This window comes from Oryx dammah, unplaced genomic scaffold (genome assembly GCF_014754425.2).
Source record: "Oryx dammah isolate SB20612 unplaced genomic scaffold, SCBI_Odam_1.1 HiC_scaffold_19, whole genome shotgun sequence".
Classification (NCBI taxonomy): domain Eukaryota; kingdom Metazoa; phylum Chordata; class Mammalia; order Artiodactyla; family Bovidae; genus Oryx; species Oryx dammah.
In genome coordinates, this window is record NW_024070203.1 from 73809826 (window position 1) to 73881914 (window position 72089).

Sequence of the window (72089 nt, forward strand, 5' to 3'; positions counted from 1 at the left end):
GCATTAGATTTATCATCTGAAATTACAGGATGTGTATTAAGGATCAGCTGCTCCGCATAATCACTTTTTAATAATTAGTGCTGGTTCCTGCAAAAAATTTAGAACTTAAAGCTATTATACTCCTGGCTTTAAATTTAAAAAAATATATATACTTTTCATACTTAGAAAATTAAATGTATTATCAGAGCCAAAGACTTATTAAAATTTTACCTCTTTAGATCAGTTATATTAGTGGGAGATTATTCTATATCAGTGTATCATGTATCTTCAAATTAGATAAAATTTTATCATAGATTTCAACTTAACAAATTCATTTAAGATGTTTCTTTCATAATTCATTTTCATATGATTACTCTCTTAGGTCAATTGGCACGATTTTGCTTTTTTTGACCCTGTGATGTACGAGAGTTTGCGGCAACTTATTCTTGCTTCTCAGAGTTCAGATGCTGATGCTGTTTTCTCAGCAATGGATTTGGCATTTGCAATTGACCTGTGTAAAGAAGAAGGTGGAGGACAGGTAAAACAAATGAATTTGGTTAATCTATTGTGCTTGGTACATAGAAAATCAATTTAGATAGATAGGGACCAAGAGAGAGCAAGAGAGACACACACACATACACACAAAGATGCAGTAGGAGATGGAGAAAAAGATATGAATGGATGGAGAGTTAGTGAGACAGATTGAGAGGTTGAAGAGTTTATAGTTACTTAGGCCTAGAATGTCTACATTTCTTAGTTGTCAAATACAGAATTGTCTTTAGATTTTAAAATTTTAGGAAATTGTTTTATGAACTTAACTTATTCCTGCTTTGTCAAAATTGGTTTTAAATGGCACTGCTAAATTTTCCACAGGTTGAACTTATTCCTAATGGTGTAAATATACCAGTCACTCCTCAGAATGTTTATGAGTATGTGCGGAAATATGCTGAACATAGAATGTTGGTAGTTGCAGAACAGCCATTACATGTAAGTTTTTTCCAAAAACTGTTACTTGATCTGATGAGGCTATTTGTATCTTCTGTGTTTTAAACTAGCTTACAATGTATTCAGCTTGCTTATGAAGGGTCAAAATTTTTAAAACCAAAATGAGTTTATGTACAGTATAAATTGTACCTGAGTCCAGACCAACTCCTTTCTTTTGGGTAAAACTACTTGGAAAAACCATGTAATCATCAGAAAGTAGATCTGGTGAGTAAAAATTTGGAAAGGATTCTTTATGGGACTCATCGTTCTAGAGTCCTGCAACCATCCATGCCTCTGGTGACGCACTAGGTGGACTCTTTAGACTCAGAGGCAGTTAGTGGTATGGTTTATAGCAAAAGGACTCTCACAAGGGGAGATTTACATCAGACAGAGTCTGGAGGAATCCAGGTACAAGCTTCAAAGTTCTCTTTCTGGGGGTATGAGTTGTCACCAAAAGAACAGTATGTTCTTCCTCCAGTAGTGAATTACAGCAATGCGTATGCAGTGTTTGTGTTTAGGGCCTACTTAAGAGTCGGGGCCCAGCTTTTTTATTGGAGACCAGTCCTACTAGCAGAGGAAATATCAGAGTCCTGACAGACTCCCAGAGGAAAAACACATGTTCATCATAAATCACCTTTGCACAGATAGTCTAGGCAAGCTGTTACAGCAGAGCTTATTGCCACATCAGTTAGGAATAATGTAGGGAACATTCCAAAAGCCGAGTTTCCAGATGCCTGTCAAGGACCATCTCCCATCAGACTCTTCTAAAGAACAACATCAGGCCCACTATGTTAACTGTTTCTCCTCCTGGTGAAAAATGTTTATGAAGTGGTTTTGATCCCTGTGCTGGGAATAATTGTGTGGGCTCTGGAATTAATACTGTCAGGGTTCAAATCATGACTGCAGCCTCTTCTAGCTGTATGACATTAGCAAACAACTCAAGTACTTTGTGCCTTTGTTCCCTCCTCTGCAAAATGAGGATGAGGTTAACGTTAATTAATTAACATATGTAAGGTGCTTAGAACAGTTCTTGGCATTTCTCAGTAAGTTTGTGTCAGGGATATTGGTTTTTGTCATCGCCATACTTTTCCTAGGATATTGACAGGAAAACGTGATTAACAGATTCTTTCTTAATGACCAGCCTGTTTGTTACTAACATAATTTTAAATACTAATTAACTCCTGAGATAAAATAATACTCCTTTACTGTTGAACCTGTAGCCCTTTTTCCCTTCTGCCTGTCTTTTGAATTTAATAAACTCAAAATACAGAACTTCACTTTTTAGTATTAGTATTCTTAGGCTGTTAAAATTAGACATTGGGCTTTAATGATAATAACTGCTATGTAGAAAATAAAGTACTGATAGTAATAAATAGGTAATTTTTGAAATCCTCTAGGCAATGAGGAAAGGTCTGCTGGATGTGCTTCCAAAAAATTCATTAGAAGATTTAACAGCAGAAGACTTTAGGCTTTTGGTAAATGGCTGTGGTGAGGTTAACGTGCAAATGCTGATCAGTTTCACCTCTTTTAATGATGAATCAGGTATGAAATTTATTAAATGTTTACATAAGAAATAAACTATACAAATAATTTGGTCAGTCAGTTTTCTGGGTTTCTAATTCTTAACCTATTTATAGGGACTTAGAAATGCTGTTTATTACTCAGGTTTTTATATATTTTAAGATATAAAATACCTTAAAATATTTAGTTTGAACTATGATAGCTTATTATTAGGTTATTCTTAATTTTTTATTGCTTTATTTTTCTATATTTTAAAGAATGGTTTAGTATGAAATAGTAAAAATTCTTTGTGGTGAACAACTGTGTTGAAAGGGTTTTTATTTATTTAGAAAAAAATAATCCATATGACAATTCTATTGGCCTTTCCCAATTCATGTTTCTTCAGCCCTCTAAAGAATTTGATTGCATGATGTAGCCTTTTTCCCCTTCTGCCTCTCTTTTGAATTTGTTAATAAGAAACTCAAAAATACAGAACTTCACTTCTTAGAACTTCAGAACTGAACTCAGAGCACACTTAGATATATAACACACAACCACATGAAAAATCTAGAAAGAGTAACAAGAGGTAGTGATAATCCTAGAATAACATTTGTCTTCAGTGCTTGATTTGTTGCAACTTTTTCTTTTCAAAGTACCATATTCTAGGAGTAGACTTTTTAGCTGTGACTATACAATAAAATGGGCTTCCCTAGTGGCTCAGATGGTAATGAATTCACCTGCAGTGCAGGAAACCAGGGTTTGATTTCTGGGTTGGGAAGATCCCTTGGAGAAGGGAATGGCAACCCTCTCCATTATTCTTGCCTGGAAAATTCCATGGACAGAGGCACCTGGTGGGCTACAGTCTCTGGGGTCACAAAGAGTCAGACAAGACTGAGTGACTAACACATACAATAAAATACTGGAACTTCCAAGAAATTCATGAGAAGACTATACCTCTAGTCCAAGATTAATTCCATACATGAGGGTACCAGTTTTTTTCCCTTTTATTCTTCATATTTTGCAAACAGCTTCAGCCAAATTATAGTAAGTTAAATTTGGGTAAATTTTCTTGTTTTTCCTTCATGCAGATCACTGCATAATAGTTTTTGTGCTAAATAATAAAATAGTTTTCAATATTCGTGACATAATTTGGTTTATTTATTGATATAAACCACAAACCTAGAAGGGGAAAAAATATCTAAAGACACTCCAAGTATGATCCTCAAATCAACAATATCAGCATCATCTGGAAGCTTTTTAGAAATGCAGAATCTTTGGTTTCTTTCTGCTTTCTTCCCCATACCTAATGAATGAGAATCTGCATTTTAAAAAGATCTCCCAAGTGACTTGTAAACTTATTAAACTTTGAGAAGTACTGGCTTAACATCATGAGAAGAATCATGACTTAGTGATGGAATTAAAGTCATGTGATTTTTGAGGCTAGTGGTTTGTTTTCTTGTATTGGTCATTGGGATAGGCTAATGAACTATAGAAGTTTCACATTGTACAAATGGTCTTAATTTCCTTTATTAGGATTAGACTCCCCCATTCACATTTTAATTTTATAAGTAGTATTCTAAAAATACAACTGATGCAGAATATTTATTGAATTTATGTTTATTTGTAGGAGAAAATGCTGAGAAGCTCTTGCAGTTCAAGCGGTGGTTCTGGTCAATTGTAGAGAAGATGAGCATGACAGAACGACAAGATCTTGTAAGTGTTTTCATAAAATTTGTAGAAAAAACTAAAAACCTTGAATACTGTATGAAAGACAGCCTTTTGTTTTAAATTGGTAATGATTTTAATTTTGGCTAAGGAAATAAAAGGCAATTTTGTTTCTCTATAATAGGACATCTGAAGTATGAGTAAAACTATAAACAGAGTGAAATACATCTTAGCTATTAAAATGCTATCCTTAGTCCTGAAGATACAATACCAGCTTACTGTTGAGACCTGTTTTTCCCCCTGTAGTGAGTGCTAATGTATGTTAGGGGCCTCTTTCATCTATCCTTAATCTTTTTGACTAGTTACAAGGGTTTGCAAAATTTTTTAATAGAACGATAATTGCTCTGTATACTATGAATAGAGTAACTTAATTACGGATACTAGGTCTATGATTTTAAAGTATTAGGACTTCCCTGGTCACTCAGATGGTAAAGAATCTGCCTGCAATGCCAGAGACCCAAGTTCAATCCCTGGGTTGGGAAGATCCCCTGGAGAAGGGAATGGTCTATGATTTTAATCTTATTACTTATTAACTTAAAGTTAATAAATTAAAGCATAAATTAGTAAATCACAAATTAAGACAGTATAAACTTGGATCGTATTGAAGTCTGTGGAGTTTATGTCCAACTGTGAGTATATCCAAATCAGTCTGTCCAGTAGCCTTAAAAGGTAGTCTCCTCTAGACTTTCTTGTAGAAATTTGAGGGACATTCCTTATCCAGAAAATCTCTATTCATATTTCTCATAGTTCCCTGTGACATTTCCCCTGCTGAACCAGCCTTAGTTCCCAGTATTCTAAACCTAACCTCTATGGAATGTATAAAAAATGATACAATTTCTAGATATATCCCCCAATTTTATTTGAGAGGGGGAAATAGTTGGGCAGGAAAGCACAAAGCTTGCAGTTTCTGATTTACCTTTAAAGGTAGTTCGTAACTTGTTTTTTGTGGGGAGGGGGCCACGCATTTAGCATTCCTTCATCTTCACGTGGCCCCGGGTGCCTCCCAGTGTCTCCCTACTGTAGCAAGACGGGTTGTCCAGCAGTCCTAGCTGTCAGGTGGTGTTTGTTCTTGACGTAGCCATTTGGTAGTTTCCTAGGCTGATCCCTAGGTTCATTCCTTATAATTCCATGTATTTTAACTTTCACAAACTTGTAGACCAGTCCTGAAGTCCCTACCAATGCAGATACTGTATCTGCACCTGTTGGTTTTAGGAGTACCTGAGTTGCTTATTAGGGTTCCTGTAGTCAGTCTGGATTCAGAGCAAAACCAGTGTGTCCTGTCTAGTCAGTCAAGTTAAAATCTCACTGCATTTCTGCCATCTCCTAGAAGAGAAATTTGCTAACTATTCAGTCTTTTACAAAAGAGAGAGAGGGAAACTACCTCCCTCTGTGGGGGCTTCAAAATGTCCAGCAGCAGCTTTAATCGTGAGCTTCACTCTTTAAACTCCTGTATTCTTTGGGCTTAGCAGTATATCGGAGAAGGCCATGGCACCCCACTCCGGCATTCTTGCCTGGAAAAATCCCATGGATGGAGGAGCCTGGTGGGCTGCAGTCCATGGGGTCACGAACAGTCGGACATGAATAAGCGACTTCACTTTCACTTCTCACTTTCATGCAGTGGAGAAGGAAATGGCAACCCACTCCAGTGTTCTTGCCTGGAGAGTCCCAGGGACCCGGGAGCCTGGTGGGCTGCCGTCTATGGGGTCGCCCAGAGTTGGACACAACTGAAGCAACTTAGCAGCTTAGCAGCAGTTTATCACGGTGTCTTCCACCTCCTTCCTCTTTTGGGAGGTTATCCTTCATATACTTTTAGGCTTTTCCATATGTGTCTCAGGGACATAAGAATATAAGAGGGTTTTGCTAAAGTCTTCTCCCTTGAATTATTAGTCCTAGGTAGCCATAAAACTACGTACATAGTATATTTCCCTCTTGGAAAGTCATAGTCCACTAGTAAAAGTTTTGAGAAGTCCTCTGTTACGTATTTATCTTTTTCCAACTTCTTGAAGGTCCCGCCGTGTAGTAATCTGGCTCTGGGTAACCACATTTATCCTTGGAGAAACACTTTACATTGTTTTCTACCTGTAAAATGAGTAGGTTGGGCCAGGTTTATGTCTATAGTACCTTCCAGCCCTTTTATAAATTCTTTGAAGATTTTGAAGACCCTGACATTTGCAAGGTTTTGTTTTTCCCTGCCTCCTCCTATCGAATTCTAGATGAGATTTCTCACATAACTATGCTTCAGTCACTAGTTTAGGGTTCCTAGTCACTCTGAGATAATGAATATATTTGTCTGTTTGTATGTGTTCAGTCACTTCAGTCGTGTCTGACTCTTTGTGACACTATGGACTGCAGCCTGCCAGGTTCCTCTGTACGTGGGATTGTCCAGGCAAGAATACTGAAGTAGGTTTCCGTGTCCTCCTCCGGGGGATCTTCCCAACCTAGCGATTGAACCCACAACTCTGACCTCTCCTGCGTTGGCAGGCCGGTTCTTTACCACTAGCGCCACCTGGGAAGCCCTTTTATTTGTCTGTTTAGTTGTGTACTATAAATGCAAGATTTTAAAAGCTTTACCTTAAGAGATAGTCACTGTCTAGTATCAATGAGGAAAGGTATGTATTAATAAAAATATTTCAGGAAAGTATATCTTTGGTTATATTTACAGAAAAAGTAATTTGCACTATATTACATGAATTAGATGTGTTTTAAAACTCAGTGTTAGCATGGCTTATTGCATGGATTTTGATGTACAGCAGATGCTGTCTGACATTTAATTACTGTTAAAAAATTATTGTGTATCACAGTGCACCACTGAAAAGTATTGGGTGGTTTTGCTAGTAGATAAAATGCAAAATAACTTTTTGATAGCCTCTGTGAATTTTGAACCTTTTTCAGAGACCTTGTACCTTATTCCCACTAAGAGATGCCCTGCGAAATTTAGCAACAGGAAGGGCCCTTAGACAGCATTTGATCAAGTAGCCTCATGTTGCAAATGAGAAGCTCAGGCATGGAAACAGTCACTTTTCTACATACCTGACACTTTTTTCTTTTCCAACCCTGAAACTTTCATTTTCAATATAAGAAAATTAAAAGACACTTATAAATAATACCCCTTCGTAGGTTTTAACACAAGAATGGGGCTGTATGTATAATTGCCAGAATTAAGGGTTGAATGTTAATCTCTTAAAAGCCAAACTTGTATTATACTCCTGTTTAGGTTTACTTTTGGACATCAAGCCCTTCATTACCAGCCAGTGAAGAAGGATTTCAGCCTATGCCCTCCATCACAATAAGACCACCAGATGACCAACACCTTCCTACTGCAAATACTTGCATTTCTCGACTTTACGTCCCACTCTATTCCTCTAAACAGATTCTCAAACAGAAATTGCTACTCGCCATTAAGACCAAGAATTTTGGTTTTGTGTAGAGTATAAAAACGTGTGTATTGCTGTGTAATATTACTCGCTAATTTTGTAGATTTTTCCCATTTGTCTATAAGAGTTTATGGAAGTTGATGCTGTCGCATACCCTGTGGTACCTTTACCTTAAAGAGATGAATGCAAACATTCCTTGCTGAGTTTGTAGCTTAAAGGCCTGAGGAGCACTAGCAACATTTGACTATAATGGTTTGCTAGTCAACAACTTCTGGGTCTAACCCCAGCCAAAGATGACAGCAGAACAACATAATTTACACTGTGATTTACCTTTTTGCTGAGGGGAAAAATGTAAAACGTTCTGAAAACTCACTGCTGCCTTTGTGGAAAGTGTTTCAGCAAAGGTTCTTGTATAGAGGGAATAGGGAATTTCAAAAATAAAAAATTAAGTATGTTCTGTGTTTCATTTTAACTTTTTTATGGTGTTTAATTTGTGGTTGGCTGCGGTTGTGTATCGTATATGGAACTTGTAAAAAAGTTCTGAACATTCAGATCTTAAGAAATGAAATCACTTTTACCTATAAAAACCACTTTTGTTGCGGTTTGACTGCATTGAGCTCTAGGATACTAAATGATATCACTAATATTTTGCATGTAATTTGTTCATTTGAGGGCACTTTTTTGTACATATGATGGGGGCCAATGCACAGTACTTTATCACAGTCAACTTTTTTCTTTGTATCCCTATTTCAGTGAGCAGTCAGTCAGGTATACTGCACTTCAGTTCTAACTAGACATTTGTACTAAGGCATTTCAGTTATGTAAACTCAGCCTGGGCACTTTCTGATAACTGTAAAATGTTTTATAAGATCATGATTATTGAAGATACATTTTGGAAAATTTTAAATGTTCGTGAGCAGCTTAACTACTTTTGTATCTAGCCTTTTTTAAGTATCTTGTTACATTTACTTTTTTAAATAAATTACAGAAGAAATGTCAAGTAATACTGAAGAAACAATAGTTTTTATTTATGTAGTTGTACATTTTTTAAACTAAGGGCAATACAGTATCCGACACGGTTATGTGCATAAAAATTTTGTTTTAAAAAACTGAATGTACACACGGACTGTAAGAAACAGAAGGAAATTGGTCCACATTTTACAGTTAGCAGAGAATCCTGAATGGCACTGGCCAGGCCACGTTTTCTTTTATACAAATGGGGGAAGTAAAATGAGCCTTACTTGGCATCAGAAGTCAATCCAGTTATATTTAATAACTGAGAAGTTCTTTTTTGATGATCCATTAACTATGTAGCTTAGGATCATTATCTCTAAATTCTTGTGGTTTTAGTAGCTTTATTCAGTGGCATAATAAGGAACACTTTTCTTCACCATGTCTTCAATAAAGTGACTTAAACTAGTCACTTTACATATTGAAAATGAGGAGAGAGTCTGGAGTCTTTCCTTCTTTGTCGTTCCTTTGTAGGACTCTTGGCCTTTGGGATGTTTTTCACATTCAAAGGCACTGTGCTTTATTATACATGTGTGTATATATATATATGTGTGTGTATATATATATATATATATATATAAACAAACTTCCTTCAGAAGACTGAACCACATTATTTTCAGCCCTGCTGACACAATAAATATTAAAAACTAAAGCAACAGTGGTGAAACTCATTGTACTACTTAAAACTTAATATGATGTATTAGATGTGTAAATTAACCAAAAGTTATTTTACAAAATGAGACATTGGTTTTTATGTCTAAATGCTATTTCTGAATAAGTGAAATAGTAATTAGATTAAGAACTGATTTTCATCAGTGTGTCTGAAAAACAACTGTATGCACATGATGGAATTGATAAAATATTAAATGAGAACAAACTAGATATGATTAGGACATTGAAAACCTAATTGTGAACTTATTTTTAATAGTTATTGGAAGAATGAAAGTATTTAACATAATGCACAATGTCTTAAGTCTTCCTAAATCAAGATTTTGGTTAAAATGCTTTTAGGAATATTAAAAGCAGAGTGAGGTTTTTTTTTTTTTTTTTTTTTTTAAAGTAAAGCATAAAATGGTTCTAAATGTAAAATAAAGTCATATAAAAATAAAGTTCTCTTTTGGTCTTGTTTAGTGTTTAAATCTAATGGACTTGAAAACAAATTTAGGAAGCGAAGACCAAGAATGAACTTTACTGAAGGTTTTCAAAATTTTGCTACTTCCCGCACCCCCCCCCCCCCCCCCCCCCCCCCCCCCCCCAAATTATCTGAGTATCAGGACTGTTCCCTATAAATGGCTTCCTGGGGAATACTTGAGAGGCTTTTTAAATAGTGCAATTTCACTATTTAGTACTTGTCCCTAAAGATAAATTTATCTCTTAAAGATAATATTTTTGTCTATTTAGAGGTAATCAACCAATGTTTAGGTCTAAAACTGAGATCTTCCCTTGAGGCAGTAGTTCTTACACTTCTGAAGGTGTGATTGTCCCTTGTTAATGCAAATTCCTAAGCTTTGCTTATCCTCTCAATCACATTTCAGCTTAAGAAATTGTTATTCTTAACAGCATCCCAGATGACTCTGAAACGCTGTCCAGAGCACTCCTTCTGTTCGTCAATATAAAGCCCCCTGTTGGTAAATTCCCCAGAGCCAAACTTTTCCTTCTTATTCCTTCTTATGGAAAAGTACTTTTAAATCTACTCTTGGATTAGGTTCTTCCTCTTGTGCCTGGGTAAAAAGATTTACACTATTTACATTAACCTAAAGATAGGCATGAACATAGAAATTAATTCTTCCCCTAAACATCATTTGATTAATACAGAAATGACTGGATTGTTTGCAAACATGGAAGCTCTCTTTTATTGAGTATTTACCGTGTGCTAGGCAGCTTATCAAATGTGTTCTTTTATATCATTTTATTCTATGGCACTATTATCATCCTCACAGAGAGGAAATTTGGCACAGATTAAAATAATTTGCTCAAGGTTACAGAACTGGCTAAGTGCTGAAGTCGGATGTCTCCAGCCCTTCTGGAGACTGCATTCCCAAACATCAGGTACACTAGTTTTTGGAATGTATGATTATAATTAAGTGAGTTGGTCATGGTCATTAAAGGTCCTGAGCACCCAGTTCCAATATGTAGGTGTGTATATATGGAGAGGGGTTCCCTCAAACTACCAAGCAATGTGCTGACACCATGTGAAAGTGAAAGTTGCTCAGGCATGTCCGACTCTGCGACCCCATGGACTGACCATAGTCTGTGGAATTCTCCAGGTCAGAATTCTGGAGTGGGTAGCCTTTCCCTTCTCCAGGGTATCCTATAATTCAACTCAATTCTGACACTGTCTACCTAGAGATAGCATCACATTTCAAGGCAAAAACCCAGCCTCCACTGCAGAAACCAGTTGCAAGCCAGAGTTGTTACCTGTACTTCTGAACAGCTATAAATCAGGGGTTCCTATGACCACCTCCTTGGGTTTGATGAATCTGTTGAAGTGACTCACAGAACTCAAAAAACATTGTACTTACTAGATAACATGAAAGGATATAACTCAGGAACAGCTGGGTGGAAGATAAACACTGGGCAAAGCCTGAGAAAGGGTGTGGAGCTTCCATGCCCTGTCTCTGCAACTTTGTGTGTTCACCAACCCTGAAGCTGTCTGAATCCAGTCTTCACGGGTTTTTATGGAGGCCTCGTTACACAGGGATAATTGATTAAGTCACTGACCACGGGTGATTTATTCAACCTCTAGCCCATAGGGCCTTCCTTATAGCTCAGTCAGTAAAGAATCTGCCTGCAATGCAGGAGACCCGGGTTTGATTTCTGGATTGGGAAGATTTCCTGGAGGGAGGAGGAAATGGCAGTCCACTCCAGTATTCTTGCCTGGAGAATTCCATGGACAGAGGAGTCTGGTGGGCTACAATCCATGGGGTTTGCAAGAGCTGGACATGACTTAGCGACTAAACCAACAGCCAACAGCCAATCCACAGGGAGTTAAGGGAAAGTTGCTCGGTGCCCCTGGCAACCAGAACCTATCCTAACGATTGGTCCAAAAAGTCACCATTTTATTATTATTTAGGAATTTCTGAGGATTTGGGGAGCTCCGTGCCAGAAATGGATAAAAGACCAAATATATATTGCTTATTATAAATCACAATGCCATAGTCATAGAATAATGAAATAGTCTATACCTTGTCTTATGTTTGTATATCATTTTATTATAGACATCATAATATATACTAAATTTTAAAAGAATTTAAGACATCATTCAAGTTGGAGAAATGAGGGTCTATGCGTCTTACTGGTACACTGTAAGCCAATAGTAGTATGAAATTACACACTTTCTGTACCAGAGGCTAAGCTGCCTTCAGTCATACCACACAAATCTCTCTAAGTAGAATGGAGGCTATTCCAATTACTATGTTTGCACAACTAATTATCTTCAAGGTTAGTGGTATAAAACAATCATTCATTATGCTCATGGACTCTGTATTAGGAATCGTGCAGGACAGAATCGTGATGGCTTCTCTCTGATGTCCAGGGTTTCAAGTGGAAGGAAGACTTGATGGCTGCTAGCTGGAGTCCTCTAATGGTTTGTTCATTCACACATCAAGAAGTTGATAGTACCTATTGATTGGGTGCCTCAGTTCCTTCCTATGGCTTCTCTATGTCATCTTTCTTTGTAGGCTAGTTTTTGGATTCCTGTAGAATGGTACCTAAGTTCTAAGGCAAACTTTCCAAAAGGTAGAAAAAAACAGGCAAAAGCTGTTCATATTGTTCTTTATGTACTAGACTTAAAAACCATGTATTTTCTTTGTTAAAAGTCAGTCATTCCAATGGAACATAATTAAAACTCCAGAAATAAACCCATGCATATACAGTCAACTAATATCTGACAAGGGTGGAAAGAATACTGAAGGGAGAAAAAGTCTCTTCAATAAATGGTGCTGGGAAAATTGGATATTCACATGTAAAAGAATGAAACTAGAATATTACACCACTCACAAAAATTAACTCAAAATGGGTTAAATACTTAAATGTGAGATCTGAAACCATCAAACTCCTAGAATAAATCATAGGAAAAAAGCTCCTTGATATGGATCTTGGCAATGATTTTTCAGATATGACACCTAAAGCACAAGCAAAAAAAAAAAAAGTGGGACTACATCAAACTAAAAAGTTTCTGCATAGCCAAAGAAGTGATCAACAAAATGAAAAGATAACCCATAGAATGTGAAAATATCTGCAAGCCATATATCTAATAAGGGGTTATTACCCAAAGTAAGTAAACTCAAATAGCAAAAAAGCCAACAGACCAATTTTTAGTTGGGCAAAGGACCTGAATAGACAATTTTCCAAAGAAGATATAGAAGTGGCCAAAGGTACATGAAAATGCTCAACATCACTAATCCTTAGGGAAATGCAAGGCAAAGCCACAGGGATATCAACTCACACCTGTTAAAATAGCATCAAAAAGCTCAGTCATGTTCAAATATTTGCAACTCCATGTACTGTAACCTGTGAGGCTCCTCTGTCCATGGGATTCTCCAGGCAAGAATACTGGTGTGGGTAGCCATTCCCTTCTCCAGGGGATCTTTCCAACCCAGGGACCAAACCTGGGTCTCCTGAATTGCAAGCAGCTTCTTTACTGTCTGAGCCACCAGGGAAGCCCACCAAAAAGACAGGAGATAACAAATGTTGGCAAGGATGTGGAGAAAAGAGAACCTTTGTTTGCTGTTGGTGAGACTGTAAATTGATACAACTACTACAGAAAACAGTATGGAGATTCCTCAAAAACTTAAAAACAGATCTACCATATGATCCAGCAATTCTTCTGAAACCAAGCAGGACCCTGCAGGGCCTTCTAAAGGACAGAACTGTGCCTTGACTCTTTAGTCTCCTAGGCCTTCCCTGCGTTTCAAAGAGCAGCTTTAATAAGAGAAGCAAGAAAATGCAGAAACAAAGGAAAGCAGGCAAATAATAATAATTTGGCTATTAAAGTTGAGGACCTTTAATTGTTCTCAAGGGCTGTAGTTAATATCCTGAGCCATGTGTTAAGTTGCTTCATTAGTGTCTGACTCTTTGCGACCCCATGGACTGTAACCTGCCAGGCTGCTTTTTCCATGAGATCCTCCAGGTAAGGGTGGGTTGCCATGCCCTGCTCCAGGGGATCTTCCTTAACCCAGGGATCGAAACCATGTCTCTTATTTCTTCTGCACTGGCAGGTAGGCTCTTTACCGCTAGTGCACCTGGGAAGCCCCAAACCATGTAGTTATTCTGCAGACATTAAAATATCAACCAGGTGGAGGAAGTTAACCACATGCTGATCAACAGCACTAGACCCCAGGCTGGCTGGATCCAGAAAACTTGACAACTGAAAATACCACCAGGCCTACTAGCTTCTGCATCCCTCCAAAAGAGCAAGGGTATGTTGGCTCTACTGTGGAGACCCCCATGCCCATCCTCAACTCTGGCCTTTGTAATTATTCCACCAGCTGGGAAGGCTGATGCAACAAAGACAAGATAAATGAGTATGAATGATTAACTTGAATGATCCTTCCACTTCCTTCCCTTTCTGAATCCCATCTTACATAGGTTAGCCACTCCATCTCTTTCCCCTTAATGTGTGTTTTCAATTAATTTAACAAACCATGTGATTCAAGCAACTCAGTTGAGCCTTTCTGTTCTATGACCTCTAGGATAGTCTGATGAGTAGTGTACTTGAAAGCTACCATTGTAATTTTCTGCCCCAGTAGGTTCTTTACATGTAATATATTAGTAAATCCATGCAACAGTCTTATGCGGAAGGAACTGAGGATACTGAGTCTCAGAGAGGCTAAGTAACTTGTCCAAGGCAGCACAGCTAATAAATGGGCTCCAGAATCCACATTCTTTTTCACTAGACTCATTCACTTCTGCATGTTCAATACACATAAAATACTTGATAAACAGGAGACATACCGTCTGATGACTTAAATGGTAGAACCTTTGCTCTTAGTTTATTTTCTACATGCCTGTGATAAAATTTCTAGCTTCTTTAAGACTAAGTTTCCTCACAGAACTTATTTAACTATTATTTAAAGTTAACCCGTGGGAATTTTTTTACTCAGCATGTGGCCCCTAGTAGTTGTCTAAGTAAGAATGGATATTGCTCATCCCCCACTCTAGGGCAGGACTGAGAATAAACCTTCATCATTTTCAAAGCTCAGTTATCTACCCTGTCTGAACCACATTTCCCTCAGCTAATCACGAAGCAGGTACCTGTTGTCAAGGCCTGACAAGGGTTACCTCAACATTTCAGCTTCAAACGACTTAAGCAAGTCTCTTTTGCCTCAGTTCTGGTTTTTGGACCCCACTATTTTTTCTTTCTGTGGGCAGTTACCTGTAGACAGTTCCCCTGAGAAACAGGCCCATGGGCACCCCAGCATCTGTCCCTCTGTCCGCTCCTCGACTCTGCGCCTGGAAAAGAGCGTTTTGCGGGGAGCCCGGGCGCCTTCTACTTCGGGCTGGGTAACCTCAGTCGTTCACCCAAAGCCCGAGCTCCTGGTGGGCCGGCCGAGGGAGGGGGCGTCGCTGTGCAGGGCGCAGCGGCGTCCCGGGACCCTGCGGCCCGGCTCACAGCGCGCGCGGCGCCTGGCAAGTGTCAGTACAGGCTTAGTTTGGTGATCCAGGTCCACCAGGGCCTTCAGACGCCCTCCTCCGTTCTCTCCCTCCTCCGCACGCCCCCCGCCTCGTCCCGCACTCTTTCCCCCGACCTCTGCTCCTCGGGAGCTTCAGAGAAAACCTGGGCAGCCTTCTCTCCTCTCTCGCGGTGTCACGGGGACGTCCCCTTTTCCCACCCAGAGCGTGGCTTCCCTCTGCCACCGCTCCACACTCGAAGAGCTCTCTCTCTCCTCTTTAGCTTCTACAGTGTGTGGTCCGACCGCCATCCCGCAGCCTCTCAGGACGGGCCGAGTTCAGCTCAGTTCAGTTTAGTCGCTCAGTCGTGTCCGACTCTTTGCGACCCCATAGACTGCAGCACGCCAGGCTTCCCTGTCCTTCACCAACTCCTGGAGCTTGCTCAATCTCATGTCCATCGAGTCGGTGATGCCATCCAACCCTCTCATCCTCTGTGGTCCCCATCTTCTCCTGCCTTCAATCTTTCCCAGCATCAGGGTCTTTTCCAGTGAGTCAGTTCTTCACATCAGGTGGGGAAAGTATTGGAGTTTCAGCATCAGCATAAGTCCTTTCAATGAATATTCAGGACTGATTTCCTTTAGGATGAACTGGTTTGATCTCCTTGCAGTCCAAGGAACTCTCGAGTCTCCTCCAACACCACAGTTCAAAAGCATCAATTCTTCAGCTCTCAGCTTTCTTGATAGTCCAACTCTCACAGCCATATGTGACTACTGGAAAAACCATAGCTTTGACTAGACGGGCAGAGTAATGTCTCTGCTTTTTAATATGCTGTCTAGGTTGGTCATAATTTTTCTTCCAAGGAGCAAGCGTCTTTTAATTTAGGCCGAGTTGGCTCGACATATACCGTGTTCCTGATGCACTGCGAGGACTAGCTGGACAGTTTCGATCGTAAGAGGTCCGGGGACCTCCCGCACTGAGAGGCTTGAAGACGGCGACGCGAGAGGGGCCAAAGGCAGAGGGCCGGGAGGGGAGGCGGGGCCGGCTGGAGAGGCGGGACCTAGTGGAGGAGGCGGGGCTCGAGGTGCAGTGGGCGGGGTTTGGCAGGCTCAAGGAGAGACCTTCACTGAGAAGGTGGAAGGCGGTGCCCGCGCAGTGGCGCTGGGCGAAGTTTGCCCAGACTCGGTTACTCCGGCAGCGGCGGGAGGTGGGGCCGGCGCAGAGGAGTGGGGCGGGGCAGTCGGAGTGGGCGCGTCCCAGTGTGAGTGGGGAGGCGGGGCCAGGCCCGAGTCGGGCTTGGTCCTCAATGGGCAGGCGAGAAAGCGGCGATCGGCGTGGGCCGAGGAGCGGGGCGGGACCCGCCGGAGTAGGAGCGGTCCCTGCGCCAGGGGGCGGGGCCTACTCAGAGCACCCGCCGGCCACCTGGTTCTGTCCCAGTTGGAGTGGCCCGAGGCGCTCGGTTCCCTCTGCTCCGGTAGCTCTGGCGGAGTCTGCGCGATGGGAGACCCGGAAAGGCCGGAAGCGGCCAGGCCCCAGCCAGAGGAGGTAAACAGCGCTGTCGCTTCCTCTCCCGCCCCGCAGTCACGCCGGGCCTCTGGTTGCGGGCTGCGGCGGGGACCTGCAAGGTGCAGGATCTCTGTAGTAGATTTTACTCGTTGCCTCCTGAGACCCGGGGTAGGCCTGGCCTCGAGCGCTCGCTGCAGCCTGGTTTCGTCTTTTCGAGCGCTCTGAAGGCCATCCCCTCGGAGGGGTGAGGAGGGAGCCGGGTTTCTGCTCCACTGCTCTGTTCCGGGGCGACCCGAGGGCAGTGCTCTGAGACTTCACATCCGGGCAAGGCGCGCCCTCTTCCATCCTTCCCTGTTCTGGACCCCTGGCAGGGGAGGTTGAGGCTAGGGCCGAGGACTAGTGGCTGTACTGGAGAAATGCATTCCATCTCTGGGATGGTTAATAGGACTTGGAAGGAAGCGTGTAGAAACTAACACAAGTGGATGGGGTTAGCTGATCAGTAGAAAGGCTTCGGGAAATCCTAACAATGGCAACGATCAGGTTAGGAGACCAGTTTCACTCAGACCCCGCTAAACGAGCTGTGAATCTTTGGGGTTACCACTTTCTTCATTTCTACAGTGGAAATGATACTTCCTTCACAAAGAATTAAGTGCTTTATGCAAAGTGCCACGGAAGTTGTGGGTGCTTAATAAAACCTACCTTAACCGTGTTAATCTTCTTGGCTTCTATATTAGTGAGAGTGTTAGTCGCTCAGTCGTGTCTGCCTCTTTGCGACCCTATGGACTGTCTGTAGCCCACCAGGCTCCTCTGTCCGTGGGATTCTCCAGACAAGAACACTGGAGTGGGTAGCCATTCCCTTCTCCAAGGGATCTTCCTGACCCAGGGATGGAACCTGGGTCTCCTACATTGTGGGCAGATTCTTTACCGTCAGAGCCTCTAGGGAAGCCCTTCTATATTAGTAGAGGTACATAACAACAGTCAACACACTGGGATTCATTAGTCTATAGAGCTGTAGGGTAGTTAAAATTGTTGTGCTATAATTTTCTTAGCCTGTTATTTTGTAAATACTTCTAAACCTATTGCTGTGTGTGGTATCTTTGATTATTTTTAATAGTTTCAGCTCACAGAGATTCAGCTCTCAGATTCACAGAGATTCTTACATTTCTTCAGAAAGTTGTAGATTCCAGATGTGGGATTTTACTTTATTTTGACTCTGTAAACATTTAGTAACTAACAAATTGTAAATAGCCCTCAAACTTTCTCTTCCTCTTTTGAAACAAACATTGTCCTGCTCTAATGGGACAATTCAGATATTTTTGTTTGTGGTGGTAGCTCCAACAGTTCAGACTTAAGACCTGGAAGTTAATTTTTATTTGTTACCCCTATCTTGGTACAGACCCACAAAGACAGAGGCAGAACTTTAGATCTAGAATGGAGTTCAGTGAGCACCTGTTTCACAGTTTTTAACTTGAGATGCAAGGATGCCTTAAGTACTTTATTTCTACAGATATATTGGTGCAGCTTGGGCCACCTGCATCAGAATCATCTGGAAAATGTTGTGAGAAATGTAAATATCTGGGTCTACGCCCCAGATATAGTGAATCAAAGTCTCTTGGGGTGGGTTTGGGACTGCATTTTTAACAAGCACTTCAGATGATCCTGGTACACAGTTTTGTTTTGGGTATGTCAAGCAGCGTGTGAAACTACTCCTACCAGGGGTCAAACGTGTGTCCCCTGCAGTGGAAGCACAGTCTTAACCACTGGGTCATGGGACACATATGTTAAGAACACCGTCTTGAAGAGTTTATAGATGAGCTTGAAGGGGGTTTATGAATCTCCTGAAGTTTGTAGGTTTTATATGTGCAGCTGTGAATTTCTAGAGAAAGGGGGTCCAAACTTTTGATAGTTTCCCCAAATTAACTATCATTAATCTAACTGATAGTCCCTGTTTTCAAAATGATACGCCCAGGACCATACAACTCAAGTTCTCACTCCTGGACCAGCAGTACACCTGTTTTGTCAGATTTGGTGGGAACAGGAAAATGAAAATGAAAACACCTACGAATGGTGTATAACTCTGACAGCATCCAAACATTCTACTTCACCTGAGGAGAAGGGGAGAGGTAAAGGCCAGCAAATGAAAGTAGTGTAATTGGAGGTGGATGGGAGGAAGGGGCTGTGTAGAATGCCAGTCTAGATCAGTGCAGGGTGAATGCTAGCTGGGAAGTCTTAACGCAGATGGCTGCCCTCGCATGTCCTGGCACTTCTTGGGACCAGGTGTCCAGAATCAGGAAGCACCATTCTGAAAAAGACAGTGGAAAGTTACCAAGGAATGCTTATGAGAAACTGTTTCACGTTTTCCTCACTTGAGCATTTGCAAACAGCAGTTACAACAAATTAGTTGTCTACTTTCAGTCTTACCAGCTGTCCATTCCTGTTTTCCACTGCCAAATTAATCCATCAATAAACCTATGCCTCCATGCCACTTCCCTCAAATAAATACTCCCCAAAGGGTCTTAATTCCTGCACCAAACTGCCCAGCTCTTTGGACTGGGCAGCTTTTTCATGTTAACCACTACATCTTAATTCAGGCTGTCATTTCCACCTCTGAAATGGACACTGTCCTTGCTACCAAAACCTAGGATTTTCTCTTTTCTAATTCAGCCTACACATGGATATTCAATTTCTCTTTCTCATGGTACCCTTGTTCATATTAATTCCTACTCAGAAACTTTCCATGACTCTCCATAGGAATGATTTTAAACTGTGCTCCAGAATGAATGTCAGCACCTGGGGCTAGGGGCAAGTGGGAAGAGTTGAAGTCTGAGCCTCCTAGCTCCCCCAGATGTTTGAAAATCTTTGACCCAGAAAATTCCTAATGCCTTAGTCCCATTGATACCCACAAAGTGGATACTTTAGGGAATTCCTCTTCATCTCATCTTGATCCTTTGCTTTAGCAGAGTCAGGTCGCCTCTGCCTTTGCTTTATGGCCGTTTCTGTCGCTTTTAATCCCAGCTGCCTCTTCCTCCACCTGCTCCGTCTCTGTCAGGAGAAATACCTGCATTCCCTGGTCTGTGCTCTCAGCTGTGCTGCTGCTTTGTATCTTCTCCCTGAATAATCACATCCATCCTCTTCGCAACTACTAATAGGATCTTCACTCCCTGAGAGAGGAGTGGAGAGTGTGCTCTACCTACCATAGTGTTATATTTTCAGCTTCCTTCTTGATGTCTTGAAACTGAACTCCTTATCTTCTTTATTGATCAAATTGATTTTTAAAAGCTTTTGTGTTTGTTAACTTCTTACTGTTGTTAATGACTTGGGTTGGTGGGGTGTTTATTCAGATGAAATTTTGTTAAACATGTAATGTGAGAAGCAAGAGTTTTTGTCTGATTTATTCCGTTATTCTCCAGGTGCTGAGCACTTTCTGACATTAGAGAGACCACACGGTTCTTCAGAGCACACTTGGAAAAATTGTGAAGTGTTTTCTGCCTTCTGGTTTTATTTTCTTCCATTGTCACCCACATTTAGAAAGTTTTCCAGTTCTTAAAAATGGCCCATGCCATCATGACTTTTCTCATATTGTTCTTTACTTCTAAAATATGTGTTCTTAGCCCACATCCACAGAGAATGCCCTGAAGAGCCTAGAATTTGGGGATATATGATCCTCTTGACAGTATTTTAAAATGTGTGTGGATTTTTATCATCAGGAAAATAAGCAGTATTATCATCTGTAGCCCAGTTCAAAGGTCTGTGTTCGTTAAAGCCCCTCTCTTCACAAGGCAGGATCTTTCCCAATAGCCTCCTAATTCAGCTTCTTAACAATCTACATATTACCATGATGGAACAGGACGAATATATGTATTCAAATGTGACTTTCATTTGAACATCATTTAAAGATAGTTGTCGTCAGCAGTTTTTGCAGATCCAGATGTTGATCAATTATCAGCATTTTCAAACTCCATTCAGAGCAAGGGTGCTTGGTGCCAAAGGGTTGCTGCTTATGATGTCATTCCCAATTGTCAGTATGGTACACACAGCAAATACAGTGAAAGTAAAGAAGTCTCGCTCTGCATATAGACCTGTACCCCCGGGACAAAAGATGTAACAAAAGGAGAAATGCAAAATCATCTCAAAATGCTGCGTAGTGGTGATGAAAGCAAGTGCAGTCTACAGGAACTCAAGGAAGAACAATGTGGGCCAAGATAAGTTTGAAATATTCATTGACTGCAGATCTCAACCTTTTAAATTGGGATTTGAATAGCTCACTTTTTAAGCCTTTCCAGCAATTTTCTAATTACTTCATGAATTATAGAAGACCACCTTTCTAAGGCCAGAAACATCCCAACAGTTAATAGTAACAAAATAACAATTTAAAAAGTTTGTAACACTTGAGAATATGCAAAGTACTTTTATTTATATTAGCTCCTCTGATCCTTATAACATTCCTTTTAAACAAGTAGGACAAATGTTAGTCTATTTACAGGTGATGATGATCAGATTAAATGACTTGCCTGAAAGCATGAATAATAATATTAAGTGCTTACTGTAAGTGAACACAGTTTTGTACTATAATGTACACTGTGGAGTGAAATATGGTCATTTGGTTTACTTCGTGATCTGATGTAGAGGTTGCAGTGTCCAAAATGCTGATTTGTAATCTCATCTTTACTGTCTTATTATTCACCTGTGAAACACATCCTCCTCAACAACATACTTCATGATCTCATTATACATGGTGACTTTAATCTGGTGAAGGGGAAGGCAAATGCATTCTGAGAACGTTTTACTCTATTTTGAGTTTTACGCTATTTGTACCAGTTAAAAACCACTGCTTTAAGCCTTATCAGTTTGGCTGGTTTTCACCAGCTTCAAATCACTTTGGTTCTTTGAACTTTATTTCTAATGAACTCATTTTTATTTTTCCTTTTTCCTAAAGTCATATTTGACGATGTCCTCCTGTCAGTTCACTAGTTACATCAGCTGTTGTTATTGTTCAGTTGCTCAGTTCTGTCCAACTCTTTGCAACCCCATGGACTGCAGCACGCCAGGCTTCTGTGTCCTTCACCATCTCCAGGAGTTTGCTCAAACCCATGTCTGTTGCGTCGATGATGCCATCTAACCATCTCGTCCTGTCATCCTCTTCTCTTCCTTCCCTCTATCTTTGCCAGCATCAGAGTCTTTTCCAATGAGTCGGCTCTTCGCATCAGGTGGCCAAAGTATTGGCGCTTTAGCATCAGTCCTTCCAATGAATATTCAGGGTGGATTTCCTTTAGGATTGACTGCTTTAGTTACACCAGTACCGTTTGTTTAGCAGGAGACAGTACAATTGGTCCTTGAATAACAGGGGGGTTAGGGGCACTGACTCTTGGCAGTTGAAAATCCTGATATAACTTTTCAGTTGGCATTCTATATCCACTGTTCTGCCATCCACTGATTCAATCAACTGCAGATGGGATAGTATTGTTATTGGGGAAAAAAAATCCACAGATAAGCGGACCTATGTGTTTCAAACCTGTGTTGCACAAGGGTTAATTGTAGTGTATACTGTTTTTAGGGGCTTCCTGGGTGGCTCAGTGGTAAAGAATCCACCTGCCAGTGCAGAGAATGCAGGAGACACAGGTTCAATCCCTGGGTGGGGAAGATCCTCTGGAGAAGAAATGGCACCCCACTCCAATACTCTTGCCTGGAAAATCCCATGGATGGAGGAGACTGGTGGGCAGCAGTCCATGGGGTCAGAAACAGATGGACGCCACTGAGTGAGCATGCATGCACTCTTTTTAACTTTAGTTTATCTCATTGTTTTGAATTCAGGTTTTTAAATGGTTAAGAATCTGCCTGCAGTGCAGGAGACCTGAGCTTGATCCCTGGGTCAGGAAGACCCCCTGGAGAAGGGAACGACTACCCACTCCAGTATTCTTGCCTGGAGAATTCCATGGACAGAGGAGCCTACCGGGATACATACAGAACATGGGGTTGCAAAGAGTCGGACACAGCTGAAGGACTAACACTTTCACGTCACACTGGCCCTAATCTAGCTGCCATCCACACATACAGAGATGTAGTTTAAGGCAAGGCTTTGAATTCCGACCTATCTTAGTTCTAATCGTATGTCTGCCAGTTACCAGTTGTGGAATCCTGGATATGTTATTGACCTACTTCAAGATTTAGTTTTCCCATCTGTAAAATCAGAATACTCTATTTGACTAACTTGTTGTACAGACGAAGCAGAATAAATGTATATAAAGCATCTGTGTGGTATCAGTTCAAAAGCAGCCTCAGTACCAGACCTAGAGGACGTGCTCTTATGTGTCCTCCTGTTATAGAGCCTGGAACTGCAGTGTCTCAGAATCTTACAGCTTTTTTGAGATTGCAAAGTCCTCAGTTCAGTTCAGTCGCACAGTTGTGTCCGACTCTTTGCGACCCCATGGACTGCACCACTCCAGGCCTCCCTGTCCATCACCAACTCCCGGAGTTTACCCAAGCTCATGTCCATTGAGTCAGTGATGCCATCCAACCATCTCATCCTCTGTCGTCCCGTTCTCCTCTTGCCCTCAATCTTTCCCAGCATCAGGGTCTTTTCAAATGAATCAGCTCTTTGCATCAGGTGGCCAAAGTATTGGAGTTTTAGCCTCAACATCTGTCCTTCCAATGAACACTCAGGACTGATCTCCTTTAGGATGAACTGATTGGATCTCCTTGCAGTCCAAGGGACTCTCAAGAGTCTTCTCCAACACCCCAATTCAAAAGCATCAATTTTTCGGTGCTCAGCTTTCTTTATAGTTCAACTCTCACATCCATATGGAAAAACCATGGTCTTGAAAAGACAGACCTTTGTTGGTAAAGTAATGTCTCTGCTTTTTAATATGTTGTCTAGGTTGGTCATAACTTTCCTTCCAAGGAGTAAGCGTCTTTTAATTTCATGGCTGCAATCACCAGCTGCAGTGATTTTGGAGCCCTAAAAAGTAAAGTCAGCCACTGTTTCCCCATCTATTTCCCATGAAGTGATGGGACCAGATGCCATGATCTTAGTTTTATGAATGTTGAGCTTTAAGCCACCTTCTTCACTCTCTTCTTTCACTTTCATCAAGCGGTTCTTTAGTTCTTCTTCACTTTCTACCGTAAGGGTGGTGTCGTCTGCATATCTGAGGTTATTGATACTTCTCCCGGTAATCTTGATTCCAGAAGTTGAGTACAAGTTACAGTTTTGAGCAAAGTCCTCAATGGTGGCACAAATAAACAAAAAACTTGACCACTTCCATTTTAGAAATTTACCTAAATATTTGTGGAATGAATATTGAGTAAATGCCAGACTGTATGCTAAGCTCTAAGGATTCCACAAGTATAAATCTGTTTTTTACTGTTAAGAAGCAGAGTCTAGAGGAAACTTTAGACAGATAATTTAAATTGCAGTGAGCTATATGCTATCTTAGGCGTAGAATCAAGGCCTTTGGTGTGCTGAGGGAAGGGGTTTGTGAGGGTACTCAGAGGAGGCTTGATTTGAATGGTTTTAGATTATTTCACTGATATAGTGTGGCCTTATGTTAAATTTTTAAAAATCTAAAGGTATCCAATAAATCAGAGCACAGGATAAAGAGAGATTAACAGTCCATTCACTTACTTGTGCACGGGTGCTAAGTTGTTTCAGTTGTGTCTGACTGTTTGCAACCCTATGGACTGTAGCCCATAGGGTCCTCTGTCCATGGGATTCTCCAGGCAAGAATACTGGAGTGCATGGCCATGCCCTCCTCCAGGAGATCTTCCTGACCCAGGGGCTGAACCTGCCTCCTGTACCTCCTGCATTGCAGGTGGATTTTTTATTGCTGAGCCACCGGGGAAACTAATGTTTACTTGACACAGTACTCTGGAAATACCACAATATGTAAAAAACTGGTCTCCATTCTTGCTATTAAAATATATATACATATATATATATATATGTATGTATGTATGTATATGGAGAAGGCAATGGCACCCCACTCCAGTAGTCTTGCCTGGAAGGCTGCAGTCCATGGGGTCGCTAAGAGTCAGACACTACTGAGAGACTTCACTTTCACTTTTCACTTTCACGCATTGGAGAAGGAAATGGCAACCCACTCCAGTGTTCTTGCCTGGAGAATCCCAGGGACAGAGGAGCCTGGTAGGAGGCCATCTATGGGGTTGCACAGAGTCGGACACGACTGAAGGGACTTAGCAGCAGCAGCAGCAGCATGTATGTATATGGCATTTTCCCCCTTTAGAGTCCCCTCCTCTTTCCAAGCAGTATGCATTTAGGTATGTGTTTCTTTATCCCACAAGGCTTTGAGACAGTCCCAGTGAGACCGTATGCTGTACAGAAATGTTAACATGTAAATAGCAAGAACCAATTGGTACATGGGAAGATCAGACAAAGACTGCTAAGTTGTTGGTAAAGAGTTTTCAGATGAGTATGATAATATTTCAGTTAAGATTAGACAAGAAAACTTTAAAATTAAAAAGCAGCTTATAATAGTAGCCTATTCATGCCAGCTGGAGAAGACAATGGCAACCCACTCCAGTACTCTTGCCTGGAAAATCCCATGGATGGAGGAGCCTGGCAGGCTGCAGTCCATGGGGTCGTGAAGAGTCAGACACAACTGAGCGACTTCACTTTCACTCTTCACTTTCATGCATTGGAGAAGGAAATGGCAACCCACTCCAGTGTTCTTGCCTGGAGAATCCCAGGGACGGAGGAGCCTGGTGGGCTGCCGTCTCTGAGGTCGCACAGGGTCGGACACGACTGAAGCGACTTAGCAGCAGCAGCAGCAGCAGCATTCATGCCAGCATTCTGTCTTGGTGAGAGGCACTGAAGGGACATTTTGTCCACAACTTTAGAAATTTGCCCCCCGTGACATTTATGGGTCTAGTTTTTTATACTTATCCTCAAAGTAACAATAATGGCAATAATATTTTGAGTGATTATTATGCACCAGGCTCTGTTTAAAGCCTTTTTATCACCAAAAGTAATCTCTAAGGTAAGTGTTATTTTACTGATGAGGAAAATGAGACTCAGAGAAGTTAAGGAACTTCCTAGAGCCACGCACTTAAGCAAACACCATTGACCAGCTACCAGATCACAAAGCATTTGAGCTGGGGAGACTGGCTCCCAAACTGTGCTGTCTCCCTAACTCTCCCTCACGTGTGTTAGATGTGAATAAAGTGGAATGTCTACATAAAACAGGTGTTTGTACTTTATTGTTCAAAGAGGTTATCTTCAGATCCCAGTGAAAATGGAGCAGAGTCAGATGAAGAGCCGCTCCTGAAAAAGAGTTCTCGTCGGTTTGTCATCTTCCCAATTCAGTACCCTGACATTTGGAAAATGTATAAGCAGGCACAGGCATCCTTCTGGACAGCAGAAGAGGTAAGTAGCATCGCTGTCATCAGCAAACGTTCTCTAGAGTAGTGTTCACATTTTCTATTACAGGACATTAACATTTTTGAACTTACATTGTAAGGTACCCTGGATAAGATCAGTTGTATATGATAATGTTTGAAATTCCTGAGACTGAATACAGCATTCTCCAATGTTTTGTGTTTAGACTTCTACCTATAAACATGTTTTCTTCTGCAAAAATGTCATCTCAGTCTGCCAGATTTTTACCTCTAATATGTTTTCGAACATTGTCCTTTTTTTTTTTTTTGGCATTTTTTATTCTTGATTGAGCTGAATCTTTGTGGCTTCATGCGAGCTTTCTCTAGTTGAGGTGAGCGGGGGCTACTCTTGGCCGCGGCACGCATGCTGCTCGTTGTGGCGGCTTCTCTTGTTGCGGAGCACAAGCTCTAGGTGCGTAGGTGTCAGGAGTTACAGCACGTGGGCTTAGTAGCTGTGCTGCCCTGGCTTAGCTGCCCCGCACCATGTGGACTCTTCCCAGACCTGGGATCAGACCCTTGTCTCCTGCACTGGCAGGCAGCTTCTCATGCACTGTACCACCAGACAAGTCCCATTTTCCATTTTTGAACAGACTTTTGGTTTGCTGTGACCAAATAAGACTAGTTTTTACTTCCAATCCGTGGAATAAACAAATAAATAAATAAATTTGCAGCTATAGCTGATGGTGCTGAAAGAGCTGCCACACAAGGAATTTGCCCAGGCAATGTACTCAACTTCTGAACTGCTGGCCGGAATTCACCATGCTCCTCCCTGTCTGGTTCTGCCCTCAGCCACATCAAACCTGGCACAACTGCCTGAGCAGACAGGACAGCTGTGGAATGTTTTCTCTTAGCGTGGCACTTTCCCCTAGGAAATGAATTGAACACAGCAAATTAGAAAATGCTCGCTGTTTGGTAAGGACAGTTTGTCATGCAAGCAGTTGCTCCATAGTCTGCAAATAATCATTGTCTTCGTATTTGAATGTGATGGATGATACCTGTGTATCACTGTGTTCTCTGGGTGTACATATTTGCCTGTATACTGCATATAGATATAACTATTTGTGTAGATATATTTGGATCTATCCATCTATTGGTATCTATAGATCTGTTTATTTACCTTTTTTTGTTGTTGAGAAATTGATTCTTTATATACACTGTTAAGAATGCAGGTGCTGGAGCCAGCTGAGGTACAAATCCTGGGTCTACCATGTACTAGCTGTCCACTGGGGAAGTTGCTCTGGGAAGCCGCTCTGTATCCTCGTCAGTAAACTGGGCTAATAGTACCTAGTTCATTGGGTGGTGGTGTGGATTCATTAGCTGTGTAGAATGTTAGTGGGCATGTAGTGAGAACCAAATAAATGCAAGCTACTAGTTTATACAGAATGGAGGGGATTTATACTAGATGTCAGAAGGCACCAATTTTTGAAGCTTCTGTTACACTAATTTTATCCACCCACCCATTTTTGTTACTTTATATTTGTTAACATTATTAACATCTTTGTTATATTGTAGTTAGCATGTAGAGCAAAAAAAACCCCAAACAAACCAAAAACCCAGTATTTTCATATCGAGCCATAGTGGTAGGCACACCTGACTGTCCCTAACTGTGATTTTTAGAAAGCTTTTTGTTAAATGTCATTAAGAGAACAAATAGGTTACACAGGTGGTTTTTTCATTCATCATTTTAAAAAGGTACTTGTGATACTTGTGGAATTACATTTCATCAAGAAATTTCTTGGATCTTTTAAGAAGTGTACTATGTGTTGCACCATGACTTAAAAATACTACTTTTGAAAATATTAAAATATATAGGTTGGTACATATTTTATGCTTCCCAGGTGGCTCAGTGGTAAAGAATCCAACTGTCAATGCAGGAAATGTGGATTTGATTCCTGGGTTGGGAAGATCCCTTGGAGGAGAAAATGACAACCCACTCCAGTATTCTTGCCCAGAAAATCCCATGGACAGAGGAGCCTGGTGGGCTACAGTCCACGGGGTTGCAGAGAGTCAGACACGACTGAGCGACTTAGCACAAACGCATACATGGATATTTTTTACAGACAGCTGATAGGAAGATTCAAATACATAATTAATGGGGAAGTCAAACACATTTTTAGTTCCATATATTATTCATTTAAACAAATTATGTAAGTTACAGTTTATTTTTAGATTTCATTGTTTTACCAGTGATTTACCTTTTTTCTTAAATATGACGGATCACTCAAGACTTGATTCAAAAGACAAAGTTCTGGTGTTTTTTTTTTTTTTAAAGCTATTTAGGCAGTTTTGTCGGAGAAGGCAATGGCACCCCATTCCAGTACTGTTGCCTGGAAAATCCCATGGATGGAGGAGCCTGGTAGGCTGCAGTCCATGGGGTCGCTAAGAGTCGGACACGACTCAGCGACTTCACTTTCACTTTCACTTTCCTGCATTGGAGAAGGAAATGGCAACCCACTCCCGTGTTCTTGCCTGGAGGAGAATCCCAGGGACGGCGGTGCCTGGTGGGCTGCCGTCTATGGGGTTGCACAGAGTTGGACACGACTGAAGCGACTTAGCACCAGCAGCAGCAGCGGCAGGCAGTTCTGTTACCAATAGTTTGCAATCAATCTTTAGACTGTAAAATTGAGAATTTATTCAAATGAATAAAGCTGGGCAAAAAAATTTACCTTTTAGGAATGGAAAATAATGTAGATAAGTTTAATATTTAAGAGTGAGCATATTGTAATATTAAAACTTAGTGTCAGGAGTATAATACACAAAAACCGGGAAGATGTCAGTTTAACCTGAGTGAACTCTTAACATTATAGAATAGGACCTGATTTTAGCTTGCATTTTTAAAAGATGTGTGCAAATATTTCCTCTCTGCTCCATTGTATCCCCAACATTTAGCACAGTGCCTGTCATGTAGTTGGTGTTCAGTAAACATTTAAAACATAAAGCAATGGGAAAAGGATTTTGGAAAAGAACACAAATGATTGAAGAGATGAAACTTCAGTCTTTTTTGGAATAGTCAAAGAGATTAGGGCTTTTTAGAATAAATAAATAAAGAGCAAAAGACAGTTCAGTTCAGTTCAGTCGCTCAGTCGTGTCAGACTCTTTGTGACCCCATGAACCATAGCACGTCAGGCCTCCCTGTCCATCACCAACTCCCGGAGTCCACCCAAACTCATGTCCATTGAATTGGTGATGCCATCCAACCATCTCATCCTCTGTTGTCCCCTTCTCCTCCTGCCCCCAATCCCTCCCAGCATCAGAGTCTTTTCCAATGAGTGAGCTCTTCATATCAGGTAGCCAAAGTATTGGAGTTTCAGCTTCAACATCAGTCCTTCCAATGAACACCCAGGACTGATCTCCTTTAGGATGGACTGGTTGGATCTCCTTGCAGTCCAAGGGACTCTTAAGAGTCTTCTCCAACACCACAGTTCAAAAGCATCAATTCTTCTGTGCTCAGCTTTCTTTATAGTTCAACTCTCACATCCATACATGACTACCAGAAAAACCATAGCCTTGACTAGATGGACCTCTGTTGACAAAACACATTTCAAATGTTTGTGAGATTATTATGAAACATTTGTAAGAGATCTTCCAGGGACAAAATCTACAAGGTACATTTAGAGACAATTTTAAAATTGTAGATTCTACCAAACTCTAGAGTACATTACTGTTAATTCCAAGGGCTAGTTCCAATAAACATTTTCCAAAATATTTCTATTCCCAGAGAAAGCTGTACCTATAAATTGTTTTAAAACCCAGATTATTACCTGTCTGACATTACTTCTGGGTATAAAAGTAGATTAACTACCAGTAAAGTAGCAGGTACAACTGCTTAACATGTGTCTAGTTATCTAACACATTGGTAAATATTGTAAAAAATGTTAAAGCCCTGGCTGCTGAAAATCATTAGTATATTCACCTCAGTTCCTTCTTGACCAGTTTCTAGTCTCTCTTTCCATTTTGCCCCTTCCTTCATTGCTTCTAGATTGCAGTTTTTCTCCCAACTTTATTGCTATAATTGACATATAACATTGTATAGTTATAAAGTATACAACATATTGCTTTACTACACTTATGTATTGCAAAATGATTACCACCATAGTGTTAGTTAACCCCTGTATCCCATCACATAGTTACTATTTCTTTTTTGTGGTGAGAATAGATTAGGTTAATGTTTTGAAAGGACATCCTGGCCAGCTTCTCAATTAGCTAAAAGATAGAATTCTTCATAATGTTTTGATTTTGTTGTGTTCCTTTGTAATTGTCTTAGTTTGAGCTGATGTGATGTAATAATATCATAAAGTAGATGGCTTGCCAACAGCAGAAATTTATTTTTTTCTTACAGTTCTGGAGGCTGGAGATTCTAAGATCAAGGTGCCTAGAGTTTTGATATCTGATGAGGGCTTGTTGCCTGGTTCATGTCTTCTTACTAGGTCCACACATGGCAGAAGGGGCAAAGGAGTTCTCTGAGGTCTCTTATATCAGGGCACTAATCACATTCATGAGGGTGATCTAATCACTTCCCAGGGTTTCCTGGTGGTTTAGCAGTAAAGAATCTGTTTGCCAGTGCAGGAGATGTGGGTTCGATCCCTGGGTCAGGAAGATCCCCTGGAGAAGGAAATGGCAACCCACTCCAATATTCTTGCCTGGAAAATACCATGAACAGAGGAGCTTGGTGGGCTACAGTCCATGGGGTCACAAAGAACTGGACATGACTTAGTGACTACACAGCAACAACAAGTCACTTCCGAAAGGCTCCACCCTCCAGATATCATCACATTGAGGATTAAGTTTCATACGGGTTTTGAGTGGGCACAAATAGTCGATAGCAAGAGTGATAACTTTTTTCATTTTTCACATTTTGCTGCAAAGATGTCCCACTTAACGTTGGGATAGAAGTCAGTTTTCTGTACTTTGAGAAGAATTTAAGTTAAATTTTTTGAAAATCTTTTTATTTCAGGTTGATTTATCAAAGGATCTTCCTCACTGGAACAAGCTTAAATCGGAAGAGAAGTATTTTATCTCTCATATCTTAGCCTTTTTTGCAGCCAGTGATGGAATTGTGAATGAAAATTTGGTGAGATTTTGGTTTCTACTTTTGTTCTCATTCAGCAGTTAAATGACAGTGATGGCAGTAAGATAATCAGACTGAACCTGAAAAGTGTCTAAGAAATGAACTAGATGAAGCTTAACTCTTGAAAAATTTTTTCTGATGAAATGTCAAAGGCAAGTTTTCATTTGTATTTGACCCCACCCCCCACAAATATCATGAAACCAAGCATACTGTACCAATAAAGACTGCTTACAAGGCATAAGCATGAGTTTATGTTTAGTCTTAGATAGTAATCCTAATAAAGAATCTGCACCTTAATAACCTTTCCAGAGCTCTTTAATAGAACACTGGGTCTGGCTCCCACTGTATTATGATTGGTTATAAGGCATGCTTTCTTACCAAAAAGAATGGGAAGATGCAAACTTTCGTTATCAACTGGTAGGGGCTTCAGTAGATCTACTTAAGGTCAATTCTACAAAGCAAAATAATTGTTTTTGGTAGATGTTCTAAAATTTATTTGGCTTTATAGGTAGTATTTCCAACTTACAGGTCAATTTATTTAATTGCTTAAGAATACAGTATGCAACTAATTGTGGAGGGTTGATGGATTAAACAGTACCACTTAGAATAATTCATAAGGTCTTTCTGACCTGTTTGTGGCATCACAGGTGATTCTTATGTCATAATTCTAATGTTCAGGTTCTGATTTGCAGTGTTTAATGAGAGCCCATAGAATCGGATATATTTATTTCCCTTGTTTTTTTAGGTGGAGCGCTTTAGTCAGGAAGTACAGGTTCCAGAGGCTCGCTGTTTCTATGGCTTTCAAATTCTCATCGAGAATGTTCACTCAGAGATGTACAGTTTGCTAATAGACACTTACATCAGAGATCCCAAGAAAAGGTATTACTGCTGAGATTTCATTTACAAAGCTCTATCTATCACTTGGTTATTCAAGTTGATATTAGGAAACTAAATATAGGGAAAAATTATTCAAATACGGAAGTTTAGGAATACACTATTTTCTATTACCCAGTAATGTGTTGGGTTAAAAAAAAAACTTGCATAGGACCAATTAATCTAAGGAAATTATAACTTAAAAAACTGTTCATCAGCACATTTTGTTTAGAAATTAAATATTCTAATTTAGTCAGTTTTGTATCAGACCAGATTCAAACCACTAATTTGAGTTTTATTTTGACTTCTATAGTTTATGGATTTGCCAAAATACAGAGAAACTCCAGATTCTATGCATACCATAAATTGCATGGAATCAAATATAGTATGATTAAAAACAAGTGAATTGGGAATTTCCTGGTCCAGTGGTTAAGACTTGGAACTTTCATTGCCATGGGCTCAGGTTTTGATCCCTGGTTGGGGAACTAAGATCCTACAAGTCTCGTAGTGCAGCCAAAAATGAAAACAAACAAAAAAACCCAAGTGAATAACTTTGCCATTAATTCTTCTGTTTTCACAGAGAATTTTTATTTAATGCAATTGAAACAATGCCATATGTTAAGAAAAAAGCAGATTGGGCCTTGCGATGGATAGCAGATAGAAAATCTACTTTTGGTATGTAATTTTAATTTATATTTGATCAAATTTGCTTAGGTTATACAATACTATTTTACATGGTATAATATCACTATTCCTAAGAATTAATTGGAAGCTGGTGAAAAAATAATCTAAATCTGTTGTATATTCTGTTTATTAAAAGTTGAAAGATTAAAAGGTCAGTACATAATTTCAGGTAAAGATGAATATCTGGGACAACCCAGAGGGATAGGGTGGGGAGGGAGGTGGGAGGGACACATGTATACCTGTGGCCAGTTCATGTGGATGTATGGCAAAAACCATCACAATATTGTAAAGTAATTATTCTCCAATTAAAATAAATTAATTAAAAAAATAAGAATCAAAGAATCAGTCACATAGACTTGGACAAGAATATTAGAGCAAGACTATATGCTTTGAGTAATGTTTATTTTTTTCCCTAAAATAAAGCAAGTCAGAGTCCTAATATTTTTTAGGGAACAAATATATAGATTAGTGCACTCAATTAAGGCAAGACCAGTTTGCAATAACAGGCTTATTTTTCAAATAAGTTAAATGCAGACACCCTGTAGGATGAATTGAGATCCAATAACATTTTTTTAAGGAAAGAATTAACATTGTCTCATATACAGTAGTTGCTCAATAAATATTTATTACATTTAATTAAAATATTCAGGTATTTAATATAAGTAGCCCTAAGTACCTTTCTTATCCTTATCTATTTCACAATTGATTGTCTTTATTTTCTGGTTTTATTCATTATGTGCAGAAGGAGATCTCAAAATTTTCACTTTGTACTCCTTTGCACTCTTAAAAATTATTGAGGGCTCCAAAGTGCTTTTATTTATATGGTTGTATCTATGGCAGAGAAGGCAATGGCACCCCACTCCGGTACTCTTGCCTGGAAAATCCCATGGATGGAGGAGCCTGGTAGCCTGCAGATATTTACATATTAGAAATTAAAACCAAGAAACTTTCAAAATATTTACTAATTAATGGATATTAAATTAACAGTAACAATCCATTATATTTTAAAATAAATAATGTATATTTATGCAAAGAAACACTGTATTTAAAAAAAAATCAGTGAGAATAACCTACTTTTTTATTTTTGCAAATCTTTTTAATGTCTGCTTTATAGGAGGATGGCTGGATTATATCTGCTTCTGCATTCAATTTGTTGCAGACTATTGTTTTGGTTGAAGTATATGAAGAAAATCTAGCCTTCTTCAGATATGTAGTTACAAAAGGGAGGAGTATTTTACCAGGTTTTTCAGATTGTTGTGATATGTCATGTAGCCTTTGGAAAAACATCACTCTATATTAATGAGAGAATGATAGTAATAATGATAAATAATGCCTTAGTATCACTATGAAAATTGTTTTCACCTCATAGACCTCCTGGTCTGTGGATCTCCAGGGATTCCTGGCTAACACATTGAGAACCAGTGATTCAGTGTAAGATGTGGACAAGTACATAGTATATCAGGGAAGAAACACATATGTGGCATTGCCTTCAGTTCATTTTGATAATGAGAAAAGCAGTGGTTTTCAATGTGCATAAAAATCATGGAGAATTTTGGAAAAATTCTGCAGATTCCTGGTTCTCACCAGAGAGTGATCTGCATTTTATACCCAGCTAATTATCTCATGTGAAGAGCTGACTCATTGGAAAAGACTCTGATGCTGGGAGGGATTGGGGGTAGGAGGAGAAGGGGACAACAGAGGATGAGATGGTTGAATGGCATCACCGACTCGATGGACGTGAGTTTGAGTAAGCTCTGGGAGTTGGTGATGGACAGGGAGGCCTGGCGTGCTGCAATCCTTGGGGTTGCAAAGAATTGGACACGACTGAGCAACTGAACTGAACTGAATTATTTCAAAATTGATTGAGAGGCACATGGTGAGAAACTGGCTTTAGAGAAAAACAAAGGGAAACATAAGTGTTCAATATGTAGTGAAGAGATTAGTATGTCTAGGAAATGATGGAAAATTATGGTGTGCCTCGAAGGAAGCATGTTTTCATGACACTACCAGAGAAGTAACCTAGAAAGAGAGAAAATACAGGAGGGAAGCAGTCATCCTATGGCAATCTGCTTAGTTTTTTAAAAAGTGTCATATACTGCTTACTTTAAAAATATCTTTAACTTTAAAACATTAAATATACAGATTAAACTTTAATATATGTAATGAAATTACATTCAAACATCAAAAAAAGTATAAGTTACACAATCTTAATGCATTGCATCATAGAGGTTAGCTGTATATTAAAAATACATACTTCCCTATCTCTAAGACAAATCATGATGCCTTTACAATTCATTATAGCTTTTATAAGAAGGATTTTGAAAGTCTCTTTGTGGTTCACATCTATTTTTGAAAATTCGTAAAAAAAGAAAAGAAGGCTATTCTTTTTGGAGAGGATTATAGGATGATAAGGGGTGGGGTGAAGTGAAGTCGCTCAGTCGTGTCCAACTCAAAGAGAGTTGAACTCAAAAAGAGTTCAAAAAGAGCTCAAAAAGAACTCAAAAAGAGTCGGACACGACTGAGCGACTTCACTTCACTTCACCCCTTACCATCCTATAATCCTCTCCAAAAAGAATAGCCTTCTGTAATTATTTCTGTTATGATTTTCATTCTGTAGCATTCATGTGTGGAGAAGGCAACGGCACCCCATTCCAGTACTCTTGCCTGGAAAATCCCATGGATGGAGGAGCCTGGTGGGCTGCAGTCCATGGGATTGCTAGGAATCAGACACGACTGAGTGGCTTCGCTTTCACTTTTCACTTTCATGCATTGGAGAAGGAAATGGCAACCCACTCCAGTGTTCTTGCCTGGAGAATCCCACGGACAGGGAAGCCTGGTGGGCTGCCGGCTGTGGTGTCGCACAGAATCGGACACGACTGAAGTGGCTTAGCAGCAGCAGCAGCAGCATTCATGTGAATGCATAGAATAGTTAAAATGACAATGTTCCTTTTAGTCACAGATGTATAAAATTATAGTCTTGTTCCCTTACAACACGTGATATCACATTTATGTTGATTAAAAATGTCTCAATTTTAACTATCCATTCTTATTAACAGTAAGATGAAAATACAGTAATCTATGTAAATAAGTGATACAGCTCCATCCTAAAACAAGCAGCTCACTAGTCTAAAGAGCTATTTTTGTTTTCAAAGGGGTCAACCGAGCATAGTATGCAAACATACATGTATATACATACTGCATTCAAAAACATGTACGTGCACCCATACCCATAGGCATGTGTAGCACAGATAAATCACCTTTTTTGTTTTCTTTTTTTTTTTGAGTGTGGAAGGCTCTCCAGATTTCAAGACCTGCTGGAGTCCAGTGCTGAACAGAGCACCTGAAGTAGAGGTGCTTTTCTGCTCTAGTAGGTTGAAGAGGCAAATTTCCTCCACCGAAGACTTGGCTGTCTTGTTGATTTTATTTTTGACAAAACAGTTATGATATGGTTGTTAAAAAAATATATATGTAAAAACATATATTATCCACAGGTAAGCTTGAACATGTCTGCAGTATATATTAACATTTCAGAAAGTGAAGCTATTTTTTTCTCCCCTAGGGGAAAGAGTGGTGGCCTTTGCTGCTGTAGAAGGAATATTCTTCTCGGGATCTTTTGCTGCTATATTCTGGCTAAAGAAAAGAGGACTCATGCCTGGACTCACTTTTTCCAATGAGCTCATCAGCAGAGATGAAGTAAGGAGTGAAGTCTTCTTCTAGTTCTATTTATATTCCTAGCTGGTGTTCATTTAGTTTTCTTTCCCTTGAAAATGCTTATGGTGACACAGATATCCTGGTAATTAAAATAAGAAGTCATTTCTTCCTTGGATTTTAAGTCTGTGTTTTCCTCCTAGCTCTCTTAGTGTTCCTCCTCCACCTCTGTGCATCTTCATACATCAAAGTACTCCTGAGCTCCCACCTTAGCCTCTTTCCTTCCCTCTACATGGCCTCCTGGTTGATCTTATTTATTCCCATGGAACCATCTGCCACTTAGGTGCTTATAAAAACTACAACTTTGTCTTTAGCCCAGTTATTCTTTCCTGAGCTCCAAACCCATATATTCACATGCATGTTTAGATATTTTCTCCTGGAAGGCTCCACAGATATCTCAAGCCTAGTATTTCAGGAAATCAAACTCATCATTTTCTCCCAAATTATGTTCTTCCTGTTTTCTCCATGTCATTGAGCAAAGCTATCTTCTATCCAATCATCCAAATTTGAAATCTGGGAGTCATTTTAGATTGCTTCTTTATTTTTTTAGCCACATTCAGTCAGTAACTAAATCTTGTCTCTCTCTGTCAGCAACACTCTTTCCATCTTTACTACACCTCCTTTTTTCCAGCTCTTGATTACCTTCTCACAAGTTGCCACTTAAAACTTTCCTGACCCAATTAAGGAAAACTGACCACTCTTTCTTTTGCATATACCTTTGAAACCTGAACTTGTCCCTATTTTAGGTTCCGTAACATATATTGTACTTGTCTCTCTAAGCTCAAGTGCAGAAACCTTGTCATTGATCTTCTTTTCTCAGGGTTTAGACGGTTACAGCCATTCTGCTCACATTGATTGACTTATCCTGGCTTCTTAGCTTATTTCCATATTGACCTTGTCAAGTTATTTAATTTCTCTGAGCCTCAGTTTCTTCAACTATACATCTTAACAGGGTTTTGTTAAAATGCAATGAAATAGTATATATGAAAGTACTTTTCAAGTGCCACAAAATGCTTTGTGTAATTACATTTTGTTGTTTCATGTCTGTAAATTTCTAGTTATTTTAATTAATGTCATGTATGATTATTACAGAGAATTAAAAAAATAAAATTATTCAGTCTCAAAACGCCTTTCATATTGTATTGATATTTCCTTCTAGACTATTTTCTGCATTTCTATGTTTCAGTTCAGTTCAGTCACTCAGTCGTGTCCAACTCTTTGCGACCCCGTGAATTGCAGCACAGCAGGCCTCCCTGTTCATCACCAACTCCCAGAGTTCACCCAAACTCATGTGCATCAAGTCGGTGATACCATCCAGCCATTTCATCCTCTGTCGTCCCCTTCTCCTCCTGCCCCCAATCCCTCAGCTGAGTGCTGAAGAATTTATGCTTTCGAACTGTGGTGCTGGAGAAGACTCTTGAGAGTTCCTTGAACAGCAAGATCAAACCAGTCCATCCTAAAGGAAATCAATCCTGAATACTCTTTGGAAGGACTGAAGCTGAAGCTCCAATGCTTGGGCCAACTGATGCAAAGAGCTAACTCAATGGAAAAGACCCTGATGCTGGGAAAGATTGAAGTTAGGAGAAGAGATCGACAGAGGCTGAGATGGCTGGATGGTATCACCAATGCAATGGACATGAACTTGGGCAAACTCCAGGAGATGGAGAGGGACAGGAAGGCCTGGCCTGCTGCAGTCCATGGGATTGCAAAGAGTCAGACACGACTAGGTGACTGAACAATAACATTTTAAAGGCCATCATACTTACTTGTAGATTTCTTTCCAGAAATACAATAACAGTTTGTAGCACCACCAAACAATATATGAATATGTCTTTTCTACCACAATTGGGAAGTTCTTCCAATTTTCCTTAAGTAATCCTTCCTTCTCCATTGACTTCTGATATCTTCTTTATTATATATTAAGGATTCAAGTATACTAAAACCTGTTTCAGGGCTTTTCCTTTAACCTGTGTGACAAATTTCATGCTGTAACAAACTATTTTCATTATTATAGTCTTTTATGTTTTAATAATTAGTAGGCTAAATCTCAAAACTTTTCTTTTAAAGTATTCCTGAAAGATTCTGCTCATTTAGTCTTGCAGATTAATGTTTTAACTTAAAAACAGTCCCACTGGGATTTTGATTGGAGTCGCTTTAAACCTCAAAATTAATTTTATTCTCTTATTGATTTAACAATTACAAGTACCTTCCTTTTTCATACTCATCTCTGTAATTGGTAGCTAGCTATTGGTTCTAATCGATATTTACATTATCACCTATCAGCAGTATATCTGAAATTCTGTCTTTGGTAATTTGAAATATCCTCTTGAGTCAAGTGGGAGGGGTATGTTTTACTAGTAAATTTTCTAAAATTAGTTATTTAAAGAGGCTTTTTCCTGTTTTTTTTTTTTTTTAATGATTTCTTCTGAGAATGACAATTTAACTAGGAAAATAATCCTTGGAATACAGCCTTTGATTTGAGTCTCATCTTTCAATTGTCTTTGGTTTTTTGTTGATTCTTTTAGAAAATGGTAAACAGCTGTGATGTTTAATCCTCTAAAGTGCATATTCCTTCCTCTCCTCCCTTGTTGGCATACAAAATTATTTCCTTTTCTGCGTAGTTTAGAAATGCTAATTGACTCTGCCTCGTTGTCAGTATCTAATTGTTAATTTTGTTTAGAACGCCATCATCCTTCTATGTCTCTGACCGCCTTCTCTTTTTTGACTTTTTGAAAATTTTTTCAGTTGTTTTCAGCTTTATAACATCTGTTCTGTGTTTTGAAATTCAGTTATTGTAGGCTGAGTCTCCTTGCACTGTTTTCCAATTATTTAAGATTCTATAACGTTTCATGTATTTGCACAACAATTCTATTCTCAAGGTAGTTCACAAATTTGTTTACTTCTGTCTTTGAGTTTTCTGCAGTGTCATTTCTGCTTTACACAGCTTCAGATGGTATCCTTAGTTCTTCAGTTTCCATTTTCCTCGCACTGAATTTATTTTTATCTTGAACCATTGTTTAATATAACTGTTGTGTTTTTGAAATCTGAGTTTTTCAATCTGTCTTAATTTTTAAAAAGTGAAAAATGAATTAATGTTATTTTTGGTTTTTCTTACTTTGGTTTCCTTTCCAAAATGCTTTTGATTGCAAATTTGTTGGTTTTCTTGTTGTTCATTAATTCTTCTTTCATGTTAATTAACTGAGATTTGCTGGCCTTGAAAATTTTTCATTATAGGTTATTATGATTGGCATTTTAATGAGATTTGGGGAAAAGAAGATCCTGGCCCTGTTAATCCTTCTTCCATCTTCCAGAAGTTCAGTGTTGCATTCCTAGCTTATATAAAGCCTGATATATCACTGTGTGAAAATAACTGATAAAACGTTCTTTGACAGTGGTATTTTTCTTCTGTTTTAGGGGCTTCACTGCGACTTTGCTTGCCTGATGTTTCAATACTTGGTAAATAAGCCTTCAGAAGAAAGGGTTAGAGAGATCATTGTTAATGCCGTTGAAATTGAGCAGGTAAGCAGGGATGCTTATATAAGTAGCACATCTCTCTTTGATGTTTGACTGCTTTAGATGGACTCATGAAATTGCCATTTTGTAGGTCAAAATAGATATCAGAAATATTATGTGGTCAACCTGGCAGTACCAATAGATGATGTATTACAATTATTATGTCAAGTTAAAATTTGGCTTATAAGCCAGTCTTTATTATATATTAAGATTTTATGTATACTAAAATTTTTTTCAGGACTCTTTTAAAATTTCACTTATATATCAAATTTCGTGCCATACCAAACTATTCTAATGATCTTAGCTTTAGATTTTTAGATTTTTAGCTACTAGAGGGCAGTGATGGTTTGTTGTTTTGAATTCCTTTTTTTTTTTTTTAACTTTTTATTTTAAATTGGAGCATAGCTGCTTAACAGTGTTGTGGTAGCTTCGGGTACACAGCAAAGTGACTCAGCCGTACATGGACATGTATCCATTCTCCCCTATAACTCCCCTCTCATCCAGGCTGCACATAACACTGAACAGAGTTTCCTTTCCTATACAGTAGGTCCTTGTTGGTTGTATTCTTAAAAAACTAGCAAGGTATCTAGCTTTAAGCATGCATCCTATGTTCATAGAATGAAGAAATAAATAAATTAGTGAATAGTAAAATGTGATTTATGGGCATGTAAAGATCTCTAAATAGAAAGACACGGATGCTTCACTTAGAATGTATTTTTATCATTTGAAAAAGCTAGTTGAAAAATAAGTAAATTTTTTAACTTAAAAAAAAGTTTTCATATTTGAAGAGAAAAGTCATAAAATGGATTTTGGTGTTTTTTTTTTTTTTTTAATTTATCTGTTTTTTATTTATTGGTTTGGCTGCGTTGGGTCTTAGGTGCAGCATGTACACGAGAGCTCAGTAGCTCCAAGGCATATGGGATCTTACTTCCCCAACCAGGGATCAGACTTGCAACCCCTGAATTGCAAGGCAGATTCTTAACCACTGGACCACCAGGGAAATCCCAGATTTTGGTATCTTGAATCGCTTTTAGAACTAAATCCAAATGGTTAATATGTTTTTATTTTTCCTCTATTAACACTTCACCACTGTCATTAAGAATCTGCCTACAATGCAGGAGACCTGGGTTCAGTTCCTGGGTTGGGAAGATCCCTGGGAGAAGGGAATGGCAATCCACTGCAGTATTCTTGCCTGGAGGATTCCATGCACAGAAGAGCCTGGCAGGCTATAGTCTGTGGGCTTGCAAAGAGTCGGACACAACTGAGCGACTTTCACTTTGCTGTCATTCAATACAATGGAGTTCAGTTTATCTCCCAATGCTCAGATCCATTTCTATTTCTTTCTCATTTTCTCTGTTAATTGTTTTTTCTTTCCCAGCTCCCTTTTAAGTCATGTTCACCACAGCAATCATCTTAGGTGAACCTTTTTCTAGATATTTCACAACAAAATATCTCCTTTCTTTCTATTGAGAAAGCATATAAATTTGGGTCCTACAAGTACTACTTTAAAAATACCAGTAATGTAGTAGTTAGTTTCAATTTACTTTCGCTACTTGAGAATGTGAAACAGTGTGAGTAGCAGCACCCCAAACCTTTTAAGCAAATGGGTATTGTTTGCCATGCTGCAAGAATTTATGCTAGGGTACTTTCCTCAAACAAGATCAGTGATTTAGAAGATTAATAAAGCTAAAACCCTCTTTTTCTTTGGAAAATATATACTATTTATTGTTCTTTCTTTGTACTTTATTCTGTTTTTATTTATGTCTCAGGAGTTTTTAACAGAAGCCTTGCCAGTTGGCCTCATTGGAATGAATTGCGTTCTGATGAAACAGTATATTGAGTTTGTAGCTGACAGATTGCTTACAGAACTTGGATTCTCAAAGGTAAGGTGTTTCAAACATATTACTACTAGTTAAAATGTTATAGTCAGGTAAGGACTCTAAAATACATACTATATTTCACTGAAAGTGTTTGTAACACACTAGTCTATTTTTTTTTTTAACGTTAAACTTTTTAATTTGTATTGGAGTATAGCCAATTAACAATATTGTGATAGTTTCAGGTGAACAGCAGAGGGACTCAGCCGTACATATACATGTATCCATTCTTCCCCAAACCTAGTCTATTTTGTAAATTGTCCATGAAAGGCTTGTTTTACCTGAACCAGTTGATTTTGCAAAATCCTTAAATGAAACTTAAAATGAAATTCATTAACAGAAGTAGGAGGCTGATAAATCATAGAACTAATAAGCTCAATAAATTATTTTATAATAATTGTAGGTATCTATTTACCAGGACTATCTTTAAGTAATTGAATTTAACATGCCAGTGTACGTTTACCCTGAGGTAAATCCCCATGTGTCTGTGTTGTAATTTGAGGCTTAATACTTTTAAGTAGGAAATCATTACTAGGAGGACATTGGCTGTCATAATTTGACCCTTTGAAGTCAGTTGTCTTTAAGTTATTTCTGTCATTTTGTTTATCAGAGATAATGTACCTGAATTTTCATGTGTGGCTTTCACATGGGTTGGAGGCTGCAGCCACACTACCTGGGTTCAAATCCCGAGATTCCACCACTTGCTAGCAATGTAATCGCATAACCACTGTCTCAGTTTCCTTATCTGTAAAATGAAGATAATAGCAGTAATCCTTGCCACAGATTATCGGAGAAGGAAATGGCAACTCACTCCAGTGTTCCTGCCTGGAGAATCCCATGGACAGAGGAGCCTGGTGGGCTGCCGTCCACGGGGTCACAGAGAGTCGGACACGACTGAGCACACACGCACCACAAATGACTGTTGATGAGCTGGCACACCTAGAACACTTAGAATAGTGTCACACGTGCAGGAAATGAGCACCCGTGGCCACGTGGTGTTCATCATAAGTGTTACACTCATCACGATTTCCTGTGTATTAATATTATGCTGTTAATTAGAAACGTTAGGTTCTGGTTTCTCGTGGGAATAAAAGTTTAAGTTATTGAGAAGCCTTATAAAATCCATGATGCTTGTGGGTAATCATTAACTCTCTTGATAATGCACTTATTTTCTGGTAACTACAAAGATATTGTGATGAGAATCAAATGGGACAAAGGTTTTTGGTAACTATAAATTGTAAAATATCACTATTTATATTGTTTTAGTTGCAAGATCCTCTCTTTTGCTGATCATTAATGAGATAAAGATATGACCTCTGAAATTTATAAATTGTGTATTAAAAGAAATTGTTTCTCTTTCTAAGTTACATGTTTATCTTGCTTGCTTAAAGCCTTAAAATGAACTCACTATCTTTTAACCCACCACCATATGTTTACACCCACACATCCTCCTTCTACTTATTGGAAAATTACAGACCTGTGGGTCTAGTTTTCCTTGGAAAGTTTGCTAATTGTAGGTATACAAAACATGCCTCCTAAGAAAATCTGGACACAGTACAAAACCTCAGTCTCCACAGGCCTTCAAACTATCTCAGTAAATTCCAAAAAGCAGAAATTATATTGACTCTTAGATTTTAATGCACTAAAATTAGAAATGAATAATAAAGGATTACCAGAAAGTTCCATCTACTTAGAAGTCAAAACCATGTCCTTTAAAATGAGATTAAAAATGAAAATATAAACTAAATGATAATAAGATTGCTGTATATCACAATTTGTAGATTGCAACCAAACAGATCCCCAGAGGAAAATTTGTATCCTTCAAGGCATATATTAAGAAAGCGAGACAATTTTAAATGCATGAGCTAAAAAACTTTGAACTCAAGAAGCTAGAAAAGAAATTATTTTTTTTTATTTTTTTTTTCAGCATTTTTTTTTTTAAATTTTGCTTTACAATTTTCTATTGGTTTTGCCATACATTGACATGAATCCACCACGGGTGTATATGCGTTCCCAAACATGAACCCCCCTCCCACCCACCTCCCCACAACATCTCTCTGGGTCATCCCCGTGTACCAGCCCCAAGCGTGCTGTATCTTGCATCGGACATAGACTGGCAATTCGATTCCTGCATGATATTATACATGTTTCAATGCCACTCTCCCAGATCATCTCACCCTCTCCCTCTGAGTCCAAAAGTCCACTATACACATCTGTCTTTTTTGCTGTCCTGCATACAGGGTCATCATTGCCATCTTTCTAAATTCCATATATATGTGTTAGTATACTGTATTGGTGTTTTTCTTTCTGGCTTACTTCACTCTGTATAATTGGCTCCAGTTTCATCCATCTCATCAGAACTGATTCAAATGTATTCTTTTTAACGGCTGAGCAATACTCCATTGTGTATATGTACCACAGAAATTATTTTTATAATGATAATTTTTGGGCTTCCTTGGTGGCTCAGACAGTAAAGAATATGCCTGTAATGTGGGAGACCAGGGTTCAGTCCCTGGGTTGGGAAGATCCCCTGGCGAAGGGAAGGGCAACCCACTCCAGTGTTCCGGCCTGAGAATTCCATGGACAGAGGAGGCTGGCGGGCTACAGTCCATGGGGTCGCAAAGAGCTGCACACGACTGAGGGACCAACACGCTTTGGTAAAATAAGAGGTTATTTAAATTAGCAAATGGTTGTCACTTATACAGAATTCCAAACAGAAGCCACATTAATGCTGTTTTTAACTTAGTTTTGGGTTAGTCAATAAATATTCAAGTACTTCTGTGTGTCAAAACCAAGCTACTCGCTCGAGGCTGGCCTTAGCTGTTTTGCTCATGCGGTGAGTGATTTGAAAGATACTCAGTTTTAAAATCTAGTGACCCTATGACTGCTGTCCAGTGCACTTTCCCCTGCATCCTGCCATGAGTGAAAACTCACGTTTTTACTGCCTTTTAACACTGTTTCTGCCACAGTTTCACGAGTTCCACTACATCAACCACACCCAGCGTGTCTGCTTGTTTTGGGAAAAAAAATACACATAGCTTTATTAAGATATAAATGACAGAACATGCAATATGCCTATTAATAATGTACAATTGAATGGTTTTTGGTATATTTGCAGAGTTGTGCAACTATCACAACAATCTATTTGAGAACATTTTTATCCCTCCACAAAAAACTTCTATTCCCAGTTAGCAATCAGTCACTTACCTTTGTTTCTTCCATCCTCCCATAGCCCTGCTGTTGCTGCTTAGTTGCTTCAGTTGTGTGTGACTCTGTGTGATCCTATGGACTGCAGCCTGCGTGGCTCCTCTGTCCATGGCATTGTCTAGGCAAGAGTACTAGAGTGGGTTGCTATGCCCTCCTTCAGGGGATCTTCCCAACCCAGGGATCGAACCCCAGACTCCTGCCTTGCAGACTCTTTACCCTTGAGCCACCAGGGAAGCCCCCACCATAGCCTAGGCATTACTAATCTAGTTTTTGTCTCTTTAGATCTGCCTATTCTGTAATTCCCACTTCATATAAATGGAATCATACAATATATAGTACATACTGTATACTGGTATATGGTATATACAAAGTCAATATAATGTTTTAAAGTTCCATTCACGTTAGCATGTATCAGTACTTTTTTTCCTTGTTATGGCCAAATAATATTGCATTGCATAATTATACCTAATTTTGTTTATCCACTTATTGGTTGATGGTGGCATTTGGGTGGCATTTTTTAGCTCTTATGAATAATGCTGCTATTAACATTCTTGTGTAAGTTTTTGTGGGAAAATATGTTTTCATTTATCTTGGATACATAACTAGAAAAGAAACTGTTGAGTCATATAGTGACTCTATCTTTAATCATTAGAGGAACTACCAGACTGCATTATTTTATATTAACACCGGCAGTATATGAGGGTTCCAATTCCTCCACATCCTCACTAACACTCACTGTTTTTTTTTCCTTCCGGTTTTGTTGAGATATAATTGACATATAGTGTTGTTTCAGTTCAAGGTACACAGCATAATGGTGTGACTTCCATATGTCATGAAGTGATAACCACAATGAGTTGTCTTTTCTATTACACACCTACAGCCACCCTCTGTGCTTAGTCGCTAAGTCATGTCCAGCTCTTTGCGACCCATGGATCATAGCCCGCCAGGCTCCTCTGTCCATGAGATTTCCCAGGCAAGAATACTGAAGTGGGTTGCCATTTCCTTCTCCAGGGGATTTTCCCAGGGGATTCTCCAGGGATTGAACCCAGGTCTCCTGTATTGCAGGCAGATTCTTTACCATATGAGCCTTCAGGGAAGTGTCAACAGCCATCCTGGTGTGATGTGGTGTGAAATGGTATCTTATTGTGACCTAGATTTTCATCTCCCTAATGGATAATGATTTTGAGCATCTTTTCATATACTTATTGATCTTCTGTAGGTATTCTTTAGAGAAGCATTTATCCATTCAGATCCTTTGTCCATTTTAATTGGGTTATTTGAATATATTTTCTGTGGTATTCATAATTACTGCCTGAATATTCCAAATTGAAAGAATTCTCTTTTATTGTTCCTCACGAATCATCAATATGTCTCAGTTCCCATCAAGCTGTATCTCCAAGCCTGCTTCTTGAATTCAGAAGCAGTGGAAAAGCTTCTTGTCAACTTGTGTTCCATTTTCTGTTTGGGGTTACAATAGACAGCATTTAGTCTGTCTTCCCTGATCATGGTTCCTTAATAGCAGTTTGAAGATTACACGTCTCCTGTGAACTGAGAAACATTTAGGTCCACAGTACGTTGTTAATAACGTAATATCCTGTAGTATCACGTAGATGTGACAGCCTAGTGGTGGTTGTTCGGTTGCTAAGTCGTGTCCAACTCTTTGGACCCCATGGACTGCCGCATGCCAGGTTTCCTTGTCCTTCATTATCTCTTGAAGTTTGCTTAAACTCATGTCCATTGATTCAGTCATGCCATTCAACCACCTCATTCCCTGTCGCCTCCTTCTCCTCCCACCCTCAATCTTTTCCAGCTTCAGGGTCTTTTCTAATGAGTTGGCTCTTCGCATAGTAGTAATACCTGTGGAAAATGCCTATAATATCTTTGGTGTTTTAGAGTTCTCAAGCTGTGAAAACATTTTAGTTTGGTATTAAATCTTCTATTTCCTGAAATAATCTTTTTTTTTTCTTTCAATTTCTGAGAACACCAGAGTTGCTAGTATAGTTCCTTTAAGAGGCTAGTAGGCGATCTTAGTCATCCTAAAATACATCCGTCTTGACTGCCTCCAGGACCCTAGGGAATATGTGATCTCCAGCTGATGATACATGGTGTTGGGAGACCCAAGTTATCTGTTGCTCTTCTTATGTGATGCAATTTGCTTCTTCAGAATGTCTAACAATATTTCTTTTCTTTTCAGGTTTTTCAAGCAGAAAATCCCTTTGATTTTATGGAAAACATTTCCTTAGAGGGGAAAACAAATTTCTTTGAGAAACGAGTTTCAGAGTATCAGCGTTTTGCAGTTATGGCAGAAACTACAGATAATGTCTTCACCTTAGATGCAGATTTTTAAAACCCTCCCCATATCGAAACTAATCATTGGTAAATAGCAGCCTATTTTTCTCTGCTTAAAAACAAAACACAAACCCAAATATCTCCTTTAGGGCTTAGGAGTTTGCTCAAAAGGAAATCTGAAACCAAATATCAATCAAGTTGGATTTATAGAAATATCCTTTAATTTTACTGTTTATCAGTGAGAGTATGACCTCCAAATGCTTTTGTTTCATCCCTAAAATATAAGATGGCATTCTGTAGTTGTTAAGAGCATGGGGTGAGGGGTCAGATAGAATTTGAGATTCTGTCCTACTTTGTGTGACCCTTGGAAAGTCAGTTAATCTGTCTAAACCTCAGATGAATGTAAACCCTAAAGTGAATGTGATAGCAGGTCCTAAATTCATAGTGTGTATGAGGATTGAGACACGACATGGGTTCTCCGCCAATACTGCTCTTGCGGCCTCCTCCCCTCTCTCTCCCCCTTCTCCTTCTCCTGTTATTATTATTATTAATAGTGTTAATTGCAGTGATGTGATAAAATTCTCTGTCTCCTCAAAGTAACTGTGATTCTAGGTCCTAAGATCTAGAATTAGATCTTTGTGTTTTTAATGTTTTAGAAGAATGTAAATATTTCCTCAAAAAGATTGTACTTGTCATTAACATGAGAATAACTTCTTTGACTTTCTCAGCGTTATAGTTAAGGAAATTTGGTTCTTAGCTGCTTTGGGCAGAATACTTAAGAGTGGAATCCTTAAAGTTTTCATGGTAGTTGACCTTGTAAGCAAAATGATTCTGCTCCTTTAGAAATTAAAAGGATCATTTTAGCCAGATGTAGCCCTGAAATGTTTAAAACCAGGGTGAATTAGCTAGAATGGTATTTCCCAAAGAGTATTATAAGAGCTGTTAGCCTGTCTAGGTATTTTGTGGGGAGAACAAAAAAGATTCTGTGGTCAAATGAGTTTGGGAAATGTTGTATGCTCCATTCCTCTTTGGAATGTGGAGTTGGTACATCAAACACTGAGAAATTCTGCAGTACATCAACATATACCACACTGCATATTCCAGACATACTTAACAAAGATCTGTTTTTCACCTGTTAACATCTCACCTACTGTCCCTCAGAACATAGTTTGGAAAAAGCTGCCCCAGAACTATTTTCTACATGGAAGAAGGGCTTGTGGTCCAAGCAAGGGAGGGCCTGGTGGGGATTATTGAGCCATTTCCACTTTGTGCCAAGCTAAGAAGTGTCCCTGTAATTGACCGCAGCTATATTTCTTATACTCCTAAAACTCTCTTATGCTGTTATTGAGATTCAATTCTTTTCTGGAACTATGCATGTTATAGGATAGCAGATGCTGAGGGAGACTGAGGCAAGGCCAGCCCACAAGGTCTCTGAGAAGTCTGCTCCCTGTATGGGAGGGAAGTGTCAAGAGGTAGCCTGAGCCTAAGCAAGCAGTGGGTTTCCCCACCCACAGCGAACTGTTGTGTACAATTCTGGTTAATAAGGATTAGAGATTTTCTCTTTGCATAACTTTTTGCTCCATTCAGTCCACAACTACCTAATGCATTACAATGGGGAGTTTTCAAGTGGATGCAAAAGGAAGAGGCCATGACTTTATCTGTTAGAGAGAATATCAGAAATGAGCTGTTTTGGCCTATCATAATACCATATACTTATTCAAGGATTCAGAGTTTGCTGAGTGTTTTTATATCACCTCATTTGATCTCAAAACAGCCTTATGAGTTTGATAGAGCAGGCAGGATTGAAATTTTATAGATAGAGGGGGTGAGGCTCAGTCAGGTTCAAGGGCTTGGCCGAGATCTGCTCGTAGTCACTGTCACTACAATATATTGTTTTTTTCTTAGAGGTTACCATGTTTCTAATATTTAGTCCTTGCTATCCTTCTTGACTTGATTTTGCCTATTTTCCCATTAAAGTATCATACAGTTCAATTAAGATATCACATACAGTAATTATTGTATCATAAACATTATAACTATATTCGGGTAATATGTTCAAAGATATTCATCTACTGACTGCTAATACAAAAACTTACATTTAAAGTTGATAATATATCGGTAGTGACATAAGAATAAATGAAAAACGTTTTATATTACATATTCCCTTTGTTTTGAATCCACCTCTTTCTCATAGGTAATGACAGGTGCCTTAATATGAAGCTTATTTATCGTAGCAATATACCTAACTGTAGTGAGATGAAGTTTTAATACTGAAATACTGGATTTTTAAATACACTGGTTTATTATATTCAGTACTCTATTTCCTTTTCTGAGCTTCCAGGTTTCATATTTATTTATTATGTTCAGTATTTTGGGTCTTAGTTCTTAGGGAGTCAAGAACTTATAGAATCTCTTTTTAATATTATCTCACAAGCAAAGAAAATAATTCAGAACATGTTTATAACTTTTTTGTTTTAACAGCACATGTATTTAAATCATTGCTATAGTAGTTAAAGTTAAGTTTATTATTTAAAATGTAAAAACTAGTCATTCAATGACAAATTGCATTTATTAAAAATGTTTCATTGTAGCATGTAGAATCATGACTTGAAAGGACTCAGAAAGACTGTTTGCTCCAGTGCTTTCAGACAGGGCTGTTTTGCTGTTTCAGTTACATATGAAAATAAACAACTATTCTTATAATTTAAGCTTACCTCAGTCATGTTTTTATATATGAAATGTTTCCTTTCACTCATTTTGAAACATTCAGATGTTTCAGCTTCTTTTGCCATTTTGATTTTCATTTGTTCATGGAAAACATACCATCTTGTATAGTTAAAAAATAAATTCTTTAATATTCAAAATTTTGCATTTTACATTTAAATATGTTAACATCATGTCATAGAATTCCTAAATTACAGTTATTCAGATTAAGCTAAGGGCCACATGTCAATAATTTTCGGTGATTAAGAAAGCTGATGGGCTGCAGGAATGCCAGTTTGATCCTGTAACCAGCTGTTATGTTTTTGAACTAAGATGAGTGAATGGGTAGCCAACTCAGGAACTCTTCATAATCTACATGAGTGGCACAGATTGGAAATCTGGATATCTTTATTTTTCCCTCCCTTTAAATGGTCTGCTCCTTTTTTAGACAGCTACAGGTTCAAAGGAAAATCTGATAGTCCCAAGGCATTAGGATGAAAGAATTTAAACCTTCAAATTTGGGGCTTAATTCTATTAAAGAAAATACAGGTGAAAATGAAAAGCTGAAGAATTTTTTTTTTACACAGGTAAAAATATAACAATCAGTCTTTTTCTAAGTTTACAAGAATCTTAACTTATATATTTGACTCTGTTTTACAACTGTGTTTTGATTTTTCCAAATGTCTGGTCATTTAGCAAAGCAAGTATTTACTATGTACATAGAAAGCTTTACTGAATGTGGCATATGCAAATATTTTAAATGTATTTTACATTACGGTGAAATCAAGCCAACCCTGCATATATACAATTTGATTTTTTCCAAAGAAATGAGTTGTTTTGTTCATTTTTTTGCCTTAGTACGTTGAAATAAACCGTATCATGTCTCTGTCATTTCGTGTATGGCCTTTTGAGTAAGAATGTTTCTTTATAAGTGCAGGGGCTATCCCAGTAAAGGACTGTCTATATTTTCTATTTGTGTATGCAGATAAACACATATTGGTATTACTTTATATTCCTCCTACCACTCTTTGACCTAAGTGGCACCCCCTTCAGCTGTCTCTCATCTACTTTCTCTCAATGCATGAGCCTTTCTTCCTGTCTCTTTGTATCCAGCTGAGATTCTACAATATATCATATCACTAGTAGTAACATTCTTATCAATACCCTGAACTCTGTTCTTTATCTGTGTTTTCTACCTTACATAGACAATTCAAAGCAATTCTCCATTCTGTTATGAAACAACAATCTAGTTTTTCCCTTTTGTACCCCCGCAGCCAAATACTGCTAGAGAAAAAGTCATATAAGACACATTGGATCTACTTTACATTCATAACCTACTGTCTTAGTCCATCTGGGCCACTATACAAAAAACTGCTGTAGAGTGGGTGGCTTAAGCAAGACATTTTTCACAGTTCTCAAGGTTAGGAAGTCAGAGATCAAGATGCTAACAAATTCAATGTCTGGTGAACCTTGCTTCTTGGTTTATAGACAGCTGTCTACCGTCTGTGCCCTCACATGAAGGGCTCACTGAAGGCTCTTTTACAGGGCGCTAATCTCATTCATGGGCTTCCCTCGTGCAGTTCATTAAAGAATCTGCCTGCTAATGCAGGAGACGTGAGTTCAATCCCTGGGTCGGGAAGATCCCCTGGAGAAGGAAATGGCAACCCACTCCAGTATTCTTGCCTGGGAAATCCCATGGACAGAGGAGCCTGGTGTGTTACAGTCCATGGCGTCCCAAAAGAGTCAGACATGACTTGGCAACTAAACAGCAATCTCATTCATAAGGGCTCTGCCTTTAGGATCCACTCAGTTCCCAAAGGCCTCACCCCCAAATACCATCATACTGGCGATTAGGTTTCATTTTTTAAAAAAAACTTTTTCTTTTTTGTTTGGGGACTAGGTTTCAATATGAATTTTGGTGGGACCCAAACATACAGTTTATAGCACCTATATCAGCACTGTCTGACACTCATACTACAATTTCCTGGTAAACTTGTTCTCCATTCTCCACAACTGCTTTTTCACAGTTTCCACGCTCTGCTCCTACCCTGGCTCCCCAAAGAGGTACTGCTCTCATGTATTTTTTTCTTTTGGGCTGTGGGCACATAAGAGAGATTCTCAGAAGAAAAAATTGACAATATAGGGGTTCTGAATCTAGAACCTCAGAAGTTGGCAGTAGAATCCTGGATACAAATTTCTATGCATGATTTCTGCTTGATTACAAGCTGAGAGGGATTGAGGAGAATATCTCTTCTCTCCCTTCCGGGAATAACAGCCACTTAATCCTGGGAGGTCTTGCTTCTGTTCCCACCACGTGATTCTCACAGGGCTGCCAAAGCTCCTTCGTCTGCACAAAGCACACTGCATCTGTCTGGGCACAGCATTATGAATGCGATCCACGCGGGGCCAGGTCTTTACCTAAGGTGTTTTGCAACTGAAACTAAAGGGAAAAGCTCACTTTTATTCTAATAACAAAGCTAGAGAAAAGGTCCTACCTCTAATGCCAAAGTCCAACCCTATCCCAATTCTTTGCAACTTTTCATTGTGCGGGTAATAAATGCCTATATTTTGCCTGAGATATTTCAAGTTAAGTTTCTTGTGTGTGCTTAGTCTCTCAGTCATTTTGTGCAACTCTTTGTGACCCTTTGGACTGTAGCCCCCCAGGCTCCATGGTCCATGGGATTCTCCAGGCAAGAACACTGGAGTGCGTTACCATTTCCTCTTCCACGGGATCTTCCGGACCCAGGAATCGAACCCGTGTCTCCTGCATTACAGGCAGATTCTTCCTCACTAGTGCCACCTGGGAAGCCCAGTTTTCTTGATTTGCAACCAAAAGGAGCATAGTTAAAGCAGAAAATGGTTCTGGAAACAAAACCAAGTGACAGGAAAGAACCTGGGTGTTTATGTGTGTTTCAATCCAGGAGCTGACAGTCTGGAATTTGCACCTTGGGTGGACCCCAAGAGCCAGGTGTTCGAGTCTTCAGTGAAAGGGAAGTACTGTCTGGAGGACAAGGTGACAAGGAGGAGCAAGGAGCTGAGCTGAGTTATGAGTCTCAGAAGAGCATGGTTGTTTCAAAAGAATGTGGTGTCTGTGGCCTGTATGATCAGTCGGCAATAAAAAGAAAAAAACCCCAGCTGTCCTTGCTTTACATGACCTTTTTAGGTGACATGTGCATCTGGGCTTTCTGCCCCATATGCCACCTCTCACAACCATAGCTGCTCTCTGTTCATTTCTCCAGGTTGGTATGTTCACACATCATAGGAAGAAAGCATCTCCAGTGTGTGTGAGTATGCTCTCGATAGTGCCTCACCAGTAACAACAGTGTCCAGGTTCTAAGAGGAAATATGTGTGCTTCACTGTATTTTGAACACTTAATTCTTAATAAAATATTTTTTGTACATACCTTAGCATTTATAGGAAGAGGCAATGGCACCCTACTCCAGTACTCTTGCCTGGAAAATCCCATGGATGGAGGAGCCTGGAAGGCTGCAGTCCATGGGGTCACTGAGGGTCGGACACAACTGAGCGACTTCACTTTCACTTTTCACTCTCATGCATTGGAGAAGGAAATGGCAACCCACTCCAGTGCTCTTGCCTGGAGAATCCCAGGGACGGGGGAGCCTGGTAGGCTGCCATCTATGGGGTCGCACAGAGTCGGACATGACTGAAGTGATTTTTGCAACCATATTATTCCAATCATTTCATTGGTTCCCTGATTTTATGCAGAATTATTGTATCATAGTAATATTGGTTTAGCCTAAAAGTTCTTTGAGGTTTTCGAAAAACCTGAAGGAAATTTTCAGCCAAACCGGTAGTTTTTAAGTGACCTGAGGCTCAGACAAGTTAAGTTACTTGCCCAAGGCCACACAACTAGTAAAAGTTAGAGGCAGAACTCCAACCCAGCTGTCGTGGCTTTAAATCCCATTTTTTCATTGAGTGCACCCAAATTCTCTTCCTTCTACTGCTGGAAGCCCTTGGCTTCCTGTGTGTGGGTGGTAGCCCCTCTGGAAGATTCAGGAAACGTTTTTGCCTGGGGTCACATCTCCTGACTTCCTCATGGTGGAGCCCTTGAGCCACTGGTTTCTCAGCTCAGGTGCTGCTCCTTTACCCACGAGCTGAGGAGTTAGATTTTAAAGGACGATTCTGTTTCCAGTTTAGCTTCGGCTGCTTGGCCGGAGCATGGGGCCCAGAAACATGCAAGAAACTCACTCTCAGCCCTGGCCTTTTAGAAGGGCAAACTCCCAGCAGGAGCCCACAGGGGATTTCAGTGCTGGCTGACTATATAGAGATGAATGTCGAGGGGGCTGTGCAAATTTTGGTAGCCACTGAAAGAGGAGAAACCTCATTCTATAAACGGATGCCATGCAGTTATAATACAACTGACAAACTACACACCTCCTGTGAGATATCAGGAGCCCAAGAACTAGTCACAGAGTCACCTGTGACTGTTTGTTTCTCCATCAGTTTGGGAGGAGATGGTGGCGGAGACGGGAGGGTTGGAAATGGCAGAAAGAGGGTACTGACCCTCTAGCCCCTTCTGGGAGGATCTGGGGATGGAGGCAATGTACTAGCTCTTGTCTGTTGAGCCTGAAAAGGTCACATGTGTTCCTTTGGCCCTGGATACCCAAAACTCTCCTCCACTTTGGTCTGAGGAGGGTGTTACCTACATTTGGGGCAGGATGGGGGTATTTTCACAATTCAGGTTATAGGAAGCAGATTTCCTGAGAGTTAGGGGCCATTGAATGATGCTTTATCCTATGAAGCCTAATTTTTTTTCCTTAACAAATTTTAGTTTTGAGGCCCTAGGTTTATTACTTGGGAGTGAATCTGTGTCCAGTATTGTGTTATTACTCCCCGTGAAGAGCAGGACCCCACTGGCAACCCTCTACACCTGCCGCACAGCTACAAGCTTATTAAAACACAGGGTGCTGGGCCTCCCAGTGCTTGCTTCTCTTGTGTGCATGAGCTCAAGAATCTGCATTTGGAAATTCCGCTCCTGGTGGAATTTGGTGGAATATCTGCTGGTCTTGGAGAGCTCCTGGAGACTGCTGCTCTCCCTGAAGACATAGACATTGACGGACACCATTGTGCAATCCTCTGTCTGGCCTGAATCTGTCTTAACCCAGTTAACTCATTTGCAGCCTGCAGAAAGCACCTCAAAATGTGGGACACTGTGCTATTGTGAGGTGTGAGAGAGCACAGGCTTTAGAGTTAAACTACTTGACTCAAATCCTGATGCTTGACCATTTACTGGCTGGACTTTGGCAAGTCGCTATCTATAAAAGTGGGAAGAAAAACAGTGTGGACTTCTTGTGTTGCTGCCTAAGTATGCAGAACACCCAAGACAGCACCCAGCACGTAGTAAGCACTCGACAAGCGATGCTATTATCTCAAAGCTTCTGTCTAGCACTAAATTCTGACTCTACGCTTGGAACATTCTCATTAGCTTAGAGAGACCTTAAAATCAATAGCTCCTGCAAGGCTATGTCACCTTTAATTATTTCATCACTGGCTAGGTTTCATTTCCATCGTACAGACTGTTTTTTTTTTTTTAGTATAAATTTCTAAATGATCTTAGTATCTAGCATTTTAGTTGGCTAGGAAATATATTTGTGTGTTTCTTTAGCAAATAAGATAGCTTTACTCTGCCTACAACATCAGGAGCAAGTGAAACTCAGTTCACTTTAATCACCTATACACGTTTAGGAACACTTACTGATGCTTTTGAACTGTGGTGTTGGAGAAGACTCTTGAGAGTCCCTTGGACTGCAAGGAGATCCAACCAGTCCATTCTAAAGGAGATCGGCCCTGGGTGTTCTTAGGAAGAAATGATGCTAAAGCTGAAACTCCAGTACTTTGGCCACCTCATGCAAAGACTTGACTCATTGGAAAAGACTCTGATCCTGGGAGGGATTGGAGGAGAAGGGGAAAACAGAGGATGAGATGGCTGGATGGCATCACTGACTCGATGACGTGAGTCTGAGTGAACTCTGGGAGTTGGTGATGGACAGGGAGGCCTGGCGTGCTGAGATTCATGGGGTTGCAAAGAGTTGGACATGACTGAGTGACTGAACTTAACTGAACTGCTGTTTTTATTAACATTCCCTTTTAAGGCTAATGAACAAATCACAAGCCTTCATAATGAATAATTCCCATTTCATTTTACAAGCAGCAGAGTCAAGTAACTTTAGTGCCATGATTATCATGGCTCTAAGAAGAGACTTCAGTCCAACGAGATTATTCCCCTGCTGTTCCCTCAACTGGATTGAGAGGTTCAAGGTCCAGATTTGCTGCTCCTTGGCCTCTGAAGCCTCTCATTGCACCAGCTGGGATTCAGGCTGGCTTTCTTTTGCAGTAGGGACCTCAATTTGAGCCTAGGCCCTATCAATGCGGGGAATGACTGGTATTTTGAGAGAACTTGTGTGGTGGCTCAACTGAAGTTTCTTTGTATGGGGTCTCCTGGGAGGGAATCAACCCTGGGGCAAGGAGGAGACAGGTCTGCTGGGTTTGACTCAAGTGCTGAGATGAGGCAGAGATTCTGAATGTAGTATGGAGGGCATGAATCAAACCCTCCCAGGAAGGACAAGGGTGAAGGTAGAGCTAGAAAGAGTGGCTTCATCTTGTCCATGTTAAGATACAAACCACACCGAGGAGAACACAAAAAGGAGAGGTCCAGGGCCCCTTCTAGGCCAACTTGTAGCCAACTTTGGTGCCTGGCAGAGCAGTAAAAAAATGGATGTGCTAGGTTGTTCCTCCTTCTTGCTGTTGTAGATACACGCACACCACACTCTAATACATAGGTACATCCATATACAACTTTATACATGTTTATGATTTTCCCCTGGGACAAATTGGGTCAAAGAAATGCAGGCTTCTGAAGCTGTCCTGCTTTAAAAAACTGCCTAGAAGTGAAATATGCCCATATACATAGGTCTGTCTTTTTTTCTTAAATAATAGAGATATACAAAACTTCCTTTTGTTAAAAACTAAAACTGTAGACATATTCTAAAACCTTTTCTTTGGCCTTAGAAGAGGAATTTTTATTTAACCACACTTCTACTTATTCCTATGGCAGATAGTCTTAGCTGTCTACTCCAGAGCCATCCCCAACCCTTGCCTCTTTCCAATGACAGAAATTGAAAAGACATGTACTTCCTTTCCCAGATTCCCTTCTAGCTAGGCATGGCTAACTGGCCCAGTTTGGCTAATAAAACATGAAGGAAACCTTCTGGGGTTTTATAGAGAAAGTTTTCCTCTCCACTGAGAGTGAGTCTTATGAAAAGAAAAGCTCTGCCAAAAATACTTCTTTGTGCCCTACCTTCGAAGAATCGCATCCTTGGATCAGTGGCAGCCATCTTGTGACCACAAGGCAACAAGCACGTGGAAAAACAGCAAGGGTGAGATTTTGGTGATGGAAGAGGTAAAAGGCAAAAGACGCCTGAGTTTTGAAGGCGCTGTTACATGTCTAGGCCATGTCCTACCTCCTATGTTCTGTTCTATGAGTATCAAGCTGACCTGGGCTATTCTTAATCATGGCTTCTATCGAGCACTTATTCACTCGGTCGTGTCTGACTCTTTACGACCCCATGGACTGTAGCCTGCCAGGTTCCTCTGTCCATGGGGATTCTCCAGGCAGGAATACTGGAGTGGGTTGCCATGCCCTCCATCAGGGGATCTTCCCAACCCAGGGATCGAACCCAGGTGTCCCACACTGCAGGCGGATTCTTTACCATCTGAGCCACCAGAAAAGCCCATGGCTTCTATTACTTACAACAACTGTATCTTAACTGAAAAAGCTTTGGTTTTTTAAACACTTCAGAATGAGATCATTATTCCTCTTCTCTCATCCTGCATTCCTTACCCATAGCGTGGTCTCAATACTCCCACTGAGATTACATTCTTTACAAAACATTTAAAAAGGTGAAGACACCCAGGTCCCTTTCTCAGCAATTCTGGCATCCTTCACTAATGTTCATTCCCACCCAGTTCTGGCTCCACCCAGCTTTTCCACCTTCTGGCAGAGGACAGAAGGCAGCTCTGAGCAGTCAGCTATTTTCCTTATGGCTTCACCCAGCCACCCCGCCAACTCCGCATTTCCCCATGGCAACAAAGCCAGAAGGGGTGTGCAAGGCACTCTTGGGTCCTGCTACTGGGCTACCCTGCTTGCTTCTCATTCTGGGGGCTGAAGCCCAGCGTCTTTCCTTCCTGAGGAGGAGGTCACGGTGGATGGGCTCTCTGTGCTACTGCCTCTAACTGAGACCATGTTAGAAACACTTAATGTGCAAACCAGAACCTTTGTTCTGAAAATAGTACATAAGGTGCTTGTGCCTGGAATACAAAGAATTCAAGAATTCTCTCAAAGACAGCCGGAATCATTTTCCCTTCCGCAGGTATGTTTGGACTGAGTGAAATGTTTGACTGTATTACCCCTGAATGGCTGGTTTCCTGTTGTGATTTAACTAATATTCAAGTTTCCTGTGACAGGAATAAATTACAGGGCTTAGACCTTTCACAAACGGCCTAGCAGGAGGCTGTGGAAGTATGTGCTTGTGTCGAGTGGGAAGGGGCAGGCTGGTAAGGAATGCCCCCTTCCTGGTTTGGGGCTGGGTACCCAAGGAGAGAGTGGAAGGCCAGGCAGAGGCTTGGGTGGAGACAGTGTGGGTGCCCTTGGCAGAGATCAAGGTTCCCAGCATGTGGTGCAGTGAAAATTACTGGGTTGGGAATCACAAAGAAAAGTGGAAAGATGAAACACTTAGGTCAGACAGATGAGAACAATCTTGGATCCACCATTGGTTAGCCATGTGACCTTGGATGAGTGGTTTAAACTCCTCCACAGCTCAGTTTTCCTATCTGTAAAGTGGGGATGCCTTAAAAAAATCATTTAGTTGCATCACACAGCATGTGGGCTCTTAGTTTCCTCGACCAGGGATTAAACCAGTGCCCACTGTATTGGAAACATGGAGCCCTAACCACTGGACCACCAGGGAAATCCTGGGAATGCCTTTTGATTTGAGGTTTATAAGAGTATAAGGTGAACAGTTCACTGAAGTAAAATAAGGAACCTGGATCTGATCTGGGTGTAGAAAGGGAAGGGGGCTGAGGTGGGAGAGGAGTCAGGTCTCAGTTTGGGCCTTAGCAGGTAGTGGTGGGTTTTAACTGTTAAATAGTTTAAAGTGGTGGCTGACTCCTGTGTGGTTAGGCTAGGTCTTCTTTAAAGCTGTGTTACTCTCAAGATAACCTCATGCCACCCACGGGTTTATTTTCTGGAGAAGGAAACTAAGGTTCAGAAGAGTTAAGAACCTTGCTCAAGGTTTCACAGCTCTTGCAAGTTAGAGCAGTAATAACTGGAACTAGACCTAGGCAATTAGTTTTAACTTTAAATCTTGCTTGATAACTTGACTTTTAAAGCTTTCAGCCTCAAGCCCACAAAGAGTAAAACAAACAAATTTCAGGCAATCCTCTGAAATTCATGCCCTCCCACCATTCCTTACCCTCTGAACTTTCTCAGCTATGAATTTTCCTACCACTAACCTCATACTCAATAGAAATCTTCCCAAACTCAGGAACAAGATAAGGGTGTCCGCTTTTACTGCTGCTATTCATCATAATTCTGGAAGTTCCAGCCAGAGTAATTAGGCAAGAAAATGAAATAAAATGCATCCAAATTGGAAAGGAAGAGGTAAAACTGTCTCTTTTGCAGTTGACAATTTTACATATAGATATGAATGTTTAAACTTGTTCACAATAAAGTGCAAAAGACTGATGATGTCCGAGTATTTTCTCACAGAAGTATTTACTGTCAAATCAGTGCAATAAATTCTGCATGTGAAATTTATTGCATCAATCAGCTGGTACAAACTTTTTTTTAATTAACTTTTCCATGGCCACTGAAATCACAGTATCCACAGAGTAAACTGCCCTGCCCACATTGTCACATATCGCCTCTTCTCAGGCCCTTTTCTCCTCTTTCTTTCTCCTACCATCCTGCTCTTTTCATCTGTTTGAGGGAAAGATGGACTGAATCAGTGGTTCTTTTTTAATTATTAATTTTTATTGAAGTATAGTTGCTTTACAAAATAAATTTACTTTTTTTTTTCTGCCTCAGACCCTGCAGCACATGGGATCTTAGTTCTCTAACCAGGGGTCAAACCTTCAGCCCCAACCTCGGGAGCAAAGACTCTTAACCCCTGGACCACCAGGAAAGTCCCCCCATCAGTGGTTCTTAAAGTACGGTAGCTGGATGAGCAGCGTCAGCATCACCTGGAAACTTGTGAGGCACAAATTCTCTAGCCCTGCCTGGCTTACTGAGTCAGAAAACCTGGGCTGGGGCTCATGGATCTGAGATTTACCAAGCTCTCCAGGTGCTCTGATGCACATCAAGTTTGAGAATTACCAGACTATGGAATAGAGGTAAATCAATAATTTATGCCTGTCAGAGAATGTTGGAATATTAGCTAAATAATGGCAGGAAGCAAGTTAGCTGTGATATAGCCAGACATGCTTCACGTAGCATGCCCTGCACATTAGCTTAACTTAGCTTGGCATCTTGGCAAGGGCTGCCCATTGGGCTGTTGCCTGGCCCCTGCCCCGCCATCTAGGGCTTCTGGGCCTCTGCCTGGCTTGCTTTCCTGTGCCTGTTCCTGGCCCTTCATGCACTCTGGCTCCTCCCTAAGCTGAGGCAGACACCAGCCCTTCAGTTTGGTAACACTGTTTTCTAGATAGCCTCCTCCTGCCTGTCACCCTGGATTTTGGTTCTGCGTCTCTGAAATCCTGGAGGCCTAGCACCTTGAACATTTAGTTCTTTCTTACAAGTTCATGGAAACGATTACACAGATGTTCCCATCACCGGAAATTCCCTTGTGTCTCCCCTTTCTGTCTTCCCTGCCATGGGGCAACTTACATTTTCTTTATTTTTTTTAATTAAATAAAAAAAATCTTATTATTTGTCCACACCTTGCAGCGTGTAGTTTATCTTAATTCTCTGACCAGGGATTGAACCCACACCCTCTGCAATGGAGGTGCAGAGTCTTAACCACTGGACTGCCAGGAAAATCCAAAGTTACATCTTCTTCATCCAACCCTCAGAACAAAGCAATGGCACCTGGCTTATCTGCTTACTTCATTTGTTCCAGGATCCTTTCACCCGTGATCTCATTCTAATCAAAATGCAACTCTATGGGGAGTTGCCAAGGCCCTCTGATAAGAAGTTGCTGTTTAAAAAGGATAGCTCTTCACCTGGCAGCCAGGTGGAACTTTTGTTACCTTTGAGACTCACAGCAGCATCATTTTCTTCAAAGGTTATTCCTGCTACCAGAGGTAACTTGTGTGAGGAGCGGGCCTGGCTGGTGAGCCTTACCGGCAATTGAGGTATGTCGTTTACTTGCAGTATGGAAGTGAAAATGTCCCCAACTTTTGGCTATGTGTGCAAGCCTCGTGGTGTACAGCTGTAAGCCAATGTTTGTCAAAACATGGGGCTTTATTCACTGGCTTGGGAAGTGCCTGGGTGACTGGCTAGAAGATTCTTATACCTCAGCTCAGACCTGCTCATTTAGACTTTCTGAGGGTGGACCCAGAATTCACATGCTTAGAGAGACTCTGGAAGTAATTTGTTATGTACCCCCAAGGTTTGAATATTTGATTTATTTCTAGTACTGATTTATTTCTAGTCAGGATTTATCCCAGAATAATCCATGTAGTGTGAGTCATGTTGCAACCAGGCTCAACTGTTGTAAATGTCCCCATTTTATAAATGATTTTTCTTGGCTGTCGGGAAATCAAGGCCAAGTCAGTCTGTGGGCACAAGCAAAGCCCCACTGAAGTCAGTCTTCCACTTTTCCTGCTCTTGCCCTCACCTGTTCCTGTGAGACCCTCAAACCCAGATATTCTGAGAAGCGGGCAAAGATCCAGGCACGGCTCTGCTGCCATTTCCTCTCTGTCCCTGACTTGCCCTGACACCGTCCTCCGTTCAGCGAGAGACTCCAGAGGTGCCCAGTGTGAGAACACCAGCACCTGTGTCAAGGTGTCACCTTAACGCAGAGGGGGGGAGAATCGTTCCATCTAAAACTTTTCATCTTATTTATCACCAAAGTCCCAAAGCAGAACTGTGTGTGCACAGGGTCTTACAAATTTCCTCGTGAAAACGCTTCTTCCAGCATCTGCCTCCAATTTTTCTTCAGAGAGGCTTAGAAATAGTCCTTGGGATTGGGTAGCTATACACATTCTCTCTCTCTCTTTCACACACCCCCCCACACACACCCCCACACACACCACGACACACCCCCCCACACACACCCCCACACCCATACACCCACCCCCACACCCGCCCACACACCCACCCACACACATCCACACACCTACCCACACACACACACCCACACACACACACCCACACCCACCCACCCACACCCACACACCCACCCACACACCCACACACACCCACACACCCCCCCCACACACACACACACAAACCCCTTACGTCTACCAACCCGTGCAAATAAACACCTAAAGGGTGCATGCGATTGTCAAGGATCCGGACTCCAGATTCCAGTCTGGACTAAAGCAGGACGGCTGGTGTCTAGGTACACGCAGGACACAGCGACTCCGACCTTAGTTTTCCCTGTCCACTAATGTAGCCGAGACTCCAGTAGCCACAGAGTTCCCTTTCCGTCCTACACAGGCCCCTCACAACTGAGAACAGCTGGTAATTCTGCCCTGCAAATTCAGATCCACCCAGGAAGGTTGATCATAGGGTTCTGAGCACAGATGTCCTCTTTGGAGCCCTTTGATGCTGAAGTTTGCACTACCAGAGAAGAGATACTTTTTGGAGATATTTCTGTGGTTAAAAAGGGGAGTCTGAGTGGGACTTTTAAAAATGTTAAATAAAAATGTAATTATAAGAATTTGCTTTTGTCTCATAGCTAAATGCTTTGGAGTATGTGTCTTTCACTCATAGGGTGTTTGTTTTGTTTTCAACTTGGTGTTTTAACACTTGGTTCTTCTCTGGTAAATTCTCTTTTCATCTTTATTCTGTTACAAATATTTTCTAATTTTCCTCTTTATGGCTTCTTAGATACACCCATCATTTAAAAGTGGACACTGAATTTACAAATACATGGGGTTTTTAAAGTATCTATGGTATTAATTTTTCATTTTGATATTAATTTCTCACTTAAATGCTTTCTCCTCTGCAATCACTGTCTGCAATCAGTCTTCCAACTTTATTGAGTTAGATCAAAGCCTTTCAGCTAAGTCAATGATCTCTCTTGGTAAATATCACATTGCACTTGAAAATACATCTTTTGCTATTGATTTCTTTTTTTCCCAGGAACAATACTGATTTCTAACATAATTCCACAGTGATAAGAGGACAGACTCTCTGATTTCAATACCTTTAGACCATGAAATTTTTGTGTCTTGTTTTATGTCCCTGGATATGTTCCAGTGTCTCCTAGTTTATAGTATATGGAAACTTGGATAATTTATATCCTACTGCTGTGTGAAAATTGTATAAATTTTAATTACGTTGAATTGGTTCACAGTGTTTCAGGTCTACTATATCTTTCTACTTTTCTGTATATTCATTCTATTAATTTTTGAGAGTTTGGTATTAAAACTACAACTAAAAATCTACTTAAAATATTTATCTTCTTGAAATAATTGTAATATATACTAGAATTATATGTAACTTTGTTCTGTGTTTTCCAAGTCTCCTCTAAGTATGTTATCATACTTTCATTAAAAAATCTACAAACAAACAAAAAGCACTTGGTTCTTTAGCCCTGGGACAATAATCAATCTGATAGAATCACATCATCATATACTGGACCAGAGGACAGCCTGCCTTTCATGGAGCTGGTGTCTGAGAGAATCTCAAGCTGTCCTTCAGTTTGGCTGCCCAGCAGGTTCTGTAGGGATCTGGACAAGCTTCATTATCCAGTGAATTCTGCTGCTGTCTTTCCTATTGTATCTAAAAGGAGGATCATGGCTTTCTCTGAAAGTTATCTCAATGGGTTTGTTAGGAAGGGAAGGAAAAAGTGGAATGACTCTAAAATGGATGTAATGGGGGCTTAATTTCAAAAGGTCACAATACAGTGGCCTTCTGATGCCCAGTTGAATGCAAGCTCAATCCCCCATAGGCAGCATCCGGATAGGGAATCAGGCAGAGTTGTTTGATGCTTGGGCGGCTTGATCATATGAAAGATAGGGATTGGGGTGGAATGAGGAGGCACCTTGGATGGATTTCTTCGGAGAGAAATGCTATTCTGTTGTGAGCCCCACTCCCCTGCAGGGAGAGGGGAAGGAACTTCCATTTCAAGGCTAGCAAGGGCACTTCCAGGGGGCTCCCTGGCAAGCTTGACCTGTTCTCTTTGCACTTGAGAAACACAGGGCCGGGATCTATGTTCATAAGCGAGAGAACGCAAGTGCAGTGGCTCAGAACTGAGGTGGTTGCGTTGGAGTGAACTTGCAGGAATTCCCATGGGCCAGGAAGAAAGAATTGTCTTGGATCTGCCTGAGTTTTACCCAAGATGGTTTTTGCTAGAAGAAAGGGCACACCAACAGTGAGGGTATGTGTGGGGTGGACCCCCAGGAAAGCAGAAGCCGTCAAAGGCAGGGGTGGAGGGTGGGGGGTAGGGGGTGGAATGGGGGCGTAAATGAAAGCTGCCAAATAGAGGAAGGCCGCATCCCTTAGCCTGTGGGATTACAATCGTAGTCCCCTAGGAGGGACTCTTCCCCAGGTCTTCAGAAGACCCCCACAAAGAAAGAGCAAGCGTTAAACAGCTGCCAATCTAACTGAGGGAGGAGCCAATTTCTGGAAGCAATTTCCAGTTCTTTACCACACTTCCTCCCTGGATAGGGGAGAGGGAGAGACGGAGCCGTAAGTGCCCTGCCCAACAGCTTCTTTGTGAAAATTAGGGGAAAGAAGGAAATGGCACCCCACTCCAGTATTCTTGCCTGGAGCATCCCATGGACAGAGGAACCTGGCAGGCTATAGTTTATGTGTTTGCAAGAGTTGGACACGACTTAGCGACTAACCCACCAAACACCATGAATATAGATGGTGGCCCTCCCCCTCGGCATTGTTCAGCACTCCGTTTGCACACTTGTTAAGTGTTGATCCTGAGACAAAATTGTAAGAAAACCCGTTTGACCTGGGGGGTGGGGGAGGGGAAGAAGTGTATTTGGTATATTTTATGCTAAATCAAGTTAGAAGTTTTAATTAATATCTTAGACTGAACATCACTGGGTTGATTTGGATTTGCAATTTATGGATGCTGGGAGAGGGTATAATCCAAGGAATAGGAAAATTTTCATCCAGGGGCAGGGAAATAGTATGCTCATGAAATTAATTTTTAAAAGGTCATAAGGTGACAAAAAGTTTTGATTGCAATTCAGTTTGTGCCTGTTTAACATATGCAAAAGGTCGGATGAGACTTAGTGACTAAAACAGCAGCAACAACATATAAAGGAGACAGAAAGCAGAGACTGAAATATTAAGTGGGTTGAACTGAATGATTTGACCTTACACATTTGAACAGTTGTCTATATTGGAAAAATATAGCAAACAGGTTTAATTCATGTAGTGGGACTTTAAGTTGAATAGTTACAAGCAATCAAGGAGGATTTTGGGAAGGCAATGAAGAAAGATAAACTTGAACCCCTGAAAAGAGCTCAACTGATGTTGCTGGGAGAGCGATGATGAGGTTCTCTAGGGAATGGAATTGTCACACTAAGCATAACAAATACCGTGGCTCAATGCTGCCATCTTCATTGTGGGAACTGGTGGCTGGATAGATTGAATTTGGTAGAGGACTTTAGGGAAAAGTGGAAGGAGAATGTAAGTGCTGGTCCTTAGATCCTTTGCTGCTGACAACCAGATGCTGAGATCCCTTATAAATACCAGTTACATGGCTACCCTAATTAGAGTCCTTAACCAAGACATCAAGATTAAGACCAGGTGCTTGGCTGGATCTGTCCAGAGTTTACTACCTAGGACTGGTTTATGATGTCTGAAGACATAAAAATGTTTATCTATTTATTTTTGGTTGCTCTCCGTCTTCAGTGCTGGGCGTGGGCTTCCTTGTGTTGCTGTGTGTGGGGGCTACTCTCTAGTTGTGGCTTCTCATTGCAGTGGCTTCTCCTGTGGTGGAGCATAGGCTCTACGGTCCGTGGGCTTCAGTAATTGTGGAGTCTGGGCTTAGCTGCCCTGTGGCATATGGCATCTTCCTGGATCAGGACTCAAACCCGTGTCCCCTGCATTGGCTGGTAGACTCTTAACCATGGGACCACCAGGGAGGTCCTGGAGACATTGTTTAATGCTTCAGTCTTTGGAAGGGCTTCCCAGGTGGCACGGTGGTAAAGAATCCACCTGCCAACGCAGGAGACGCAAGAGACCTGGGTTTGAACCCTCTGAAAAGAAGATCCCCTGGAGTAGGAAATGGCAGCCCACTCCAGTATTCTTGCCTGGAAAATTGTCTGGATGGAGGAACATGGCAGGCTACAAGTCCATGGGGTCACAAAGAGTCGGACATGACTGAGCTCACATGCAGTCTTTGGAAACAATAATAGGAATTAGCTGAGAACAAAAACATAGCTACTGATTAATGATATACAGTTTGCTTTAAAAAAAGAGAGTACTCTATGCATGTCAATAATAAATATATGTTATAGATTTTTTTGCTTAAATTTCAATTCCTTCTAGAGGTTTTGGCAAATTCTTCTAACCATGAGTGGCTAATCTCAAATTTGATTCTAGCCCAGCTTTTCCAAACCCTGTCATTCTGGTCCTGGCCTGTGTTCACTGCTAGAATTTCACATTGATGTTTACCTCCTAAGGCCACCATGCTGCAACGCATTCCTATGCAGCTCCTCTAGTCTTGACTTTCCCTGGCCTTTCTCCTGCTGGGCTTGATTTGGTTCACATACCCTCTGCATGGCCTCTGAAGACTTGTTATTAGGCACATCTTCATAAAAGCCAAATCTTCAGCCTTCAGACCTTTAAAGAATTGTTTCCCAACCAGTTACCAATCACAGAATACCAAGAAAATGATATTTTTTGTTTTCCACTTCAACAAACTGGAATGGATATGGAGCCCCAGTGGAGGCTGCAGACGGTGGGGCTTGGGACTCCAGTCACTTGGAGGTCAAGGGTCCAGTGTCTTGGGACTGTGGGGTCTTCTGCTCTGGTAGAGCCTGCCTTGGTCACACGGCCGTGAGGTTAATGTCTGTACTGGTTTCCCAGCCCTTTCTGGTCCTGCTTACCTCTTTGACTACACTGGGCTCTGCTGTCCCACTTGGTTCAGCTTAGCCTCTCAGCCAACTCTGGCTTCACACCACCTATGCCTTTTCTGCTCTGAGTGTGGTCCTCGGACTACCAGCGTAGATGTCACCCGAGAGCTTGTTAGTCATGCAGAATCTCAGATGACACTCAGACCTAAAGACCAGGAATCTGTATTCTTGTTTCTGCCCTTTAGGTCCCATACCTACATGCATGTTAAGTTGCTTTGATTTTGTTTGACTCTGTGCGACCCTATGGGCTCCTCTGTCCATGGGATTTTCCAGGCAAGAATACTGGAGTGGGTTGCCGTACCCTCCCCTAGGAGATCTTCTCCACCCAGGGATCAAATTTGTGCCTCTTACATCTGCATTGGCAGGCGGGCTCTTTACCACTAGCCCCACCTGGGAAGCTCCTCACATACCTACAGTTTATTCTAATTGCCTTTCCCTATTTGTCTTTTGGTATGTTTATCTTCTCTAGAAACAGAGCAATGCTAGTCGTCTCTTTGAGAAAGAAATGTATTCAATAGGAAACAGGAATGTGAGCCTTCCTTTAAGAAAGAGATCAGTTTTAATAGGAAGACTCTGAAGGAGACACTCAAATTATTTATTCTAGCACCACTTGTAAGTTGCTTTCTTTTCTGTTTGCTAATAAGAAGAACCAAAGGAGCTGGTATATTTTTTACCTTCAAGAGCTAAATATTTACTCATTGAACAGATGGAGGCAAGGCCTTGAATGAACTTGGTTTTACTACTCTAGGTGGTAAAGTTCTTTGCCCTTTAGTGTAAAGACTCTCTTGATGTCAGATTTTTAGTCATCTGATCTGTAAACTTACCATATGTTTAGGCCCCTCAGGAACCATGAAGTATGTTTCAGATAATTATGAGAAGTCACAAAACTCGACTGGTGTTGGAGATAATAATGGTTAAATATGCTTGGTAGTCAAATCAGATATAATTGAATTTAAAATAAACCTTCCCGAGAGTTTTAAATTCTGTTCTTGCCAAAAGCTAAGTTCCCTGTTCTAACACTCTAAAAACCATGTTCTAATTTCTGGTGTGTGAAATACCAGTCCTCTGTCTTCCCTTCTGTAGTGGTTAAAATAAAATCAAAACACAAGGCAAAGCTCTGTTTATTCTTTACTTCTACATGCTCAGCACACTGATCCCATCATCTCTGGCAGGAAAAAAATACCTTTGAGATGGAGCATTGTTAAGAAGACTGTCCCTCTTGCCACCGAACAGATGTGCCTTAATTTATTATATCTTGCTGTTTCCCTTTATAAACTTTCTTCTCTGTTCAGAACCACTGTTTTAGAGCCAAATTCTGCTATGACTGATAGAAATGATGTTTATGGCTAAAGAAATGCCATGTTATTTTTCAATATTCTATGAATAACCTCGCCCTCCTAGGTGACTTAAATTACTCTGTAAGGCGGATTCTATAGATAAGTACCGGGATGCTGTTGAATGAGGACACATGACCTTAGGGCTAGCGTGGCCATTTCGATGTGGAGCTGAGCCTGGGTTGGACATGCCTGTATCGCATGGAAAGTCAGTGTCACGAGCCCTCCATCTGAAACCTTTGTCAGTCTCTTAAAAAAGTTGGGGCATCTATTGCTTCCTAAGGCTTTAGACTTTCACTGTTACTGAGATATGAGTGGTTACGGATACAGTGGCTCTTTTTTCCTCCCTTCTTTGTGAGTAATATAGCATAGTGGGAAAGAGAAGGAGTTTGGGCCAAACGTCTGGCTTGAGATTGTAGCTCAGACACTTAGGTGGGTGATACTGGGATTATTATTCAACCTCTGTGCCTCATGTGTTAAACGAAATAAAAGTAAGGATTAAATAAGGATTAAATAAGGTAATACATGTAAAGACTGAGAACTCTGCCAGGCATTACCGAGAGCTCAGTATTTTTTCTTTTTCTCCCTTTCATCTGCCTCTCTCCTCTTGTGTCTTGGCACATGGATATCTATCTATATATCATTAAAATACAGTTGATTTACAATATTATATTACTTTCAGGTGTAACACCTCAGGGATTCAATATTTTTATAGATTATATTTCATTTACAGTTATTACAAAATAGTAACTATATAATATATGTATATATTGTGCTGTACAATAGATCCCTGTAGCTTATCTATTTTATACATAGTAGCTTGTATCTCTTAATCTTCCATCCCTCTCTTTGCTCCTCGTCCCTTGCCTCTCTCCATGGGTAACCACTAGTTTGTTCTCTCTGTGGGTGAGTCTGATTATGATACATCCATTTGTTTAATTTTTTAGATTCCACATATAAGTGATATCACAGTAATTTTCTTTCTTTGTCTGACTTGTTTTACTGAGCACAACACCCTCCAGGTCCATCCAGGCACATGGATATTTTAAGAGTGGAGAAGATTAGGGGTTGGAAGTGCAAGAGGAAGAAAGGAGAATAACCAGTGGATGTACGCATATATTTTAATAATAGCAATATGAAAGTAAAAATAAAATAAGACAAGAAAGTCAAAGTTGAGAGAGTGTCTGAAGGAATGGGCCACTGGACCTGGTTGGATTGGGAAAGTTACAGAGATGGAAAGAATCTAACACAGTAGGAGGTAAAGAAGAGGCCCAGTCTGTGGAAGCCTTAGTGACGAGAAGGTTGGTGAAATGGGAGTGAGACGTTGAGGGAACTGGAAGGATCAACCAGTATGCTTTGGGAGGAAGAGATGAAACATAAGATTTACAAGATGCTGTAAGAATGGAGAACCCAGCCATAAGATGGCTGAAGTGGTGAGAATCGAAGGATCTGTGAAGCCAGGATATTGGATGGGTATTTTGCTCAGATCTTGATGGAATTGAGGATAATAACAGCACTGAATTGCAGAGCAGAACTTTGGCCTCTGACATCGTCCTCAAGAAATGAAGTGATGGAAAAAGAGGTCTGATGTCAGTGAAAAGGGGAGAAGGAGACAGGTATAGCCTGTGTGTGAAGAAGGCTATACTTACATTACTATTATTGCTTCTGTTACTACTGGATGAGTGTGCTACTGTTACACCCAGGCCAACGCTCAGGAAATAGTATGTGTTTTGTGGTCCGAAAGTATTAGTGAGGGAGCTAGGAGAATTTTAATGTGCCCCTTTCGGCTGGGTAGTTCCACTGTCCTCGGGCAGTTCACAGTATGCTCCAGCCGCATTGAGCTTGCTTTTCTTAAATGTTAGATGTTTGTTTCCCATTTTTCAAAGTCACAAACAATTCTGTGCTGAACTTCTTCATGTGTAACTGACATTTATTACCAGGCTGTCTGTGGTGGTTAGACCCTAGGATAACACTCATAATCTGCAGTCCTGGTGTTTGTCCTGGTATTAAACCTGGTACTTATTTATGGCTTTGCGTAATTTCCTCACCTTGAGTATGAGCAGGGCCTGTGACTTACTTCTTACCAATAGGATATGATAATGGTGATGGGATGTTATTATGTTGTGTGTGTCATCTTGCTAGCTGACCCATTCTAGAGACTTTCTCCCTGGCTGGGTTTGAAAGAGTAAGTGGCTGTGTTTGGAGGTCCATGTGGCATAGAGCTATGGAAGTCTTTCATTCAAAAGCCAAGAGACTCTTCTCCAGTTGAACCTCTGGAAGAAAATTGTCTGACTGCCACCTTGATTAAAATCTTGCAGAGGACCCAGGCAAACCTTGCTTAGACACTCAATCCACAGAAACTGAGATAAGAGATATGTATTGTTGTAAGTTGCACAGTTTGTGGATATTTGTCAAGCAGCAGTAGAAAACTAATATTCTCTGTAATAAATACTTTGCAGATATTATCTCAACTGATTTTCACAACAGCCTTAGGAAGTTTATGATATTATTCCAATGTTTATAAATGAGGATTCTGAGGTTCAGAGAAGTTGAGAAATATGCCCAGAGCCACACAGCAGGTGATAAGTAGGAACTAAAAAAAAAAGCCAGATCTTATGACTTCTTTTTTTTTTTTTTTTTACAATTGAAGTATAATTGCTTTACAATGTCATATTTTTCTGCTGTACAACAGTGTGGATCAGCTATGCTGTGCTGTGCTTAGTTGCTCAATTGTGTCTGACTCTTTGTGACCCCAGGACTGTGTGGCCCACCCGGCTCCATGCCTCTGTCGATGGGGATTCTCCATGCAAGAATAAGAAGTGGGTTCCCATGCCCTCCTCCAGGGGATCTTCCTGACTGGGGAGTCAAACCAGGGACCTCCTGCACTGCAGACGACTTCTTTCCCAGCTGAACTCTCAGGGCTGCCCGTGAATCAGCTCCATGTATGTATGTATGTCTCTTCCCTCTGGAGCCTTCTCCCCTCGTATCCCAGCCCTCTAGGTCATCACAGAGCACAGAGCTGAGCTCTCTGCGCTAAACAGCAGCTTCCCACTCTGGAGCCCATGGTCTGAACCTGCCTTTAATAACATTTCTAGATTCTTGGTTGTGGAGACATAGCTCTGACCTTTCAAAAAGTGATTTTCTTTATTTTAAATCTGTTTACAGTTTTACCAACAGTGGATAAGGGAAATTATTTCTCAACGTTCTTGCCAGTATTGGCTGTATATTTTTAAAGTGATAAATGTACAAGTAAGTAAAATCACAATGTCTAAAATTTGTTCTTCTTTGAATATGCCTTCAGATTTTTTTTCTAGCTGTATTTTCTCTTTAATGAGCAGTCCATGTTTAGGTAATATCTCTTGGGGTATTATGGTAAGAGGGGGGCTAATGAGGGATGTATCTCCAATTTTTGTCTTTTCAAGTAAGAAATAAGTTTTAAATTATATTAAACTCTTAGTGAAATGGCCACAC

The 72089-nt window shown here is 40.4% G+C and overlaps 2 protein-coding genes across 9 annotated transcripts in view; both read left to right on the forward strand.

The window, feature by feature from the left end:
- Positions 1–8562, forward strand: part of UBR5 (ubiquitin protein ligase E3 component n-recognin 5) — a 139104-nt gene extending 130542 nt beyond the window's left edge. For all 5 annotated transcript variants that reach the window (XM_040261971.1, XM_040261972.1, XM_040261975.1 and 2 more), the window contains exons 55-59: positions 362–517; positions 853–966; positions 2361–2505; positions 4091–4176; positions 7403–8562. In XM_040261971.1, the coding sequence (XP_040117905.1) occupies positions 362–517; positions 853–966; positions 2361–2505; positions 4091–4176; positions 7403–7615 (714 nt within the window). In that variant the 3' untranslated portion in view covers positions 7616–8562. The remainder of the gene's footprint in view (positions 1–361; positions 518–852; positions 967–2360; positions 2506–4090; positions 4177–7402) is intronic.
- A 7744-nt stretch (positions 8563–16306) lies between these two features.
- Positions 16307–53118, forward strand: RRM2B (ribonucleotide reductase regulatory TP53 inducible subunit M2B). Of its 4 annotated transcripts, XM_040261977.1 has the most exons (10): positions 16544–16727; positions 25909–26064; positions 31030–31146; positions 31889–32022; positions 32597–32691; positions 36260–36393; positions 39823–39927; positions 41691–41804; positions 47200–47381; positions 52919–53118. In XM_040261977.1, exons 1-9 carry the CDS (start codon positions 16680–16682, stop codon positions 47350–47352), a joined length of 1056 nt encoding a protein of 351 aa, XP_040117911.1. In that variant the 5' UTR covers positions 16544–16679; the 3' UTR covers positions 47353–47381; positions 52919–53118. The 4 variants fall into 4 exon arrangements, with proteins under 4 accessions (XP_040117913.1, XP_040117912.1, XP_040117911.1 ...); XM_040261979.1 differs by lacking the exons at positions 47200–47381; positions 52919–53118 and adding an exon at positions 43065–43683 and having other exon boundaries at positions 16307–16727; XM_040261978.1 differs by lacking the exon at positions 47200–47381 and having other exon boundaries at positions 16541–16727.
- The last annotated feature ends 18971 nt before the right edge of the window (positions 53119–72089 follow it).

Bases quoted from the DNA above. Each gene is read 5' to 3' on its own strand.
- RRM2B (XM_040261977.1), top strand. From the start codon at position 16,680: ATGGGAGACCCGGAAAGGCCGGAAGCGGCCAGGCCCCAGCCAGAGGAG. The intron at 32,692-36,259 runs GTATGTAATTTT...TTTCTCCCCTAG, and splicing joins AGATAGAAAATCTACTTTTG to GGGAAAGAGTGGTGGCCTTT. The intron at 39,928-41,690 runs GTAAGCAGGGAT...TTTATGTCTCAG, and splicing joins ATGCCGTTGAAATTGAGCAG to GAGTTTTTAACAGAAGCCTT.